The following is a 72,089-nucleotide window of genomic DNA, read 5'->3' as shown; positions in this document are numbered from 1 at the left end:
GAAAAAACAGAGGTGAACGGGAAATAGGATCGAGAAAATCTAGAGAGTGCGAGACAGACAATAGACAGTGGAGTGCGGGATGGCTGTACCTGCCTCACCATTGAGTGAGGCAGGTTCAGCCCCACAACAAAGCGGCTTGTTCTCCCCACTGACCTCCACACCCACTCAATCAGGGATCTGACTGAAGTCGGTGCAGAATCACCGTGGGAGACATGGAGCTCTGTGGACAGGTGACATCAGCAGGAAACAGCTTAGACTCTAGGGGATCTCCATGGGGATGCAATGCTTAAAGGGAAAGGGGTGGAACTGTGCTAAGGCGAGGGGCTGCGAAGGCTTGTGGAATTACAGATTTCTTTTTCTTTTTCTTCTTCGGGGGCCCTCTACCCGGGGAGCTGCTGTGGGCTCTGGTGCTCGCTGGGCCCCCGGCTCTGGCACCTGCTGAGCTCTGGACATTCTTCACCAACACCGGTGATTGGTGGGTGCATGGTCGCCATCTTGGGGGCCACAGCCTAGCCGCTGCAGAACCACAGGGTGCCGGGTGGCTCCCTGGGCGGCTCCCTTGCCTAGTCCGTGAACCCACGCCAAGAGCTCTGGCTTTGTATGAACTCTGTGGACAGGAGACATCAGTGGGAAACAGCTTAGACTCTAGGGGATCTCCGTGGGGATGCAGCGATTAAAGGGAAAGAGGAGGAACTGCGCTAAGGCGAGGGGCTGTGAAGGATCGCGGAATCATAGGTTGTTATTTTGTTTTTTCTTTTTCTTTTTCTTCTTTGGTGGCCCTCTAGCTGAGGAACTACTGTGGGCTCCAGTGCTCCCCAGGCCCCCAGCTCTGGTGCCTGCCAGACACTGAACATACACCCCCAGTGCCGGCGATCTGCGGGCAGGCAGTCGCCATTGTGGGGTCCAAGGCCTAGCTGCCACGGAGCCATAGGGTGCTGGGCGGCTCCCCAGGTGGCCCCCTCCCCTGGTCCGTGTACCTTCTCTAGGACCCAAGCCCATTTGTGAACACTGAGTGCTTCCCTAGATGCAAGAGTGTGGAGCCTGGACCTTGGGGACATTGGGCCAGGGCAGACCTTTGCCCATGGGAGCTGCAGCAGCTGGGGCACTGAGCGAGCGAGGACACCACCTTCTCCCCCTAGCCAGTTTCTTTCCTGTGGAAAGAGGCAGAAACCACCCCTCTAGAGGAAGAACCAAAAAACAGGAAAAAAAGAGAGAGAGAGACTTTCTGCCTGCAACTAGTGTGAATTCTGCCTGCTAACTGAAAGTCCACAACACAATGACTTAACTGGCCAAAGCGGTCTTAGGTCAAACCAATCCTCTGGGGCTGGACCCATCAGAAGCAGCCCCCCAACTGAGATAGAAAAAACTCTAAATAATACACAACAGTCTCCCCCTCTGGACAAAGGAAGCAACATACCTAGATTGTTTCACAGTCTAAAAACAGAGTACAAGGCATGCTGCTGGCCAGACTAAAGCTATAAGAAAAGATCTAACAATAGATCGAGATGGGAAGGGCTCAGTGGAAAAATACGGGGAGCACAAAGAATCAAATGGAAATCTCACCCTCAAGGAGAAATACCAGCTCTCTACCAATTGACACAAACCAGATTCATAATACCAACATGTTACAGGAAGAATTTCAATTATGGATTATAAATAAGCTGAATAATATACAAGAAAAAAATGGATAACTAACACAAAGAAACCACAAAAAAAATCCACGATTTGGAAGAAAAATTCACTAACGAAATTGAAATATTGAAGAAAAACCAAACTGAACTCCTAGAAATGAAGAATTTATTCAGGGAACTACAAAACACAGTGGAAAGTCTCAAGAGCAGGGTAGATCAAACAGAAGAAAGAATCTCAGAAATCGAAGATAACACTTTCCAATTAAATAAGTCGATCACAGAGATAGAGCAAAGAAATAAGAAAAAAGATCAGAGTCTTCAAGAAAGGTGGGATTATGTGAAGAAGGCTAACGTGAGAGTTATCGGCATTCCTGAGGGTGAAGAAGATAATAAGAAAGCATTGGATAAGCTATTTGAAGAAATAATTGAGGAAAATTTCCCAGGCCTTGCTAAAACTCCAGATATACAGGTTCAAGAAACTCAAAGAACCCCTGGGAGATTCATAGCAAATAGGAAAACACCACGTCACGTAGTCATCAGACTGACCAAAATATCTACTAAAGAGACCCTTCCTCGAGCTGTAAGGAGAAAGAAACAAGTAACATACAAAGGAAAGCCCATTAGAATTACACCAGATTTCTCAACTGAAACGTTACAAGCAAGAAGAAGTTGGGGCCCCATTCTCACTCTTCTGAAACAGAATAATGCCCAGCCTAGAATCTTGTACCCAGCTAAGCTAAGTTTTCTATATGAAGGAGAAATTAAGACATTCTCAGATAAACAAGGAATGAGGGAATTCACCAAGACAAGACCAGCTCTCCAAGAAGTACTCAAAAGAGGGTTACACACGGATCAGCACAAGAAAGACCCACAAATGTAAAACTACTCAAAAGCTAAGGATATAATTCCAGCCACCACAATGGCTCAAGAGAGAAAACATAGGAATGAAGTTCTACCCAACAAGATGAACAGAAATCTGTCCCACTTATCAGTTCTCTCAATAAATGTTAATGGCTTGAATTCCCCACTCAAGAGACATAGACTGGCCCAATGGATAAAAAAACACAAACCAAGTATCTGCTGTCTTCAGGAAACTCACTTAACCTGCAAAGATGCATTTAGACTGAAAATAAAAGGATGGAACTCAATAATTCAAGCAAATGGTAGCCAAAAGAAAGCTGGTGTGGCAGTTTTAATTTCCAAAAACTAAGTTTTTAAACCAACAAAAGTAATAAAAGACAAAGATGGTTACTATATGCTGGCGAAAGGCACAATTCAACAAGAAGACATAACTATACTTAATATATATGCACCCAACTTAGGCGCACTCAGATTCATAAAGCAAACCCTATTTGATCTGAACCAAATGATAGACAACAATACTGTAGTAGCTGGAGACTTTAACACCCCAGTGACAGTACAGGACAGATCCTCCAAACAGAAAATAAGCAAAGAAATAATAGACTTAAAGAGAATGCTAGAACAAATGGGCCTGACTGTCATCTACAGGACATTCTACACAAATTCCACTGAATATACGTTCTTCTCATCAGCTCATTGGACATTCTCTAAGATTGAGCATATTCCAGGACATAAAACATGTCTGAAAAAATTAAAAAAAATAGAAATTATACCATGCATCTTCTCAGATCACAGTGGAATAAAAGTAATAATGAACCCTAACAGTAACTCTCATTCCTACTCAAAGTCATGGAAGCTAAACAACCTTCTCCTGAATGATTATTTTATAAAGGAAGAAATCAAGTCAGAATTCAAAAGATTCTTTGAATTTAATGACAAAGGAGACACAACTTATCAAAATCTGTGGGACACAGCTAAAGAAGTGCTGAGAAGAAAATTCATTTCCATAAATACCTATATCAAAAAGACAGAAAACTTACAAATAGACAACTTACAAATAGACAACTTACAAATAGACAAACTTACAAATAGACAACTCAGGCAAGAGAGCAGAATCAAGGGTATCCAAATAGGGAAAGAAGAGATCAAACTCTCACTCTTCGCTGATGATATGATGTTATATCTGGAAAACCCCAAGGATTCAACCAAGAGACTCCTGAAACTGATTAATGAATTTAGTAAAGTCTCAGGTTACAAAATCAATATACACAAATCAGAGCCATTCATATATACTAACATTGAATCAGAGAACCAAGTTAAAGTCTCAATACCCTTCAAAATAGCCACAAAGAAAATAAAATATCTACGAATATATTTAACTAAAGAGGTAAAGGACCTCTATAGGGAGAACTAGGAAACACTGAGGAAGGAAATTGCAGAACATGTAAATAGGTGGAAAACCATACCATGCTCATGGATTAGAAGAATCAACATTGTTAAAATGACTAAACTGCCCAAAGTAATCTACAGATTCAATGCAATCCCTATTAAATTACCAATATCATATTTCACAGATTTAGAAAAAATAATTATATACTTTGTATGGAATCAGAGAAGACCCTGTATAGCAAAAGCAATTTTAAACAATAAAAACAAAACGGGAGGTATTAATTTCCCAGACTTCAAACTATACTACAAGGCTGTGGTTCTTAAAACTGCCTGGTATTGGCACAAGTGTAGGGACACTAGACCAGTGGTACAGAACAGAAAATACAAATATAAAACCAACCACATATAGCCATCTAATCTTTGACAAAACAGACAAAAACATACTCTGGGGACAAGAATCCCTGTTCAATAAATGGTGCTGGGAAAACTGGATAGCCACATGTAGAAGACTGAAACAGGACCCAAAGATTTCACCTCTCACAAAAATCACATCACGGTGGATAAGAGATTTTAACCTTAAATGGGAAACGATTAGAATTCTAGAAGAAAATGTAGGAAAAACTCTTACAGACATTGGCCTAGGCAAAGAATTTATGAAGAAGACCCCTAAGGAATTCACAGCAACAACAAAAATGAACGAATGGGACATGATTAAATTAAAAAGCTTCTGCACAGCCAGAGAAACAGTCACGAGAATAAACAGACAACCTACAGAATGGGAAAAAATTTTTGCATTCTACACATCAGATAAAGGTCTGATAACAATAATCTATTTAGAACTCAGGAAAATCAGCAAGAAAAAAATCAAACAACACTATCAAAAAGTGGGCAAAAGACATGAATATAAATTTTTCAAAAAAAGATATAAGAATGGCTAACAAACACATGAAAAAATGCTAAACATCCCTAATCATCAGGGAAATGCAAATCAAAACCACAATGAGATATCACTTAACTCCAGTGAGAATGGTCTTTATCAAAAAGTCCCCAAACAACACATGTTGGCGTGGATGCGGAGAGACAGGAACACTCATACACTGCTGGTGGGACTGCAAACTAGTGCAACCCCTGTGGAAAGCATTATGGAGATACCTTAAACAGATTCAAGTAGACCTACCATTCGATTCAGCAATCCCATTATTGGGCATCTGCCCAAAGGAACAAAAGTCATTCTATGACAAAGACACCTGTACCTGAATGTTTATAGCAGCACAATTCACAATTGCAAAGAGGTGGAAACAACCCATATGCCCATCAATTCACAAATGGATTAGTAAATTGTGGTATATGTATACCATGGACTATTACTCAGCTGTAAGAAATAACGGTGATATGACATCTCTTTCGTTCTCTTGGAGAGAGTTGGAACCCATTATATTAAGTGAAGTATCCAAAGAATGGAAAAACAAGCATCACATGTACTCACCAGAAAATTGGTTTCCCTGATCATCACCTAAATGCACATCGGGGAATGATACCAACTGGATATCAGACTGAGGCAGGGGGTGGGGGGAGGGAATGGGTGTATGCCTACATGATGAGTGCGTTGCGCACCGTCTGGGGAATGGTCATGCTTGAAGATGCTGACTCGGGGAGGTGGGGGGTGGGGGGAGGGGATAGAGGTATGACTACATGGTGAGTGCCATGTGCACTGTCGGGGGAATGGACACACTTGAGTCTCTTACTCAGGGGGATGGGCGGGACATGGGCAATGTATATAACCTGAGGTTTTGTACCTCCTTGATGAGCTGAAATAAAAAAAAAAGGAAAAACCTAAAGAAAATGGACAAATTTTTAGACACATATAAATTATCAAGATTGATCTAGGAAGAAACAGAAAACCCTAATAGACCAATAACAATAAAGAGGAAGAATTCTAATAATAAGTCTCCCAGAAAAGAAAAGCCAGGATCAGATGACTTTACTATTTAATTCTACCAAATATTTAAAGAAGAACTAATACCAGTTCTTTTAAAATTATTCTGAAAGGCTGAAGTGGAGTTAATTCTTTCTAACTCATTCCACAGGATCAGAATTATCCCAGTGTGAAAACTGGACAGCAATGCAACAAAACAGGAAAACTACAGGCCAATATCTCTCATAAATATAGATGCTGAAATCCTTAACAAAATATTAGCAAACAAAATCTAATAACACATAAAAAGATAAACAATATGATCAAGTGGGATTTATCTCAGGGATGAAACAATGGTTCAATATGTGCAAATCAAAAAATGTGGTAGATCACATCAACAGAATGAAGGTTAAAAACTACATGATCATCTCAATAGGTACAGAAGAGTCGTCTGACAAAATTCAATATAGCTTCATGATAAAACTTTAAATAAATTAGGCATAGAATAAATATACTTCAATACAATAACGGTCACATATGAAAACCTACAGCTGTCATCATACTGAATGGGGAAAAGCTGAAAGCCTTCCTTCTAAGAACTGAAACAAGACAAGGATGCCTCCTCTTACCGCTCGTATTCATCATACTACTGGAAGTCCTAGCCAGAGCAACTAGGCAAGAGAAAAAAATAAAGGGCATCCAAATTGGAAAAGAGGAAGTCAAATTGTCCCTCTTTGCAGATGACATGACTTTATATATAGAAAATCCTAAGGAATCCACCAGAAAAATCTCAGAACTGATAAACAAATTCAGTAAAGTTGTAAGATACAGGATAAACATATAAAAATCAATAGCATTTCTATATGCCAATTATGAATTTGCTGAGAAATAAATCAAAAAAGCAATCCCATTTACAATAGCTATAAAAAATTAAATACCTAGGAATAAATCTAACCAAGGAGGTGGAAGATATCTACAATGAAAACTACAAAACACTGATAAAAGAAATTGAAGAGGACACCAAAAAATGGAAAGACATCTCATGTTCATGCAGTGGAAGAATTAATATTGTTACAATGAGTACAATACACAAAGCAATCTACAGATTCAATGTAATCCCTATCAAAATACCAATGACATTCTTCACATAAGTAGAAAATATAATCCTAAAATTTGTATAGAACCATAAAAGACCTCAAATACACAAAGTAATAATAAGCAAAAAGAACGAAGCTAAAAGCATCATACTACCTGACTTCAAAATATACCATAAAACTATAGTAACCAAAATTGCTTTGGACTGGTATAAAAACAGACATATAGACCAATGGGGCAGAAAAAAGAAACCAGAAATAAATTTGTGCATTTATATCCAACATATTTTCAAGAAAGGTGCCAATAACATACATTGGGGAAAAGAAAACCTCTTCAATAAATGGTGCTGGGAAAACTGGGATATCCAAGTGCAGAATAAATAAACTAGATTCCTATTTCTTACTATATATAAAAATCAACTCAAATGGATTAAAGGCTTAAATGCAAGACCCAAAACTATGAAACTCCTAGAAGAAAACATAGGGGGAATACTTCAGGACATTAATCTAGGCAAAAAATTTTATGGGTAAGACTTCAAAAGCATTGGCATCAAAAATAAAACTAGACAAATGGGATTATAATAAACTAAAAGTCGTTTGCACAGGAAAGGATATAATTAACAGGGTGAAGAGACAACCATAGAATGTCAAAAATATATGCAAACCATTCATCCAACAAGGCACTAATGTCCTTAATATGCAAGAAACTCAAACAACTCAACAACAGCAAAAAACCAAATAATCTAATTAAGTGGGCAATGGATCTGAATAAATGTTTTGCTAAAGAAGACAACAAATACATGAAAAAGTGCCCAACATCACTAATCATCAGGAAAATGTAAAGCAAAACTACAATGAGATATCATTTCACTGAGTTAGAATGGGACAAAAATTAATAAATGTTGGCTAGGATTTGGAGAAAAGGGAACTCTTATACACTATTGGTGGGAATGTAAATCAGTACAGCCATTATGGAAAACAGTATGGAGGTTTCTGAAAAAACTGAAAATGGAACTACTCTATGATCCTGCAATCCCACTACTGGGTATTTATCCAAAGGAAAGGAAATTAGTATATCAAAGAGATACCTGCACCCTCATGTTTATTGAAGCTTTATTCACAATAGCCAAGATATAGAATCAACCTACATGTGAATCAACAGATAAATGGATACAGAAAATGTGGTTTATGTACACAATGGAATCTTATTCAGCCATAAAAAATAAGGAAATCCTGTCATTTGTGGCAACATGGATGAGCCTGGAGGGCATAATTTTTAAGTGAAATAAGTAAGGCACAGAAAGATAAATACTGCATGTTCTCACTTGTATGTAGTAGCTAAAAAACGTTAACCCCATAGAAGTAGAGAGTAGAATAGAAGTTAAAAGGGTTTGAAAATGTAGTGTGGATGGGAGAATAGGGAGAGATTGGTTTATGGGTACAAAATTACTGCTAGATAGAACTAATAAGTTCTAGTGTCCTGTAATATTGTAGGGTGAATATGATTAATAACACTTTAGTGTATATTTTTAAAAAGCTAGAAGAGAGGATTTTGAATGTTTATGACACACACACAAAAATATTCAAGGTGATGGGTATGCTAACTACCATGATTTGATCATTACACATTATATACATGTATCAAAATATCACCTGCTACTCCATAAATATGTACAATTATTGCATGTCAATAGAAAATAAGAGGGAAAAAGGAAATGTAGAGTATAAGTTCCCTTTTTTGACCCACTGAATAAGAATCTTCATTTTAACAGGATCCCCATGTGATTTGTTGGCATGAATGTCTTGCTTGGCAATAAACAGTCAACTTTTGGGTTAGTTTTTCTACTGGATGCAAATCCAAAAGTTAACATGTAATTTCACAGAGTCTGTGCCTTTAATTAATTGTAATTAATAAATAACAATGGTATATTCTAATGGGCAGCACTGTTAAATAGTGCTTCATGCATGCAATGATCATCTTGGCTTCTTTTCTACATTTTGGGTAATATTTCTTAATAACGGATTACCCTAGGAAGATAGCTCTTGAGTGTTAACATTACTGGAACCAAGTTTATTAGCTGCTTTGTGTATTTGTTAGAGAAAGTGTTAGAGTCACTAAAGCGTTAGGAAAAAGGAAAGAACTGGAGGAGCAAAAAAGTACACAGGAGCTGAAAAATAGCTGAAATAAACATATATACTATCAGTTCAAACATACAAACAAACAAGAAGGTAAGTTCTCAAACTAGAAACACATATTTGGAGGGAGACAAATGCTATGGTTAATATGTGGCATGTATATCTCCACTCTCCCTCCTGCACTCATGACAGACATCAGTAATTGGTTACATTGGCCTATACTGCTTAATTAATACAACCTAAGAATCCTTCTAAATAGAGACTCCAATCTTTTGCTACAAATCAAGAAGATTTAGCAAATAAGATTCCCAGTGGATGTGGGGAGGCCTATTTGAATTACGGGTAGCCAGTACCCATCTCCAGGCCTACAATATGGTTGACTCAGGTATGTAAGATCAGGTCTATAATCTGGTTGACTCAGGTACATCCGATTAGTTTTTTAGCTAGGCCTTGGTTCAGATAATCAAGATACTACTCACTGCAACTCCAAATTGCTTTCAGATGGAAGAGTTCTACTCCAGTGCAACATAAGGAGAGAACATGGAGATGAAGTTCCAATACTGCATTTTACGTAGTGTACATTTTATCATTTTCTACATGATACATGAAAGGTATCAGAAATTCTAGAGTAAGAGAATTCCAAGATGATGAATTAAGTCTCATAATTCCTATGGTTAACCTATATGGTTCAGCTCCTATTTTCCCACTGACTATTTCAATAACTAATCTCCTTAATAAAATTTCAGCTTTGGCATTCTAGGAGTTAAGAAGCTATTTGATTCAACCTTATCCAGTTATATCCCAACCCATTCTAGTCTTTTAATATCCTGCAACAAGAAGATCCCAGCACAGGGGACCTGTATTTGTGCCCACTTCTAATGGAAGCTAGTTCCTGACAAGGTCAAGTATCGCTATAAGAAGTAGAACTACTGGCAATCAGCCTGGCCTTCAAGTCTTAATGCATGGCCTCACAGGGACTTGACCCATGATGGCGCAGTTCAGCTATCATAAATGAGAGCAGCTGAAGCAAACCAGGGCGGGTGGAAGGTAATTATTAGAACATTTCAACTTCCACATTACTTATGTACTGGGCAGCCAAAACTGCCAGTAGTCAACCCATTGGGCTAAAATATCAGGGGTAGAGGAGTCCACCTTATTTTGAGAGTCCCTCCAGGCAGAAAACTTGTAGTGTTCAAGCAATCTGAGGTAATCCAGAAAAGGCAGTACTATATATATAACAGATATAGAATCACTTATGAACTACCCCATAGGTGGCTATGTGCCCAAAGGCACAGAATGGCCACTTTATATTCTAGCAAAGGAAATCATTTCAAATGCTGTAGGCTTGGCCATAGTGCCAAACCAGTATGCCACTACAAATCCCTTCAAAAACCCTTAATATAGCCTGAAGACTTCTGAAGGTTCTGCATTCAACATGTGAGCCAATATACAAATATCTCTGATACCCATATTTGGATTAAATAGAGCAATACAAATGCCAATTACTATACCCACTCTTAACCCCTAAAAATGCCTGGACCACCATGACAATGGACTTTGGGTTGTGGTGAACACCCTCATCAAGGTGACATACTTTGTATCTTGCATTAGACCCCCATTTCCACTAGAGTCCTTCATTAAGAAATATTCCATATACAAAAACCACTAAGTGTCTTGATCTCTATATAGCCTGAAGTTTTATATCCCATTTCTGGTAAAAGCTGGTCATACCACTATATTTCAAGGTCCACTTGTTTGTCATCTAACATCTGAAGACATTTGACCAGACAGAATATCTGTACTGTTAAATCTCTGGCAGACAACTTGACTGACCCATGCAATTTTCCATTATAATTCGTCTATAATACTTTTACTGTTCTCCAACAAGAATACATTGTTTCTCAGAATCCGTGGTTTCTGCCCTTCATTATTTTCTTGCACCACTGGGCCTTCACACCACCATCACCACCCCCACTACTATCATTAGCTGTCCACTACCTAAAGAGTTACCAACTAGCTCTTAAGGAGGATCTGCAAGCTACCTTCCAGCAATCTAAAGAACAGTACAAGCTTATGATGGAATGGGTGAATATCCCAGTAAGAGTCTTTCTCTGGCTTCCCACTTAATAGGAATAGGCCACCTGCTTTTCTGAATGCTGGCGATTCACTGTTTAGGGATATGTAATGTTAGAGAAGCCCTTAAGCCTTTGGCACTTCAGCTCCAATTATCCCTGTTCACATAGATCCAGCCCAGTTTCCATCACTTCCTGCTCTGCCTGAGCTACCAAGGCCTTGCCCTTTACCCCAAAGTAGCATGTTCAGCTCCATCAATACAAAATGGAGCACTCCATCAGTACAGATTGAGCATTACAAATCCAAAAATCCAAAATCTGAAATGCTTCAAAATCTGAAACTTTTGAGCCAACATGACACTCCAGGTAAAGAGTCATTCAAGCATTTCAGATTTTGGATTTTTAGATTTGGAATCTGGTAAGAACAATGCAAATATTCCAAAATCTGAAAGAAAAAGAAAGACAACCCAAATCCATAACACATCCCAAGCATTTCAAATAAAGGATACTCAACCTGTATACTTCTTTTCATTTCTGTCTTCTCCTTGGCTCCTGATTCCTGGCCTCTATACCCCAGCTGTGACACTAGACTCTGGCCTTCTTCAATTTTATATACGTATAGATCCCTGACATTCTTACAACACTTATGACTTTGCTCACACCTTCACTTGTTATTGTTTCTAATTTTATTCATTTTTACTTATACGCATAATATAGGAATTAATCCTTTGCTTAAAATTCAAACATTTCAGATAAAGTCTTCCTTGAACCCTATCTCCAATCCCAGTTCCCTCTCCCCTAATAACTACTGTTACACTTTAAAACACTATAAATTTGGCAGGTATTCTTCCAGACCTTTCCCTGTGCATTTATACTACATATATATGCACTCACAGAAATTTTATAAATGTGTGGGGCTGTATTCACTTATTTTTATACAAATGGGAACATTCTGAACATATTGTTCTTCAACTTTTTTAATCTCCTTACAATGTCTTGGAAATCTTTCCATACTACACATTTTTGCATTTTGGATAGAACAGAGAGTATGGATGTACCCAAGTTTGTCAATCCATTTTCCTATCTATGGACATTTAGATTTCCTCCAGTTTTTTTAATTATTATAGTGTAATAGTGAAAGAAGACCACATACACATCTCATTGTACATATTTTGAGTTATTCTCTAGTGAAAATACTAAGAAATGAAACTATTGCAACATAGAGATTATTACTTAAAATGTTAATAGACACTACTGAACTATTCCCCAATATATAGCTGCAGCAATTTACACTCCTGCCAATATTGTATCAGAGTTATCTGTTTTCCCAGACTCTCTCCATATTATCAATTTTTTTTTAAATTTTGCCCATCTCATGGCTAAAAATTGGTATCTCATTTTAGTCTTTGTTAATCCTAATATTAGTGAGGTTGGACATATTTTCAAATATTTATCAGCAGCCTTCTGTATTTCCTCTTTTGTGAATTATCTATTAATTCCATTTCCTTTTTGCTGTTCATTTGTAATGTTATTGATTTATTGATACATATACACACATATATATGTATATTCTGTGCATTAATCTCTTATATTTTATGTACATTACAGATATATTTCCTAGTCTGATATTGTCACTTGTCATTTATCTTTGTTTATGGAGTCTTTAACACATGTAAGTTTTTTAAAAAATATTTATATAATAAAATTTCTCAATATTTTCCTCTATGGATTTTTGTGTTTGTGCCTTAAGACAATATTCCCTGCCTCAAATTTATAAACATATTCTAATACATATTCTTTCAATATTTTCTAAGTCTTAATTCCTATATTTGTAATCCATATGTAATTTACTTTTGTGAATGTTATGAAGACTGAACTCTTTTTCCTCCAATAAAGCTAGCCAATTGTTTCAACATTATTTTTTAAATAGACAATCCTTTCTTCATTAATTTGAACTGACAACTTATACTAAATTCCCATATATCCATGGATCTATTTCTAGACTCTCTATTCTCTTCCATAATAATATTTTTTCAGAATATTACGGGGGTACAAATGTTTAGGTTATATATATTGCCTTTGCCTGACCTAAGTCAGAGCTACAAGAGTGCCCATCCCCCAGATAGTGCACCCTGCACCTATTAGGTGTGAATATGCCTATCCCCTCCTCCTCTCCCACTTGCCCGACACCTGATGAATGTTACTACTATATGTGCACTTAAGTGTTGGTCAGTTAAGTTGTTTAATACCAATTTGATGGTGAGTACATGTGGTGCTTGTTTTTCCATTCATGTGATACTTCATTTAGTAGATTGGGCTCCAACCCCTCCAGGATAATACAAGAGGTGCTAGATCACCATTGTTTTTTTTTTTTTTTTTGGCTGAGTAGAACTCCATGGTATAAATACACCACATTTTATTAATCCACTCATGTATTGATGGGCACTTGGGTTGTTTCCACATTTTTGTAGTTGTTAATTTTGCTGCTATAAACATTCTAGTACAGATGCCTTTTTTTATAGAATGTCTTTTTTTCCTTTGGGTAGATGCCCAGTAATGGGATTGCTGGATCAAATCATATTTGTACTTTTAGCTCTTTAAGGTATCTCCATTAGGATCAAATAAACTTCTTTTCTTGATTTGCCTCAAAAGCATCCTAACTGGTCTCCCTAATCATCTGATTTGTTATTCATCAGGTAGAGTGCTCTTTTAAAAATCCAAATTTGACCAAGTTGTATCCCTGATGAGAACCTGTCAGTAGCTTCCCATTAGTCTTAGGAAAAAGTCCAAATTATTTCTGTGGCCTATAAAGCTCCTGCCTTGCATCATGCCACTGTGTCCTGTGCTTTATAAGTGCCAATCACACAATGGCCTTCCTGTTTGATACTCAAATATATCACTCTTCTCACTGCCTCAGGACCTTGTGCACATGCTCTCTCCTCTGCCAGGACTCTCTTGCTTCTCATTATTTAATTAATTCTTATTTATTTCTCAGCCTTCAACTCAAACATCATATTTTCAGGGAAGTCTTCCAAGATTCTAGAGTAGGTCAGGTTCCTTGCTATGTGCTCTCATAGCACACTGCTCTTCTCATTTTCAGAATTTAAAATTGTAATTAATTAACATTAGAGAATTACAAATTAAAACAATGAGATTCACACTATTAGAATGGCAAAAGTCCCAAACATTGACAGTACTAAAAGAAGAGGTAGAACAACAGTAACCTTCATTCATTCCTGGTAGAAAGGCAAAATGACACAGCCACTGTGGAAGACAGTTTGGCAGTATCTTACAAGACTAAACATAGTCTTACTACATGTCCAGTAATCATGCTACTAGATATTTACCCAAATGAATTGAAAACACATCCACACAAAGCCTACATATGAATATTTACAACAGCTTTATTAATAATTGTCCAAAACTGGAAGCTACCAAATAGTCTTTAATAGGTGAATGGATACACAAAATGATACATCCATACATGGGAATATTATTCAACAATGAAAGCAAATGAACTATCAAGCCAGAAAAAGACAAGGTGAAATCTTAAATGCATATTGTTAAGTGAAAGGACCCAGTCTGAAAATGCTACAGACTGAGGGCTGTGTGAGGTGACTCATGCCTATAATTCCAGCACTTGGGGAGGCGAAGGCAGGAGGATCGCTTGAGGCCAGGAGTTCAAGACAAGCCTGGGCAACAGAGAGACCCTGTCTCTACAAAAAATTAAAAAGTTAGCTGGGCATGGTGGTGCACACCTGTAGTCCCAGCTGAAGCAGGAGGATCGCTTGAGCTTAGGAGTTTGAGGTTGCAGTGAGCTATGATGACTCCACTGTGCTCTAGCTCAGGTAACAACACAGTGAGAATTTGTCTAAAAAAAATGCTACATACAGTATGATTCCAACTATGTGACATCCTGGAAAAGACAAATTATACCAACTATAAAAAAATCAGTAGTTGCCAGGAGTTGTGGAGAGACAGATGAATAGGTGGAACACAGAGTATTTTTAGGGCAGTGAAGCTATGTTCTATTATGTTATAATGGTAGACATATGGCTTTATGCATTTGGCAAATCCCATAGAACTGTATAATACAAAGAGTGAACCCTAATGTTAATTATGAGCTTAAGTTAAAATAATGTATCAGTGCTGATTCATCAATTGCAACAAATGTACCTCAATAATGCAAGATGTTAATAATAGTGAAAGCAGAGGGTGTGGGGCTGCACAAGGAATATATGAAAACTCTCTGTACTTTCCTTACAATGTTTTTGCAAACGTAAAGGTGCTCTAAAAACAAAGTCTATGAGTTAAAATATCATTTGTAATTTAAAATATAATTAATTTAGTATATAAATCATAGCTTAATATTGGGCTTTGTACTGGAATAAAATCTTCATGAAGGCAAGCACTGTGCTAGGGACCGAATAGGTGCTGTATCCATAGCACCTAGCATAATGCTGAGAACAAAATAGTTTCTCAGTTCGTATTTGTTAAACTGATGAATGAAGGGATGTAGGAGTCAAGGGAGAAGGAGGAATCAAGAATTACAGCAAGTTTTTGGCTTTGGTTAGTAAGTTGGATGGTAGAACTTCATATCCAAGACAAGAGGGAAATAATGAATTTAGTTTTAGGAGTGAAGGTGCTTGTGAGACATATGGTAGGCAGTTTGATATGTAGATCTGGAGTTTAAGAAAGCAGTCTGGGCTGTGGACACAAATTTAATAGCCATTGGCTCCAGGTGTTGGTTGAAGCTGAGTGAGGGGATGAGATTATCCAGGGAATGAGTGTAACACAAGGAGAGAAGGCCAAGGACATATCTTTGCAGAACATCAATACTTAAGTGATAGGCAGGGTAAAATAAACTATAGTGGGAAAGGGAGAAGGAAAGGACAGAGAAGCTATAGAAAAACAAAAACAGCATGGTATTTTAGAGCCAAGAGTCAATAGGGTTAAACGTAGCACATGGGTCAGGTAAAAGAGGACTGAAGATTGCCCACTGGCTTTGCCAACAACAGGCACACAAATAACATGCTTAGGGAAGTGAACTGATAAGTGAAGCAAAATTTAAGGCTTCGAAACCCTGAATACACAGCCCTCTTCCTCAAAGGCTGCTGAGAAGAGAAAGAGAGAGAGGGTGATCGCTGGAAAGAAACCAGTGTCAAGGAAAGATTTTCATTTCTTTAAACATGTGAAAAACCTGAACAAGTCTGAATATTACCAGGGAACATCATAATGAAGTTACCCTTCTATAAATGAGATTGGGTTGTCCAATATACAATTGGTACCCTGTTACATGTGTTTAAGCTCAGGCTGGATACAGAAACACCTGAGGATGTCTTTTCTCAACTATAAAATGAGAATCAAGGTTTGAAGGTTTAACCTAAGTTTCCATAAGGCCCTTTGCACCAGTCCATCATGGCAAAGTGGAAGAAAGAGCACTAAGCCAAGAATCTGGCAGACTTGGCTCTAGAATCCCCAATTTGTCATTGACTAGCTGGACAAACTCATACAAGTTATTTAGTTTGTCTATGTCCCAATCTTCCTTATTTGTAAATCAACCTCATAAAATCATAACAACATCAAAGGAGAGAATGGATGCTGTAACACTATGAGGTGTTATAATGCTGCCCAACAGTTACTGAACTCTTGAGTATTTTAGCTAACAAACATTTATAACAATTTTTAGTTAATAAATTCATTTTACAATATCCCTGCGAAGTAGGCACTGGTATTATCCCAATCTTATAGATAAAGAAACTGAGTCACAGACAGGTTGAGTGGCTTGCGTAAGATCACATAGCAAGGCATTGAAGAAAAGATGTGAAACCAGAAAGTCTGGCTCTAGAGTTTACTTTATTTTTATGCTATGTTATCCTTGGCCCAGAACCCCATCCCCTAATGTAAAGATTCACCAACAACTTTGGAAAAATCTGATGAAAGCTATGGACTTACTTTACCCCCTAATGCACAGAAACGTACACATGTATGTTTTTAAATACCATTTCCAGGAATTCACTCCCTGCTCTTCACAACTGTCACAAACCCTTGTCATACAGCTCACCCAGGGATCTCAGGTGAAAAGTCTTATCTTTAAAGTTTAAATTCCACCATTCCTAAACTCTGGCTCAAACCCTATTTTCTAGAACAGCCCAGTTCTAGGAAAAAAATAGGGAGTGGCTAAGGCTCTCATGCTGCCCTCTACTGCTGCCTATTGGACAGTCCGTGGTAATGACAACAAAACTCGCCATACATGTCCTTTAGAGACCTCTTCTCGCTTTCCAAAGAACTTCCGAAAGACGGTTCTCTCATAGCTCCCAGCTCTGAAGCCCCAACCTCAGAGGCTGGGGCAGGAGGTCCAGTCTCCAGATAGAGCTACCGAGTCCTTCCCGTCATGTTCTGAGGCACAGCATTCTGGAGTGTCCCGCCATTTTAGTTTTTTCCAACTGTTTGCGTCACCAGGAACTAGGGAGACAGCCTTTGAGATTCAGCAGCGGGCGCTTGAGTACATCTTTTTCAGCTTGAGACTTCAGTTTTAGTCAAATAGTCTTGTGGGGCATATCGGTCATTCCGTCTACAGACTGTGTAAACCACAGTGGTCCTCTAAGATTATAGTGGAGCTGAAAAATTCCTAATGTGTGTGTGTTTGGGTCTTTGTTTTATTTATTTTTTTAAGACACTGAGTCTCACTATGTAGCCCAGGCTAGCCAGCTTCAAGTGATCCTACCTCCTCAGCCTCCCAAGTAGCTGGGAGTACAGGCAAGAACTACTGTGCTCGGCAGTTTTTATCAAAAAACAAGCAAACAGACAACAAAAAACACAAACAAACAAAAAACGTTATAGAATAAGAATATAAAGAAAGAAAATATTTTTGTACATTTGTACGTTTCTGTTTTAAGCTAAATGTTATTACAAAAGAGTCAAAAAGTTTAAAAACTTAAAGTTTATAAAGTAAAAAAATTACAGTAAGTGTAGATAAAGTTATTATTGAAGACAGAAAAATTTTAAAATAAATTTACTGGATCAAATGGTGGATCCATTTGTGTCTCTTTGAGGTATCTTCATATTACTTTCCACAGAGGTTGTACTAGTTTGCAGTCCCACCAGCCGTGTATGAGTGTTCCTATCTCTCAAGTTTAAATCCTGATGCCAACAATTATTAGGGGATTTGGGCAAATTTCTTAAAATGGTAAAAGTAACATGATCTACCTAATAGGATTGTTGTGAGGTTTGATGAGATAAACTAAACTTTTTTTGGGTTTTTGTATCTGTTTATTTTGTACTTAAAGGAATTTAAAAAGTAAAAAAAAAAATAATGAAATAAATTTAGTGCAGCCTACGTGTACAGTGACTATAAAGTCTACAGTAGTGTACAGTAATGTCCTAGGCCCTCACGTTCACTCACCACTCACTCGCTGACTCACCCAGTCCTGTAATCTCCTTTCATGGTAAGTGCCTTATATACGTGTACCATGTTTAAATGTCTTAGACCGTTTTTACGGTACTTTTTCTACCTTTAAGAACTTACCATTGTGTTACAATTGCCTACATTATTCAGTACAGTAACATGTTATACAGGTTTGTAGCCTAAGAGTAATAGGCTATAACATATTGCCTAGATGTGTAGTAGGATATACATACCATCTAGGTTTGTGTCGGCACACTCTGATGTTTGCACAACAATGAAATCACCTAAAGATGCATTTCTCGGAATGTATCCCTGTTGTTAAGTGATGCATGACTGTGGAAATCTCGACTTTCTGTCTTGTTCTTTAAAGATTAGACCACCTGTTTCCTTTGCAGACTGGATACACTTCTCTAGCATGCACTACTTTCAACTATTTTACCATTCACCATTCCTTAGCCTTCTGACATTCTTTTGGTTGTTTTTAGCCAAAAGGTTTGCAAAACTCTGGGGTTACGAATGTAGAAAAAACAAAGCCCCCCAGATCCTAGTTTAAGATCCCCTCTTCTAATCCCTCAGTATCTTGTTGTTCTCATTTGCCATCTCCACCTCTGTAATCCTTCATGCTGACCACCTTCTAGCTCCAAACCTGGAAGTAGTAATCATAGCACTAGATTCAGAATCAGGTCAGACCTGCTTCAGATTTAAAGCTTTGCCACTTTATTAGCTCTGTGACCTGTCACTTGACCTACTGGAGTCTCAGTCTATGAAATTGGAAGGGTATTAGTAAATATTGGAGAATCTCTATGGGCCTCTTCTGTTTTGATCTGCTAGGATTCTAGAAGTATTTTCTATTCTTTATATTCCACTTACAATCTAGTCCACCTCCACTATCACTCATTCATACACAAATAAATACACAATAAATATTTGTTGAATAAATGTTGCTGCATCCCTGGTGCCTATAATCATGCCTGGAATATAGTAGGTGTTCAATGAATATTGAATGAATAAACAAATGAATTTGCAAAATATCATCAACCTCCACAATATCTCTTGCATCCTTTTCTTCCTTCTTCAGTACCTAGTCAAGCACCTCTACCTGGATTATGGGGAAATCTCTTAACTAGTTTCCCATACCTAGTCTTTCTCCCACTAAAGTAATTTTCCTTAAAACACAATTTTTCAAGACTATTCTCTATTCCAAAAATCTCCAGGACTCTCTATTGCCTACAGGATCAAGTCTGAACTGCTTCGCCAGGCAATCAAGACCCTTCTCCAACCTGACCCTTAATTACCCTAATGCTCCAGACAAACAAAATTACTTCCTATTTTTTTTTCTATGTCCTACTTGTCCCACTCCATGTGCACCAAGACCAAACAAGAGATAATAAGGACCTGAATGAGGCTGGCTCAGGCAGTGGGGATAAAGAAAATGGGATGGATTTGAAGAGCTGCACATTGAAATGGCAGGTTGGTCTGAGTCCTGTTTCCTTTATTTCACGATCACTGCCAAACTCCTTTAAAGAATTCTTCCCCTCATTCTGGAAATAATAATACTAGCCAAGAATCATTGGATGCTTCTTGTGTGCCAAACATTGTTCTAAGTGTGTTGTATGCATTAATGCATTTAATCCTCACAATAGCCTTTGGAGCAGGTACTATTGGTGTTTTTTCTTTACATATAAAGACAATTAGGTAGATTTAGGATTAGTCAACTTGCTCAATGTCAACTAACCACTAAAAATATCAGAGCTGGGACTCAACCCAGGTAGACTGACCCTAGTTTGAACTACTTCAGTACATTAGCAGATCCCTGTCTTGGCTACTATGATACTTCCTGTCCCTAATTTTCTATTTCTTTTTGTGATAACATCAAATCCACTTATTCGTTGGCTCTTGCTATTCCCAAATTTAGAAATCCCACAAAATTCTGCTGTTTGTCCTTCTTTCTCTTTATGCTCGAATAGGTAACATTTATTGAGCAGAGTGTGTGTCAGAGATAGCCCTTCACACACTTACATGCTTTATCTCACTGACTCCTTTCAGCATCTGTCTGAAGTATGTACTATTATTATCTCTGTTTTACAGATGAGGAAATCAAGGCAAAGAGAAGTGAGGTAACTTGACTAATGTCACACAGCTGACAGATGGTAGAACTTGAATTGGAACTCAGGCAGTCTGACTCTAGAGGCCACAACCTTTTGGTTCAAACATTTGTGTTGTTTTATTTTGTGATTCAAAGCCAGACTCTAGAGTTAGGTTGCTGGGTTCAAATCCCAGCTTTACCACTTTCTACTTGTGTGACCCTGGAGAAGTGACTTCACCTCTGTTATCCTTAGTTTCTTCATCTACAAAATAGGAGAACAATAATAAGGCTGATGTGAAGATTGAATGAGTTCATTTATGTAAGACACTTAGAATAGTGTCTGAAAACAGGTAAGTAGTATGTAAATGTTGCCTATTATTATTTCCTAAGTAAAATTAACTCTGTTCAGCTCAGCAGGCAAGGCTGGTGGGAAAACCAAGCTCAGTCGGTTTTTTTTTTTTTTTTTTTTTTGCCACTTTCTAAGATTACACAGAAGTGCCAGGTTTAAGCAGTCCAGAAAAAAAATGGGACATTTAGTCTTCAGCAGTCCTTCATAGTTGTCCACTGGTGCTCCACGGTCGTGTCCCAAGTGGTCCATTCCAAGGCCTTGTAATCCTTCAGTGCCAAGCCCCAAATAGGAGCTCACACTCTGATTTATGATACTATACTGCCCTCTTCTGTACATTATGGGTACTGAGTAACTATGGAACTTAGAGGCTGAGTTTTACACATGCTTAATAAATGGCAGTGATTTTGTTTTATTAGCTTTTACATTCACCCTTATGAGGATGACTCCAAACCCTTACTGTAGCCATGAGAAAACCTGAACACAGGGAATAAGTGTGTTAACCAAGGGCACATATATAGTAAGTGATGAAAGTCTGAATTTGAATCCAATCCTTGATAATTTTCACATTCCCAACCTTTTCATTTTATTTTTTTTTACCCTTTCTGAATATGTTCAGCGATAATTCATGTCTGTTGCATACTTCAAAATATGTTTAAGTCTTCCTGTATTCTAGTATATTGTGCTGTACTTCTGTGTTGACTATTTTCAAGTTGTCTATGGAGACATGTATTATCCAATCTACTAGATTTTTAAGGTAGCTAAATGAAAGGAATGGGTTTTCCAATTCCTTTCTGGATTTCCAGGAAAGTTACTATTTAGTCAAAATCTACTAAAATTCAAGAAACTCGGTTAAAAGGACAATGGAGAGGAGCAAGCACTAAGATAAATTACTCATTGTCTCTGGTACAGGCTACTTTATAATAATAGGTATTTCAGAAAGTTAACATCTTGAGATAAGGATCTGTTTCTTATAAAACATGACATCCCTCACAATTTAGCTCAGTGCCAGACTTATGGTAAGGACTTAGTAAATATTTGTTGAATTGCCATTTAAAGTTTCCTGATAGGCGCAAGTCAGTCTTAATCAAGCAATAATATATTTTTTTCTGGATGGCCAGGAAAGGAGATATTCTAATAAGGGAGATTTGCAAATCATGAAAAATTTAACCATTTACACGCTAAACTGTATCTTAATATTTTAAATGAGAAAAATTGCAAAATTAATAATAAAATTTCTGCTTTTAATGTACTAAAATATGTGATGTAATTTCATGTTTCCTAGTAAACTGGAGGGTCATAAATAAGAATAATCAGTATTATGTATTTCTATATATTGAGCCATATAATATATATATACACACACACACATATACATATATAATTGTCTGTGTCACAGCACTTATTAGATAGGGAGCCTGAAGCAAATAACTTATTTCATTTTTTAATTTTTTGCTTTCTTCACCAAAAGTTGAGAAGTTGTGGTTAAGTAGAATACAGGACACAGTAACATGATTGAGTTTTTTTGAAACTTAATGAGTAAATCAAAACTCAATGCAGCTGACTAAAAGTGAAATCCTCAACAAAATGTTAGCAAACTGAATACAACAGTACATAAGAAAAATAATTCATTATGAGCAGGTGGGCTTTATTCCAGAGATGCAAGGTTGGTTCAACATAGTCAAATCTATAAATGCAATTCACCACATAAATAAAAGAAAGAACAAAGACCATATGATTCTTTCAATAGATGCAGAAAAAGCATCTGACAAAATCCAGAACACTTTTATGATAAAAACTCTTAACAAAATAGGCATAGATGGGTCATACCTTAAAATTATTAAGGCAATATACAATAAACCCACAGCCAATATTATACTGAATGGGGAAAAATTGAAAGCATTCCCGCTTAGACCTGGAACCAGACAAGGTTGCCCATTATCTCCACTTCTATTTAACATAGTGCTGGAAGCCCTTGCTAGAGCAATCAGGCAAGAGGGGAATTCAGGGTGTCCAAATGGGGGCAGAAGAGGTCAAACTCTCACTCTTTGCTGATGATATGATATTATATCTAAAAATCCCAAGGATTAAATCAAGAGACTCCTGGAATTGATAAATGAATTAAGTAAAGTCTCAGGATATAAAATTAATGCATACAAATCAGTGGCATACATATACGCCAATAACAGTCAAGCCAAAAATCAAAGCAAAGATGCAACACCTTTCACAATAGCATCAAAGAAAATTAAATATTTAGGAATATATTTAACCAAGGAGGTGAGAGACATATATAGGGAGAACTACAAAATGTGGAGAAAAGAAATTGTAGAAGATGTAAACAGATGGAAAGCCCTGCCATGCTCATGGATTGGCAGAATCAATATTGTTAAAATGCTCATACTTCCTAAAGAGATCTACAGAATTAATGCAATCCCTATCAAAATACTATCATGATTGTTTACCAAATTAGAAAAAATAATACTATGCATCATCTGGAACCAGAGAATAACTCGTCTAGCCAAAGCAATCTTAAGAAAAAAGAACGAATTGGGAGGCATCAGTCTACCAGACTTCAAGCTTTACTACAAGACTATAGTAACCAAAACATCATGGTACTGGCACAAGAACAGAGATATAGATCTTTGGAACAGGATTGAGAACCGAGATTTAAAACTATCCTCATATTGTCATCTAATCTTCAACAAGGGAGACAAAAATATATGTTGGGGAAAACAATCTCTATTCAATAAATGGTGCTGGAAAAACTGGATAACCACATGCAGAAGATTGAAACTGGATCCCCACCTCTCACCTCTCACAAAAATCAACTGTCAAGGGATAACAGACATAAACCTAAGGTATTAAATCTTAAGAATTCTAGAATTGAATGTTGGGAAAACTCTTATAGACATCAGCCTAGGTAAAGAATTTATTAAGAAGATCCCCAAAGCAATCACAGCAGCAACAAAAGTAAATAAATGGGACCTGCTCAAATTAAAAAGCTGCACAGCCAAAGAAACTATCATGAGAGTGAATGGACAACCCACATAATGGAAGAAAATATTTGCATTATATACATCCTATAAAGGGCTAATAACAAGAATCTATATAGAACTTAAGAAAATTAACAATTAAAAAATCAAACAAACCCATCGATAAATGGGCAAAGAACATGAACAGAAACTTTTCAAAAAAAGACAGAATAATGGCAAACATAAAAAGTGCTCTATATCTCTAATCATTAGGGAAATGCAAATCAAAACAACAATGAGATATTATCTAACTCCAGTGAGAATGGCCTTTACCAAAAAGTCCCACAATAACAAATAATTGATGTCGATGTGGAGAGATTGGAACACTCTTACACTGCTGGTGGGACTGCAAATTAGTACAACCCCCATGGAAAGTAATTTGGAGATCTCTCAAAGAGCTAAAAGTAGAAGTACCATTTGATCTAGTAGTCCCACTACTAGGCATCTACCCAAAGGAAAAAAAGACATTCTATAATAAAGACATCTGCTCTCAAATGTTTATGGCAGCACAATTCACAATTGCAATAGTGGGGAAACAACCCAAGTGCCCATCAATACATGAAGAGGGTTAATAAAATATGGTATATGTATACCATGGAATACTACTCAACTACAAAAAACAGTGGTGAGCTAGCTGGCACCTCTTGTATTATCCTGGCTAGAGCTTGAACCTTCCATCCTTTGAAGTGAGGTAGAAGAATGGAAAAACAAGCACCCCATGTACTTGCCATCAAATTGGTACTAACTGATCAATACTAAGGTGCTCATATGAAAGTAATATTCATTGGGTGCCGGTCAGGTGGGAGAGGGGTTGTTGGGGTGACTAAATTCACAACTAATGGATGTGGAGTGCACTGTATGGGGGAAGGGCATGCTTGTAGCCCTTTTTTAGGTGAGGCAAAGGCATTATATGTAACCAAAATGTTTTTACTCCCATAATATGCTGAAATAAAAAAATAAAAATAAAAGTGATAATCTCATCTTTTAGAAAATCCGTATCAGTACCAGATGCAAAGTAGTGTAATGAAAAAAATGACTAAACTGAAATTCAAAAGTGTCCCATTTTGATCCCAGCTCAACTGCTTGGTTGTATAATCCCTGACTAGTTCTTCACTCCTCTCTGACCTTTAGTTTCCTCATCTATAAAATGAAGATTACAATGACTACCCCCTAAGGTTGTCATGAAACTCAATGGAAGTGTTTTGAGAAGTGTAAAATGCTATATAAATTAGAAATAGTATCATGGTAAGATATCATCAGTGTTTTTTCCCTTTTCAGGAGTGTTCCTAATGCTATCAGTTATATTTTAATATCGGTAACATAGAGCATCACATCAGTCTCATTGTCACATTTAATCTACACTTTAATCATGTCTGCATTAAGTCAACTGATAGGATATGAAGGAACAGTATCCCTCACCACCTCCAGATATTGTGGTAATCCATATTGGAGAATGCTTGCTTCTAGCTTTCAAATTCTTATTTGTCCAAAAAAAAAAAAAAAAAAAAGAGACATGTCTGCAAACACAATACTATGTTGAAAAGTTCTACATGCCCTCTGTTTTTATGAAAGTCGACAGTCATATGCCTATTTACTTCACTTCAATTTAATAACCTTTTATCACTTCAGAAATATTCTCTACCTGGCCTAACTCCACCCTAAATAACTTCAACCTAGAACTACAGGGATTCAAAACAGAACACAAAACTAACAGGTGTCCATAAAGAATGATAACACTAAAATGTGATCACCGTACCTCCTGGTACCCACAGTATCTGTCATCTACTAACATTAATCTTTTAATCAAGCAAGGATGGCTAATTTTTTAAAGCTGTCTATATAATATAATATAAAAAATTATAGAAATACCAGTTGATTCCCTTTTAACAGTTCAATGATGTAGAATAGAATGAGCACTTTGAGTATTTTATAGCTCTGGTTTGTTTTATATGTACTCCTCCCTCCAGATGGAGGTAGTCCAGCAAGACTACTTGCCTGATGGTCGTGGTCAAGGAAGGAAATGTTAAGAGCTAAATCTTGAAGGATAAATTAAACATATTGAGTTGAGAGGAAAGATGCTTCAGGCTGAGAGAGCAGTATTTTCTTTTTTTTTTAATTTAAGCATATTACGGGGGTACAAATGTTTAGGTTACGTATATTGCCCTTGCCCCACCCAAGTCAGAGCTTCAAGTGTGTCCATCCCCCAGATGGTGCTCACTGCACCCATTAGGTGTGTATATACCCATCCTCTCCTCTCCCCTCCTATCTGCCCAAAACCTGATGAATGTTATTACCATATACGCACTTAAGTGTTGATCAACTAATACCAATTTGATGGTGAATACATGTGGTGCTTGTTTTTCCATTCTTGGGATACTTCACTTAGTAGAATGGGCTTCAGCTCTATCCAGGATAATACAAGAGACATTAGATCACCATTGTTTTTTGTGGCTGAGTAGGACTCCATGGTATACATATATCACATTCTATTAATCCATTCATGTATTGATGGGCACTTGAGTTGTTTCCATATGTTTGCAGAATTGGGCTGCTATAAAAATTCTGGTGCAGATATCTTTTTTACAGAATGTCTTCTTTTCTTTTGGGTAGATGCCCAGTATTGGGATTGTTGGATCAAATGGTAGTTCTACTTGTATCTCTTTGAGGTATCTCCATATTGCTTTTCACAGAGGTTGTACTAGTTTGCAGTCCCACCAGCAGTGTGTGTGTGTTCCTATCTCTCTTCATCCACACCAACATTTATTATTTTGGGACTTTTTGATAAAGGTCATTCTCACTGGAGATCAGTGATATCTCATTGTGGTTTTGATTTGCATTTCCCTGATGATTAGAGATGTTGAGCATTTTTTCATATGTTCCTTGGCCATTAGTCTGTCTTTTTATCTGATTAAGAGCTGATAACTAGAATCTATATAGAATTCAGGAAAATCAGCAAGAAAAACTCAAACAACCCCATTACAAAGTGGGCAAAGGACATGAACAGAAACCTATCAAATACTTTTTCTGTGTTTATTGTGAAGACCATGTCATTTTTATCCTTTATTCTGTTGTTATATGTAATTTATTACATTAATTGATTTTCACATGTTAAACCAATCTAACATTTCTGGAATGAATTTCACATGGTAATCCTTATTTTATATTCCCAGATTTGATTTACTACTCTTTTGTTGAGTATTTTTGTTTCTATATTCATAAGTGATATTGGTCTGTAATTTTTATTTCTCATAATGTTTTTGTCTGGTTTGGGATTATGGGTAATACTGACCTCATAGAATTATTTAGGAAGTGTTCTCAAGTTCAGATTTTCCATGTTCTTTGTATGAAAAGTGATTTTTCTTTATTTCAGGCTATTACGTGGGTACACACACTTTGGTCACATAAATTGCCTTTGCACCACCCTACAAGCATGCCCATCCTGCAGACAGCATTCACTGCATCTGTTAGGTGTAGATTTACACGTTCCTTCCTCCCCTTCCCACCTGCCCGACACCTTGTGAATGTTACTTCCCATATGTGCACTTAAGTGTTGATCAGTTGATCAGTTAATACCAATTTGATGGTGAGTACATGTGGTGCTTGTTTTTCCATTCTTGGGATACTTCACTTAGAAGAATGGGCTCCAGCTCCATCAGGATAATACAAATATTTTTATATTATATCCTGGACTTTTTGTTTATTATGATATGTGACTCTGTATTGTATTTAATTGTCATTTTTTAAATCTCAGTCATTTACCTTGTTTATGTACAGCACAGAAGTCCAAGTAGAAGTGGATGGTCAGCTTTCTTCTGGGCCTCACTGAAAATGCAGAGGTTAAACTTCCACCACCTTGCCCTGCCTCATTGTCAGGGAGTGGGTGTTGAAATTTAGCGTTCTAATTGGCCTTGCTTACACTTCCCAGCAAAATTAGAGTATTGACTCATATCATGTATTGTTTCTGTTTGAGAGCTGGAAATTAAGATCCCCACTGTGTACCACTGACAGGAGGGAGGGGGAGGGTGCAGAAGAGGAAGGGCAAGGAGAGAAGTTATGTGCCAACTACTGTCACCTTGCACTGCCTCTTTTTGACCCATTGCCACTGGGTTGGAATGGAATATTAGCACTCACCTGTGCACTGACACTGGGAGGGGTGGTCAGGAAGTGAAATGCTGATGAATACTGCCTACCTAGCACTGTCTTACTCTGCATTCTTGCTGGCAGATGGGGACAGAAGTTTAGCTTCCTCCTGGGCCCTGCTGATATGGGGGTGAGGGGAAGCAGAATGTCAATGAGTACCACCACTCACCAATCAGATTACCTCATTCTGCCCTGTTGCTGCCTGGTAGAGGTGGAAAATCAGAATTCCCCTAGGTCTTGCCAATACTGAGGTAGGGGTGAGGAGTGAGTACTGCCTAGTACTGCCCCATGACACTTTTCTCTGTTTCATTGCTGCTGAGTAGGGATTGAGATTCAGCATCACCACCACCTGGGCCCTGATGACACAGCCCCAGAAAAAGCAGAGCACCAACTCACAATATCTTGTACTGGTGTAGGTAGAAGTTCAGCTTTTTGCCAAGCCCTGCTCGTACTACATTGGCAGGGAAAGTAGAATGGTGACTAGCAGTGCCTTGCACCACCTTGTTCTGCCTCCTTGTCACCAGTGTTTTCCAGGAGTTGAGCTCCCTCTTTGGGCCTGCTGACAATGGGTGGAGAGGCACTGGGTGGAGAAAATTTTTCTTTTGTTGTTTGGCTGGAGAAGGCAGATATTATTTTTAAAAATTTTCTGTTATGCTATGCCACCCTTATCCCAATCGTTTGGCTATAAGGGACAGGATTTTCTTGAAACTTTTTTTTCTGTATGTGCCTATTGTATGTTTTAGGATGCAGTCTTCTTAGAGTGGTCCATCTTGGATATATGAGAGCCTAAAAGGCAACCAAAGGGGTTTCCACCACATTATTCTTCAAGCCTGAAGATCCTAGGAAGCTTTCTACCTTCTTTCTACAATGTAGAGTCTTTTTATGTTTGTTTGTTTTGTTATATCCAGGGTTTTCTTAGTTGTTAAGGAAGGATAGTGAGGAATGGAGTGACTACTCCGTCTTGGGCAGAAATGAAAGTTAGAAACCTGTGTTTTAATAAGCCCTCTGGGTGATTCTGATATATGCTTAAGTTTGAGAACACTGGTTTTGCACATTCTCCCAACCTATCCCTCTCCACATGATGCCAATTTCAGTTTGATTTAGAACCATGGAATCTCAGTGTTGGGTAAAACTGAAAAACACCTCTTTCACTCCTTAAATATATGAACCTTGGAAACCTAACCAGTGGTTCTAAGACCTCAACTTAGATACATCCAGTAATAGGGATTTCACCTGCTACCAAGAGAGCCCATTCCATCTTGGACCAAGTATTTTTGAAAGTTCTGCCTTGTTCTCAGCTGAAAGTTATCTCTACAGTTTATATCCATATATTGCAGCTTTGGCCCTCTGTCAGGTATCAGACCTTCAGAGCTCTGAAGACAGAGACTAAATTTACCTAAGTCTCCTCCAAACCAAACAGCCCCAGATCAAGGGAACTGGTTTCTGATCCCCTCAGCCAAGTGGCCTCCCTGTGGGTATATTCTTGTCTCTCTGAATCCCCCTTAAAGTGTGGGACCTAGATAGAGTCTGAACAAATAGAGTATCACCTTTTTGGTTCTGGGTCAATATTCCCTGAAGTGTATTTTACTGAACACTGGTTACATAAAATATTCTGCAAAGAAAATTTCTATGTTCAAAAAAGTTTGGGAAATACTGAATATTATAATTTCCTCTTGGAGAGTCACAATGTATGTCAGTATCTTAGAGAATTGAGAAGTCCATCAGTAAAGAAAGCAACTTAATTTCTAGCTTAGCATTTCCCAAATGTATGTAAACAGAGGGCTTCTCCCTCACCACATTAACATCTATTAGTTCACACACAGGACTTTGAGAATCTCTTTTATCTACATAATATGTGGTTTCAAAATTAATTTATTCATTCTTTCAAATAAATATGAATTATCATTTGTTAGACTGAGTACTATGACCGTTCAAACATTATTTTTTTTTTACTATCAAAGTTGACTTTTTTTTTTATTTCAGCTCTTCATGGGGGTACAAAAGCTCACATTATATACATTGTCCGTGTCCCGCCCATCCCCCTGAGTCAGAGCCTCAGGCGTGTCCATTCTCCAGACAGTGGGCCTGGCATTCACCATGTAGTCATACCTCCATCCCCTCCCGCCCCCACCTCCCTGAGTCAGCACCTTCAAGCATGACAATTCCCCAGACGGTGCACAACACACTCATCATGTAGGCATACATCCATCCCCTCCCCCCATCCCCCGTCTCAGTCTGATATCCAATTGGTATCCTTCCCCGATGTGCATTTAGGTGATGATCAGGGAAACCAATTTTCTGGTGAGTACATGTGATGCTTGTTTCAAAAATTATTTAGTTACGTTTCTATTTATACAGTTTAAAATACATTTCTTTTGTTAACCACATCTTTCAATTAACTCATACTGAGTTAACAGGTAAATAAAGGCTATAAGCTTTCTTTACAGATGCCAGTGCTAAGCCTTATTTTTTTTCCTTTGGTACCATTGTTTTGTTATAATTGTTTGCTTCTTTTTGATTTTAGAAACAAGCACATAGCCCGACATGCATATTCCAATTAAACTTTTTTTCTTGTTTTTGGCCCATCATCCCAGGTTATCCATACCTTTTTGGGGTACTTAATCTTATGCAAAGCCCTTGTTCCACAATGAACTCTGCAGAATGGGTGCTTAATTGACTGAGCTCAGTTAGGATAGGGAAGAGTTTCATGCTCCTCACAGCTGAGATGAGTTGAGCAAACTCCTTTGTTGGGTGTAGCAAATCTTTGACTGAGGATATGGATAATGACCATCAGGTATACATTTATAGATGCTTAGGGATAGCCTCTTTGGAGCCTGGAATCTGGAATTAGTAAACCCATGCCAAACCAAGGATTCTGTAAGATTGAGTCCATAGCCTAGAATAACGGTAATAGTCATAATATTTCAAGCCCTTACATTTGCATGGCACTTTACGATTTTCAAAGCATTTTCACATCAATTTCTCTTTTTTATATCCAAATATTAAGGGGGTACAAATGTTTTTGTAACATGGATACCTTGTATAAAGCTTAAGTCGGGGCTTTTAGTGTGCCCGTCACCAGAATACTGTCCATTGTACCCAATAGATCAGTTTTTACTCCTCACCCCCTCCCACCTCCTCCCTTTCTTGATTTCCAATGGCCTTTACATTTCTTTGTGCCTGTGTGTCCCCATCACTTAGCTCCCAATTATTAGAGAGTACATGTGGTGTTTGTTTTACTATTCCTGAGATACTTCACTTAGGATAATGGTCTCTAGTTTCATCCGAGTTGCTGCAAGAGACAATATTTAATTCTATTTTATAGCTGAATAGTATTCCATGGTATGTATGTGAATATCTCTCTATATAAAACATATACATAACACACACACACATATATATATAGATAGATATAAACATTTTCTTTACCTATTCATGAATTGATGGGCACATAGGTTGATTCCACATTTTTGCAATTAGCATTTTCACATTGATTTCTAATTTGATCCTAAGAACAACCAATGCAACAGGCAGGGTAGATTATGATTGGACTGAACACTGGGTATCACTTCTTCCTCTTGAATACTCAGATTAGAGGAGTCCACTGTGGGTTATTTGGATCAAAACCCTAGCTTGGTGTAAGAACCACTCAACCATACCACATATGGTTATAGTGCAGCAGTTGCTAATATCAGATCTGTTTCAATAAGCATTTTTTGCTACACGGGATCTTCTCTGGTTCCATACAAAGTGTAAAATTATTATTTCTATATCTGTGAAAAATGCTGTTGGTAATTTAATAGGGATTGCATTGAATCTGTAAGGTATTTTATTTTCTTTGTTGCTATTTTGAAGGGTATTGAGTCCTTAATTTGGTTCTCGGTTTGACTGTTATTGGCATATATGAATGCCTCTGATTTGTGTGTATTGATTTTGTATCCTGAGACTTTACTGAATTCATTGATCAATTTCAAAAGTCTCTTGGTTGAATCCTTGGGGTTTTCCATATATAACATCATATCATCAGCAAAGAGTGAGAGTTTGATCTCTTCTTTCCCTATATGGACTCCCTTGATTCTGCTCTCTTGCCTGATAGCTCTCACAAGGACTTCCAATACTATATTGAAAAGTAATGGGGAGAGATGGAAGCCTTGTCTGGTTCCAGTTCTAAGTGGGAATGCTTTCAATTTTTCCCCATTCAGTATGATGGTGGCTGTGGGTTTGCCATATATGGCTTATATCATTTTTAGGTAGGTCCCATCTATGCCTATTTTGTTAAGCATTTTTATCATAAAAGGGTGTTGAATTTTGTCAAATGCTTTTTCTGCATCTATTGAAAGGATCATATGGTCTTTATTTTTGCTTCTGTTTATATGGTGAATTACATTTACAGATTTGTGTATGTTGAACCATCCCTGCATCTCTGGGATGAAGCCCACTTGGTTGTGATGGATTATTTTTTTGATAAGCACTTGGATTCTATTTTCTAGTATTTGCGTATGTTGAACCATCCCTGCATCTCTGGGATGAAGCCCACTTGGTAGTGATGGATTATTTTCTTCACAGGCACCTGGATTCAGTTTGCTAGTATTTTTTTTGAGAATTTGTGCATCTATATTCATAAGAGATATTGGTCTGTAGTTTTCTTTTTTTGTTGCATCCTTTCCTGGTTTTGGTATCAATGTTATATTGGCATAATAAAATGTGTTGGGGAGAATTCCATCCTTCTTGATGTTGGAGAATAAGCAATAAAGACAAAATGAGAGGTATTAATTTGCCAGACTTCAAACTATACTACAAGGCTGTGGTTCTTAAAACTGCTTGGTGTTGGCACAAGTGCAGAGACACAGACCAGTGGAACAGAACCGAAAATCCAAATATAAAACCATCCTCATATAGCCATCTAATCTTTGACAAAGCAGACAAAAACATACTCTGGGGACAAGAATCCCTATTCAATAAATGGTGCTGGGAAAATTGGATAGCCACATGTAGAAGACTGAAACAGGACCCAAAGATTTCACCTCTCACAAAAATCAAATCACGGTGGATAACACATTTAAACCTCAAATGGGAAATGATTAGAATTCTAGAAGAAAATGTAGGAAAGACTCTTACAGACATTGGCCTAGGCAAAGAATTTATGAAGAAGACCCCTAAGGCAATCACAGCAACAACAAAAATAAATGAATGGGACCTGATTAAATTAAAAAGCTTCTGCACAGCCAAAGAAACAGTCACGAGAATAAACAGACAACCTACAGAATGGGAAAAAATTTTTGCATACTACACATCAGTTAAAGGACTGATAACAAGAATCTATTTAGAACTCAGGAAAACCAGTAAGAAAAAATCGAACAACCCTATCAAAAAGTGGGCAAAGAACATGAATAGAAATTTTTCAAAAGAAGATATAAGAATGGCTAACAATCATATGAAAAAATGCTCAACATGTCTAATCATCAGGGAAATGCAAATCAAAACCACAATGAGATATCACTTAACTCCAGTGATCTGGAGTAACTTTATCAAAAAGTCCCAAAATAATACATGTTGGCATGGATGCAGAGAGATAGGAACACTCATACACTGCTCGTGTGACTGCAAACTAGTGCAACCCCTGTGGAAAGCATTATGGAGATACCTTAAACAGATTCAAGTAGACCTACCATTCGATCCAGCAATCCCATTATTGTGCATCTACCCAAAAGAACAAAAGTCATTCTATGAAAAAGACACCTGTACCTGGATGTTTATAGCAGCACAATTCACAATTGCAAAGATATGGAAACAACCCAAATGCCCATCAATTCATGAATGGATTAGGAAAATGTGGTATATGTATACCATGGAGTATTACTCAGGTATAAGAAGTAACGGTGATATGGCATCTCTTTTGTTCTCCTGGAGAGAGTTGGAACCCATTCTATTAAGTGAAGTATCCCAAGAATGGAAAAATAAGCACCACATGTACTCACCAGCAAATTGGTTTCCCTGATCATCACCTAAGTGCACATTTGGGAATAATACCAATTGGATTTTGGACTGAGGTGGGGGTGGGGGGAGGGGATGGGGGTATAACTACATGATGAGTGTGATGCGCACTGTCTGAGGAATGGACACGCTTGAAGCTCTGACTCGGGGGGATGGGTGAGACATGGGAAATATATATAACCTGAACTTTTGTACCCCCATAATATGCTGAAATAAAAAAATAAGCGTTTTTTTTATCACATGGTGACTATTTAGTACAACTTTTAAGACTGTATCCATTTGTGTCACCTCTCAGTCCATATTCTTTAACAGAGAAGTTTGTAATTTGAGCCCTCCACTTTTTTTTCTGATCCTTTATTGCACATTCATCTTTAATATGAATTCTAGGTCAACTCCCTATATAATTCTGAATTGGTCCCTGAACCCTTTTGGACTTCTGTTTCTTTATCTGTAACGTCATTGGAGGTGGGAGCAGGGTGAATTGAACTAGCCGTATGACCACGGATTTTCATGGTGGGAGTCTCAGGAAATGAGAAGGCTGACAAGGCAATATTCCAAGCACCCCTTTTATTCCCTTAAGCAAAGGCATCATTGCTTTTTTATGTATTTTACAAGTGGAGGTTCCACTTCTTGAAAACAATGACAAAAGAACTCAAACTTTGGATTAAACTTTGACCTTTTATGGTTTTATGATCTAGAATCCAGGATGTTCAGTAGTAAAGTGGAAAGAAAATGGGATTTAGTATCTATCAAACTTGGATCTGTAAACTGGGACTTACTAGCTATGTGCTCTTAAGCAAGTTATTAATTCATTGACCTCAGATTTCTCATCTATAAAATGAAAATGTTGGGTTGTTGTGAGAGTTTAATAAAGTAGTGGCTATTATTCACTTAATTCTTATTAATGTCAAACAGTGTACCAGTTTCTTCACATTTATTACATAAGTTTTTTTCATAGTACTTGTTACTGTCTGACATTATATTATATATTTTTATATCATCTTGTTTGTTGTTTTTCCCCACTCCATAAATAGGAAGCTTGACCATCTTGTTCAACGAATTGTCACATGTAATACCTACACTGACTTTATAAGGTGTTGTCACAATTTTAAAGACGAAGAAATCTAGATTCAGGGGAAAAAATAACATTCCCCAAACCACACAATTGATAAGTGGTAGAGAGAGGTGGAATTCAAACTCAGGTCTGCATTATTTCTAAGCAATACTTTTAAGCTCTGTGCTCTGTGGCCCTACCACCTTGTGCTAATGCTGACCAAAAGTTTGCCTATGTAAAATCTGTCCCACATCCCTACCCCCAAATGTCAGCGGAACTCTAAGTATGTCTGTCTAGTAACAAAGTTGTCTCTTCCTTTTCTATTTTTACCTCCTGTCCCCATGTTGTCTACTTGTGACTCCTTTTTCTCTTCTAGGATATCATGGTAATCAGAAGGCACTTGCTCATATGGTTGGTTAAGCTTTGGGGTGATGATGGAGAATGATTTCAGTAGCAAAAATAGCCCAAATGGCTGGCTTTCAAATTTTGGCTGGGGCACCTGGAATTTAAATTTATTCCACTGGGTGGGGACCTTTCACTACATTTCATGTAACTTGGAGTATCACTGATGGTATTTCTTTTAGTGTAGACCTAAATAAATTGTGGATTACAGGGTAAAGGCTGGAAGGAGGGAAGAATAAGATTAATGAGACCTAGGCATGCTCTCTTTAGTACCAGGGAGGCCTGAACTATCAGCAAGTTCAACAAAAAGAAGGTTGTTTTTTGTTGTTCTCTTGAACCTGTCTAACGATAGAATCTCACTTATATCTTGGAAGTGAGAGAGAAATACAGTCTAGTTGAATTTGGACTTGAGTAGCTTAGCAGTCTTTTAGGCATTTTACTGGAAGCTAAAGGTTTGACCATATCCAAAAGATAGCTATACATACTTACAGAAGTCTTCAGAAGACACAGACCCTTAAGGCCAATGGTGTGTCTCTGGTTTCAACAATAGGAAGAGAGATAGGGCAGTGAGGCTTTAAACTGGATACAACAGGAAATCTATTGCTTTTATGGTTTTCTGAAGGGAAGGCAATGTTGGGAATGGGCCTGGCTTTAGACTGTTTAGTGAATATAATTCTACCTTGGCTTGAAAGAGTTAAGGGCAGGTTTCTAAATGCCCAGTATTGAGATGAGGAGCCTGTGTCCTGTATAGCATGGTTAAAGAGTTACTGGAAAGGTGTAGGCTCCTAAAGTTCCCACAACTTCTCACACCTGTCATGAAAAATTCATACCATTAGTCTGAATAATACATTGCCACAAGGTCCTTCTTAAAAGCAGTGAGTATAAGGAGCACTATATAGAATAATTTTGAGGGATATCTCGGAAGGAATGAGCAAAGTCTGTTAGCTGGGCAGTAAGAGACAAGGGTTGGATAGTGGATAACATAACGGTTTCAGGAGAAGAAGGCATATAAATGCTTTACTTTCCCTGCATCTGTCTTGAATGTGGATAGATTTTGGGCCCTGGAAGCTCAGGGAGGCATATTTTAGCTTGATACAAGAAATAATTTTCAAACTCAATGTGGCAGATTAAAGAAGGCCACAAATTCTTTTATACTCCTTTCATTGAGAGATGTCATCTATGTCCCCTTTCCTTGACTCTGGGTAGGTTCTGTGACTGCTTCAATTAATACAATATGGTAAAAGTGGTCCAATGCCAGTGTCAGGGTCTAGACCCTAATAGATTTGCAGTTTTCAATTCATGTCCCATGAATGTTGTCTAGGGACCGTGGTCTGTCATATAAGAACTATAAATAGCCTGAGATCACCATGCTGAAAAGAACATACACGGGCAATACATTCTACAGTCCCAGCTGACCCAAGCCTTTCAGCATTCCCAGTCAAGCAACCAAGTATATGAATAAAGCCATCTGGGCCCCTAAAGACAAGCCCATTTCTCAGCTGAATACCACAAGTGACCTCAGTCAACTAAGGTAGAGCAGAAGAATCACCTAGCCAGACCCTACCTGAATTTCTTTATTTTTTATTTTTTTTATTTTTATTTTTTTTATTTCAGCTCATCATGGGGGTACATAAGTTCAGGTTATATACATTGACCATGTCCTGCCCATCCCCCTGAGTCAGAGCCTCAAGCGTGTCCATTCTCCAGACAGTGCGCCTGGCACTCACCATGTAGTCATACCTACATCCCCTCCCCCCACCCCCCACCTCCCTGAGTCAGCACCTTCAAGCATGATCATTCCCCAGACGGTGCGCAATGCACTCATCATGTAGGTATACACCCATCCCCTCCCCCCACCCCCCGTCTCAGTCTGATATCCAATTGGCATCCTTCCCCGATGTGCATTTAGGTGATGATCAGGGAAACCAATTTTCTGGTGAGTACATGTGATGCTTGTTTTTCCATTCTTGGGATACTTCACTTAATAGAATGGGTTCCAGTTCTCTACAGGAGAAACAAAGAGATGTCGTATCATCGTTATTTCTTATAGCTGAGTAATACTCCATGGTATACATATACCACAATTTTCTAATCCATTCGTGGATTGATGGGCATTTGAGTTGTTTCCATATCTTTGCAATTGTGATTTGTGCTGCTATAAACATTCGGGTACAGGTGTCTTTGTTATAGAATGACTTTTGTTCTTCTGGGTAGATGCCCAATAAAGGGATTGCTGGATTGAATGGTAGGTCTACTTGAATCTGTTTAAGGTATCTCCATAATGCTTTCCACAGGGGTTGCACTAGTTTGCAGTCCCACCAGCAGTGTATGAGTGTTCCTGTCTCTCTGCATCCACGCCAACATGTGCTGTTTGGGGACTTTTTGATGAAGGCCATTCTCACTGGAGTTAAGTGATATCTCATTATGGTTTTGATTTGCATTTCCTTGATGATTAGGGATGTTGAGCATTTTTTTCATATGTTTGTTAGCCATTCTTATATCTTCTTTTGAAAAATTTCTATTCATGTCGTTTGCCCACTTTTTGATAGGGTTTTTTGATTTTTTTCTTGCTGATTTTCCTGAGTTCTAAATAGATTATTTTTATCAGACCTTTATCTGATGTGTAGTATGCAAAAATATTTTCCCATTCTGTAGGCTGTCTGTTTATTTTCATGACTGTTTCTTTGGCTGTGCAGAAGCTTTTTAATTTAATCAGGTCCCATTCATTTATTTTTGTTGTTGCTGTGGTTGCCTTAGTGGTTTTCTTCATAAATTCTTTGCCTAGACCAATGTCTGTAAGAGTCTTTCCTATATTTTCTTCTAGAATTCTAATCGTTTCCCACCTAAGATTTAAGTCTGTTAGCCACCATGATTTGATTTTTGGAGAAGTGAAATCTTTGGGTCCTGTTTCAGTCTTCTACATGTGGCTATCCAATTTTCTCAGCACTATTTATTGAATAAGCATTCTTTTCCCAGAGTATGTTTTTGTCTGCTTGGTGAAAGATTAGATGGGTATATGAGGATGGTTTTATATTTGGATTTTCTGTTCTGTTCCATTCGTCTCTGTCCTTGCACTTGTGCCAATACCAAGCAGTTTTAATAATCACAGTTTTGTAGTATAGTTTGAAGTCTGGCAAATTAATACCTCCCATTTTGTTTTTGTTGCTAAGAACACTTAACAAAATAGGCGTAGATGGGGCCTATCTAAAAATGATACAAGCCATATATGACAAACCCACAGCCACCATCATACTGAATGGGGAAAAATTGAAAGCATTCCCACTTAGAACTGGAACCAGACAAGGCTGCCCACTGTCCTCATTACTTTTCAACATAGTATTGGAAGTTCTTGCGAGAGCTATCAGGCAAGAGAGCAGAATCAAGGGAGTCCAAATAGGGAAAGAAGAGATCAAACTCTCACTCTTTGCTGATGATATGATGTTATATCTAGAAAACCCCATGGATTTAACCCAGAGACTCCTGGAATTGATCAATGAGTTCAGTAAAGTCTCAGGATACAAAATCAATACACACAAATCAGAAGCATTCATATATGCCAATAACAGTCAAACGGAGAACCAAAATTAAGGACTCAATACCCTTCAAAATAGCAACAAAGAAAATAAAATATTTAGGAATATATTTAACTAAGGAGGTAAAGGACCTCTATAGGGAGAACTATGAAACACTGAGGAAGGAAATCGCAGAACATGTAAATAGGTGGGAAACCATACCATGCTCGTGGATCAGAAGAATCAACATTGTTAAAATGACTATACTGCCCAAAGTTACCTACAGATTCAATGCAATCCCTATTAAATTACCAACATCATTTTTCACAGATATAGAAAGAATAATTTTATGCTTTGTGTGGAACCAGAGAAGACCCCTACCTGAATTTCTAACCAATAAAAATCATGAAGTATAATAAAATGACTGTGTTTTAAGCTACAAAGTTTTAGGGGAGTAATTTGTTATGCAGCAATATATTAATATGACCAGAACAGTCACAGATATGCAAAGATGAACTAGGCTGCCTCTGGTCCTTGTAGGTAATGAGGTTCCTGATACTAGAAAGGTGCAGGCAGGGTCTGAATAGCTACTGAAAGGGATGTTTTAGAAGGCTTCTCAGTAACAGGGAAAAAAATACTGTTTGACTAGGTCATTAGTTTCCAAACATGGCTTCCCCTCAGAATCTCCTGGAATGCTTCTTTAGCACACAAATTCTTGAACCCAGTATTTGTCAGGGTTCTCCATAGAAAAAGAACCAATAGAATGTTTGTTTGTTTATTTTAAGGAATCGGCTCATGTAATTATGGAGGCTTGTCCAGTCTAAAATATTTTTTTTTTTTTGAGACAGAGTCTCGCTCTGTTGCCCGGGCTAAAGTGCCATGGTGTCAGCCTAGCTCACAGCAACCTCAAACTCCTGGGCTCAAGCGATCCTTCTGCCTCAGCCTCCTGAGTATCTGGGACTACAGGCATGCACCACCATGCCTGGCTAATTTTTTCTATATATTTTTAGTTGTCCAGATAATTTCTTTCTATTTTTAGTGAAAATGGGGTCTTGCTCTTTCTCAGGCTGGTTTTGAACTCCTGAGCTCAGATGATCCTCCCACCTTGGCCTCCTAGAGTGCTAGGATTACAGGCTTGAGCCACCGTGCCTGGCCCAGTCTAAAATCTGATGGGGGAGACTGGCAGGCTAAAGACTCAGGAAAGAGTTGTGGTTTGAGTCCACAGTTAGTCAGCTAGAGAGCCCAGAAGAGCTGATGTTGCAGATGACATCCGAAAGCATTTTACTGGAGAACGCTTTCTTGCTAAGGGAGGTCAGCCTTTTGTTCTATTCAGGCCTTCAACTGATTGGATAAGGCACACCGACATTATAGACAGCAATCTTCTTATTCAAGATCTACTAATTTAAATGTAAATCTCATCCAAAACATCCTCATGGAAACATCAAGAATAATATTTGACCAACTATCTGGGCACTGTGGCCCAGCCAAAGTTGACAGGTAACATTAACCATCACAGCCTGCCTTCATTCCCACACCACCACCACACATTCCAATTTAGTAGGCCTGGAATGACCTCAGAAATCTGTATTTTTAGCAAGCTCCTTGGATGACTCTGATCCTCAGCCATGTTTGGCACCCACTGTACATGTTTAACTATAAGGTTTCTTCTAGTCCTGAATCTGTGAATATCTAAGAAATTGATGATGAAGTAATCTATTATAGTTCAATTTATTCACACAAGCACCCTTACCAGGCCCTTACTTGGCACTGGACTGGTCCAGTAGAATGTCGATTCATGCTCAACATTGAAGAAAATTCTCTAGCTGTCACTACTATCTCAGTCCCTGTGACTTCTCTAGCTTTTTCCATAGACCTAGGTCCCAAACTGAGGTACCTGAGAGCTTTACTGTGAAAATGAAAGAAGTAATTTTATGCATTCTTTTGCTTATAGACTAGACTGCATTTTGGTCCTCAAAGAAGGATAAAGATGTGGCTTCCATCCAAAGAGAAATGTGGTTTTTCTTCTGTTAACCCAAGATATGATGATGGCCCATGTAATTAGTCTTCTATCCTGAATTCCAGGTGACTTTTCTTTGCTGAGGCTTTCTATTTGAGTGGAGAGAATAATTATAATAATAGTAATTATAATAGCTAATGCTACTATAATAGTAATTATAATAGCCAACAATGGTAATTAATAATAGTTAATGGTAAATGAATCAAATGCATTTACTGTGTGGTAGGAAGTCTTCTGAATGCTTTTGAGTTCACTTAAAAATTACAACAACCCTATGGTATATAGTATGTAATCTTACCACTCCCATTTTTCACTTTAGGAAACTGAGGCACAAGAAAGTGTTTTTCCATAGTTACAGAGCTAATAAATGGCAAAATTAGGATTTGAATCCAGGCACCCAGGCTCACAAGCCTGTGCTTTTAATTATTATGTTAAACCTTTTCTGGTTTTAGAGGCCCACTTCTCTTGAAGGCAGATCTCCATAAGGAGTTAACTAGGCTCCACTGGTTTCCATCAGCATTCTTCTACCAGCTTCCATTCCCAAGAGGAACCCGTGGGCCTTGGAGACTCTAAACAGCTCATGAATAGATTGCTTAGGTACCCCCCTACTTGCCAGACCCATTATAAAGAGTCAGAGAACCACAGACCCTTTGGCGCTATAGTCATCTAATCCAGTGGTTCCAAGCCAGGATGATTATTAGAATGATCAGTGACACAAGTTAAAATGCTGATTCCCATACACCACCTTAAGCTTAGTGAATTAGAATCTTTGCAGGTGGGGATTGGGAACCCATATTGTTAACTGGCTATTCTGATGATCAGTCAAATTTAGGAAATGATCTACTGCAACACTCTCCACTTTAATGGCCTCTAAAATATTTCTACTGCATATTCTTTCAGCCCTTGTTTGTACCTTCTGCACTTTGCCACTCCCAAACCCCACTAACACACATATGTTCTTTCTCACAAACATACCACAGACCTGGTTAATCTTAGGTCAGCAATACCAGCAGTTTTTTTTTTCCCTTTTATGTTGACCTGAAATCTCCCTCTTTGTAGCTTCCACCCACTGGTCCAGGTTCTGCCATCATAAGTCAGAGTTAAGATCTAATATATCTTCAATTAAATAGTTCCCTATATATTTGAGGAGTGCTGTCAAATTTCTTCTGTTATTTGAGGTAAATATCCTCAGCTCATTCATGGCTTCTCATATTACAGTATTGAGTCCTTGCATCCTTCTTATTCTCCTCTGGGCATGTTCCACTTTATAGTTTGGTCCCACTTAGAGTATGACATCCTGATCAGGACAAAGTAGTTCAGATGTGGTCTGACAATTGATGACAACTCTCTCCTCCCACACTCTGAACATTCTATACCTACTAATACATCCTAAGGTGGTATTAGTACTTGGAGAAGCCCATCACCCTCAGCGTTCATGAGGACTTGCAAACATCTACTCCCTCCTTTAAGTCTTTTTCACACTAGGATGAGTGTAATCTTCTTATGTTGTGATAGGATGAATAATGCCCCTCAAAAACATGTCCACATCTTAATTACCTGAACCTGTGAACATGTTACCTTATATGAAAAAAAGCATTATATAAATGTGATTAGTGTAAGCGTATTAAAGTGGGAAGATTATCCTGGATTACCTGGATGGTCTCAATGTAATCATAAGGTTCCTTACAAGAGGGAGGCAGGAGGCTCAGAGTGAGAAGGAAATTTGAAGATTCTATCTTGCTGGATTTCAAGATGGAGGAAGGGGACCATGAGCCAAGAAATGAAGATGACCTCTTGAAGCCGGGAAAGGAAAGGAAATGGCTTCTCCCCTCAAACATCCAGAAAGTAACTGAGCCCTGCCAACACCTTGATTTTAATCGAGTGCAATCTCTGTTGGACTTCTGGCCTCTAGAACTATATAAGATAATACAATTTTTATTGTTTGTTTTATTGTTTACTACGTTATGGCAATTTGTTACAGCAGCAATAGGAAACTAATACAAATCAGCTATTTTGTAGGAACTTCAGAATGATAGAGTTGGAAGAGTAGACAATCTAGCCCAACCAATGGGTACACAGAGGCTCAGAGTGGGAAAGATACTTATCCAAAGTCACACAACAAGTTATTGGTAGGCCTGGGACTAGAATCTGGGTCTTCTGCCCTTGGGGCTAGGGCAATTTTCCCTACCTGTTAGCTATTTCTCATGGAATAATAAGACAGAACTCAAAGGCACATAGAGAGAATTATGGAGTTGAGAAGCCAATACTTCCAGAGCATCAAACTAGTGGAAAAGCACTAGTCTGAAGTGCCAGAGTGACTCAATGCCAGAGCCAAGCCTGTGACCTAGGTTTCCAGATTCTTGCATCTCTCCATTGCACCAGATTGCCTGTTGCCTGTCTTTGGACCAAACACATGTCTCATTTCCTTTAATCATTTGTAGCCATTTTCCCCATGTATGAAGCTCCATTTACTTATGTAGTTCTGTGTTACTGATGGGAGTTAAGGAGGAGTCAGGGTAAAAATCACTCACCTGGTTTCTATGGCAACACAGCTTTTCCCACAGCGGCAGAGCATTTGACACTTGGAAACATTTCACTTTGCAGCTGACCTTTGTAAAAGTCTATTTTGTGTTGGTTTTGTTTAATAGGAAAATACAAATTTAATTTTAAACTCCAAAGTTTTCTTTAGCTCATTTTGCCTATAGAAAATGAATGAAAATAATTTTGCTATCTGCTCCTTTTCTAAGCTACTGGCTCCTTGGGAGCTCAGGGGAAAACTGAGGTGGGAATGTTGATGAGCATGTTCAAATAATAAAGAGATGGGAAAAGGTTACAGGAGTGGGTGGCTTTATTTGGAGGATTCTATCACAGGCCCTGGAGTCAAACAGATCTAGGTTCAAATCCTAACCCCATGACTCATTAGGTATGTCAATTTTAGCAAGTCACTTCACTGCTTGATGAGTTTCCTCATCTGTAAAGTGGGAGTAGCAATGGCATTTACCTTTTATATTTGTTGAGAAGATTAAAAAAGATTGCACATAAAAGGTTAGTAGAGTATTTGGCACAGAGGGAGAACTCAAGAAATGTACCTGTTATGATTTTGCTGTTGTTGTTTCACATTTCAGAAATGAAAAAGTCTGGGATATCCAGAACAAGCTGATAAGACAAAGGAAGCCACCTAGATCTTTCCATAGCTCCAGCAAGTACTCAGTGCTCTGAGCTTGGAAGGCGTATGGGCTCACTAGATATTTGTTCCCAGGGTCAGCCCAGAGCTGGATGTTACAGTAGATAACTACAACTCTGGCCTGGGAATTAAGAATCCTAGATTCTAGTCTCATATTTGTCACTGAGTGCTCAGTGACATATTTGCTCAGTGACAAATATGACAATTTACTACCTTCCCTAGGCTTCAATATCCTCATTCATAAAATAGGAGAACAGATTTGGTTATTAATTCACTCACTCCTTTATTCATTCTAACACATCCAACAACTGATATTCACACCCTGATTTAAAACGTTTAGGCAATGAGAAGCCCTTTGACAGACAGGTCAGTGAAATTGTCAAATTCATGTTTCCTAGATAGATCACGCTACAAAATGTGGAGAATGATCTGGATGGGGAGAAAAGGGAGCAAAGAAACCTTTTAGGAGGTTGGGGCGATGTTCCATGCAAATAATGGTGAGGACTTGAATTAGAGCAGAAGCAGGAGCACAAAAAATGCTCGCTAACAACTGTGTAAAACTCTTTGAATCATGCATGGCAGCACTGGACCGTGTGGCTGATTCTCCCAAGAAGTATTTTCAGAATGAGTTGACCTCATTGTATATATCTTCATATACTACCATGTCAGTTTTGCACATTTCAAAAATGATGTTATTGTGACACACACTGGGAGGGCTGGTCTCAGGAGTGTGAAAAGCACGGAGCACTTCAGCTTGCAACCAGCTGTCATCCTGGCTTTTCCCCAGAGGAAGCCAAAAAGTACCACACTTCAAACAAGCTTTTTGAGGAAGGCCAAAGTGTGCATCATGCTTAGGCATGGGGTGGGGTGGGATAGGGGTGTTGAGGAGGACTTCAAAGGCTACTGTAATTAGTGTCTATGCTAATGAACACCTAGACTCATTTGTCACCAGCATTTAGTGTTGATTGTGCTCTATGATGTAACAATACATTTTAAATTTTGGTTTTAAGATTTAAACATTTTTCCTGATTATTAAAGAAATTCATTTTCATTGTGGAAAATATATAAAGTACCGAATGCTGAACATTTATAACAAAAATTTACTGAATGTTAACATCATGTAACAGACACTGTGCTAAGCACGTTGCATGCATTATCCAGTGTAACCTCATAGTAGTCCTGTGAGACAGATACTCTTAAGTTCTCCATTTTTAGGCAGGAAATCTAAAATTCAAAGTGACTTGCTTGAGCTCACACAGATAATATGTGGTAGAGCTAGGATTTGAGGCCCATTCTGTCCAACTTTAAAGTTTTTGTCAGTTTTTAACTTTTTTCTTAGAAAAAGATAAACATGCACACTAAGACAAACCCACCACTTATTGCACCATTCAGAGGCAAACACTACTAATATTCTGTTTTCTTCCAGTCTGTTTTATATGTTTTAAAAAAATTATATATTTGAGAGACAACAAGCTTTAATGGAAATCTGAAACTCTTCCCTGATCATTTGATGAATGGAATTACTCTAGTGAGTGATCCATTACAAAAGTAAATTTAAAAATTTCAGAAAATTTGGAAATAAAAAGTAAAAAGTCCCAAATTCCACCATTCAAACAGAACCACTGTTAGTATTTGGGCACTCTGACTACCTTTCAAAATATGCACTAGTTAACATATTTACAGTCAGTATCCTGCTTATCTTATAATCATACCCTTGTGCTATAAGCTTTGTTTTAAATGGTGGCATAGTATTCTATTAAATGTATGCTAATATTTGACATTTGTATTGTTTCCTATTTTTCAGTGTCTTCAATAATGCTGTAATGGATATCTTTTTGCACATTTTGTTAGTAAATCTAAACAGAACGTCACCCATATTTATCATTTTCTGTGAATTTATCACACAGTTATAGATAACAAGACATACAAAGATATTTCAAGCCACAGTGCCCACAGTTCATCTTCTGAGATGGAGCTGACTGTATTAAGGGGGTTGTCACTGAAAAATGCCTTCAATATGCTGTAATTAATGTTTTTATTGCTACTTATTAGAACTTACTGCTAAAACCTAGAAATCTGAAGAAACTGTCCTTAGTCAATCTGCCAAAAACTTTTTAATATGTTGAAAATAAATTAAATAGAAAAATATTCACAAGAATCCAAAATAATCACATTACTCATAAAATGATGCAAATCTGATTAACACCTTTTAGAAACATAAAATAACATAAAATTGGGCCTCATGGCGGAGCTTAACTAGTGGCTAAACTATTCACTAAAATTTCTGTTCTCCTCTTCTTCTGGAGCACAGAGTCTAGATTATATTGCCAAGCTTCTCTTGCAGTTAACTGTGGCCAGAAGACTGAGATCTAATTAACAGAATGTGAGTAAAAGTGATTTGTGCCATTTGTGCATTACCCCAAATATCTTCCACACATGAGCTCCCATACTCTCTGTCTTTCCACTGGCTGGATACAGATAATCACAATGACTTGAGAAACTATGTGTTGAATATGGAAGAACCAAATATGGAGGGAGTTTAGTTCTCTAAATCATCACTTGGAGGAGAGCCATCCTTTATAACAACACTCATTTTGCATATTTGGGGAATAAGAAATAAACTTCTATATGTTTGAGCCATTACACATTTTGGGGTTTATTTGTTGCAGTGGATAATGTTGCCTTAACTAATGCCCATCAATAAAATGCACTAACAATCCTCATAACGCAAAAAAAAAGTTAGCAAAAAATAAATAAGCCACCTTAAAAGATGAAAAAATATTCAAATTAAGATAGAACTTTAGATGAAGGGATCATTTAATAATGTAAATTTTCCTAGTACTAGAACCAAAGGTGGTGAGGAACTTGGAGGAGAGTTATGAAAGAGAAAAGAGTTGGGTTAAGAAAATTTCATAAATTCTTCACCTACGCCAATGTCTGTAAGAATTTTTCCCACATTTTCTTCTAGAATTCTAATAGTTTCACACCTCAGGTTTAAGTCTGTTATCCACCGTGATTTGATTTTTGTGAGAGGTAAAAGGTATGGGTCTTGTTTCAGTCTTCTACATGTGGCTATCCAGTTTTCCCAGCATCGTTTATTGAATAAGGAATCTTTCCCCGAGTGTATGTTTTTGTCTGCATTGTCAAAGATTAGATGGCTATATGAGGATGGTTTTATATCTGGATTCTTAGTTCTGTTCCACTGGTCTGTGTCTCTGTTCTTGTGCCAATAATGTACCCCCATAATATGCTGAAATAAAAAAAGATTAAAAAATTATCAACATTTTAAATAAATTCTGGAATTCTTATAAAGCTAAAAAATAAAAAGAAGATTTCAGATGGGAAAATTTAACTTTATTTAATAACTGGAGCAAATCACTTGAAATATACTTACATTCTATATTAAGAACAATTAAAGGGGAATAAGAAGGAAAACAGGAAGAAGTTGAGGATGTTAGGGAGATGTGAGAGAGAAATACAAAGAAATTAGAATGGAGACACAGACAAGTATAAATGAAATATCTATTCTAATGACTCTGCCACTTTAGTCCTGTTTTGCCCATAGCAGGCCTTTTCTGAGAAGAGTTTTCTTGGCCACAGCTTCCTTTTAGAAAAGGCAGCCAGAAGTCTTTCACCATAGTTTGCTCCCACGAGATCCTGGCATCACAGCTATAGCTAATTAGATCCAGAATTGAAGCCACCTAAGACAAAGGCAGTCATCCATATGCTATTCGTGGATATAAGCTGACAGGAGAACTCCGTCTAATCCAGGTATTCTAAACCTGGTTTGTAGCTGCCGAACCACAAGATCCTATCCTTGGGATGTCTAAACCCAAGACATATGGAAAGTCAGATAGGCAATTGCATCAAGATTAGTAGAAATAGAAACAGAGAGTCATTTTGTGACAAAATACAAGATCACTAACAATGTAATACATCACTAAGTTGTCATGTATCCTGAAAAACCCAGTGGTCTTTATTCTACTTTACTTCTCCAGGTATCCTTAAATTAATTTTCTATTACCTAAAGTAAGGCAAGATTTTCTCTATGACTTACTAACCAAAACAACTACTGAAACATCCATCAGACATTTTAAAATGCAATATGATCTTTAGAGGGAAAGCTAGGATTTTTAACTTGGACTGTAATTATGTAGTAGAAACAAAATGACTTCCAGGGAATTCTTCCCTTAAAATATAATGGATGTCAATGAAAAAAATGATTTGATATGATTTATGTATGCCACATGCCATATGCTAACACCTCCCAAAAGTTATCTCTAGGCAGCCCCTCTTCTCTGAACTTTAGACTTGTATATACAACCACCTTCTTCACAACTTGACTCATATGTACAATAAGCATCTGTAACTTACTCCAAATCCAAACTGCAAGCCAAACTCCAAATCATCTCCACCCAAGATTTTTTCTACACCAACCTTTCCCATCCCAATCAATGGAAACTACATTCTTCTAGTTGCTCAGGAAAAAAAAAAAAAACCTTGAAGTCATGATTCTTCTCACACCACCACATCCTGCAAGTCCTATTTGCTTCACTTCTGAAATATGTTCAGAATCTGACCACTTCTCACCACCTCCAGTGTAATCACCTTGGTCTAAGCCACGATCATCTTCCACTCGAATTTATGCAAGCCTCCTTATTAATCTCCATACTTCCATACTTGTCTTTTTATTGTTTTATTCTTCAAACAGCAGCCAGAGGACAAGATGATTTAGAACTATTTTCCTTGCTTCTCCCAGCTAAGTACAATCATAAAAATAAGGCAAGTACAATCATAAAAATAATTCAAGAGGCAACCAAAAGAGATTTTTGAAAGGTGGAAAGAGGAAGACAAACTGGTTAGAAATCCTGGGACTGGAGGAACAACATGGAAACATGATATCTTACAATCTTCCCTTCATGCAAGAAAAGAAGGCAACTCAGGCCAGGTGTTTCTGACCCCACTATGGTTACAGAAGATAGCCCAGGTGCGCTCATTCCTCCCCTGGATCAGATAGGAACCTCAGCAATAAAACCTAGAGATCCTGGCAGCAAGGGGGACTTATCAGGAATCTCATTGTCAATAAGTCGTCAGGGGAACAGTTTTCCTTCTCCACTGGGTTTGAACTTTCCCTCCTCCACCAAGAGACTTTGCACAACTGGGCAGCACTGTCAAACTAACTCTCAACACATGTGGCCTGGCCTGGGTAGTGCTCATCCTCCCTTCAGGCCAGAGACTCCCTTCCCTCATACTAGATGTTCCAGGTAACTTGGCCTGGGGAAATATCTTCTGCCTCTCAGGCAGCACCAACAGAGATCAGTGGGAGCTTCAGCAGCACCAGATAAATTAAGCAAACCAGAATAAAACCACAAAGGTCCTAAAAATTAAATTGTCACTGGAACCAGAGCTCACAAAATAGGCCAGGGCCTGTGGGCTAAACTTAACCATGGTGACTTCCTGCTAAAATATAAGATTTATATAGAACCCAGAGTTTCCTAACAAAATAGACAAAATGTACAGGATACAATCGAAAATCACCTGTCATACCAAGGACTAGCAAAACCACAATTTGAGAAAAAACTCAACTGACACCAATATCAAGATGAATCAGATATTGGAATTATCCAACAAGGATTTTAAAGCAAGCTGTCATAAAAATGATCCAATTAATTACAACAATTCTTGAAATGTATGAAAAAGATGGAAAATCTTGGCAAAGAAATAGAAGTTATGAAATTGAACCAAATGGAAATTGTAGAACTAAAAAATGTAATAACAAATTAAAATCTCAATGGATGGGACTGTAGTAAGTGGGAGATAAGAAGAGAATAGAGTGAACTTTGGGACAGATCCATAGACTGTACCCAATTTGATCAACACAGAGGAAAAAAAAGACTGAAAAAAAGCTGAAAAGAGTACCAGTAACCTGTGGGACAATAACAAAATATCCAACATTTGTATGAGTTTAAGAAGGAGGAAAAAGAGAGTGAAACTGAAAGAGTATTCAAAGAAGTAATGACTATAAATTGGTGAAAGACCATCAGATTTAAGAGACTCAGCTAACCCCAAAGAAATGTATGTCAAGGCACACCATAATTAAACTTCTGAAAAATAAAGGCAAAGAAAAAGTCTTAAAGGTACTGAGAGAAACAACATTTGGCGTTTCTCTAAACACCAATTAGAATGATGAGATTTCTCATTAGAAACCATGGAAACCAGAAGGATGTGGCACAATCAATTCTGAAGAAAAGCAATTGTCAACAGTAAATTCTATCTCTGGCAAAACTATCCTATACGAATAAAGGGTAGATAAAGACATTTTCAGACAAAGGAAAAATAAAAGAATTTGTTGTTAGTAGACCTACCCTTATAGAATGGCTAAAGGAAGTTCTTCCAACAGGAAGGAAGTGATAAATGATAAAAGAAAGAATCCTAGATCATTAGGAAGGAATAAAGGCCAACAAAAGAATATAAATATGGGTAGAAACAATAGATTACTCCTTTTTATGAATTTTATAAATCATATTTAATGATTAAAACAAAAATTCTAACACCATCTGATTCTCAAGGCCCCACAAAATCTTGAACTCCTGCCCCATTGTCTCTCTGACCTCATTTCCAATCACTGCTCCTGTCACTTACTTTGTTCCAGCCACATTGGCCTCCTATCTGTTCCTTGAATACATCAGGCATGCTCTTGCCTTAAGGCTTTGGCATTCACAGTTCCTTCTGCTTGGAATCTTCTTCCTTCAAAGATCCACATGGTCATTGTTCATAAATCACTTACTCTTGAGGCTTTAAAATTGACCACACCCCCACCCTAGCATTCTCTCTCCCCATTGCTTGCTTTATTAATTTCCTTGCAAGAATGTCAGCTCCACCAACACAGAGATTATTGTTTGTTTTCTTCACTTTTCTATTCCCAGTTCCCAAAAACAGTGTGTGATAACATAGTAGAGACTCATATTTTTGAATGAATGAATGACTTCATTAGCAAATTCAAAACTTTTCTCTCTTGGGGACTCCGGGAATAACTTAATGATGCATTTAGAACAGCATGCATATCACTTCTTTTTGTAGGCTGAGAGAAAAATCATCAAAGTCTACAAGATACAAGAAGATGGAGAGCATTTATAAATGTAAATTTTTCACAGTTCAAGAATTTTATTTTCCATCCTGCTGATTTCATCATCTCCTTTTTATTGAGCACCTACTATGTATTGAACTTTATGTAAGAGACTCACTTACCACTAGCAACAAAATTACTAAGTAAACATTGTCACATTTTATTCTAAGATTCTACTATTGAAAAATGCACGATTAAACCCTAGCACCCTTTTATGAGAAGAAAAAATAAGTGTAAAAGGCAGGCAGAAAGGACAGACTCCCACAGCAAATGTGCACATGGATAGTAGGATGCTCTTTAATTTCAGAAACTTTAAAACATTCTAACATTTGGGGAAATATGTTATTAGCTCCTTTTTTTAAATTTCAGCTCATCATGGGGGTACATAAGTTCAGATTATATACATTGACCATGTCCTGCCCATCCCCCTGAGTCAGAGCCTCAAGCGTGTCCATTCTCCAGACAGTGCACCTGGCACTCACCTTGCAGTCATACTTCCATTCCCTCCCCCCACATCCCACCTCCCCGAGTCAGCACCTTCAAGCATGACCATGCCCCAGACGGTGTGCAATGCACTCATCATGTAGGCATACACCCATCCCCTCCCCCCAACCCCCATCTCAGTCTGATATCCAATTGGTATCCTTCTCTGATGTGCATTTAGGTGATGATCAGGGAAACCAATTTTCTGGTGAGTATATGTGATGCTTGTTTTTCCATTCTTGGAATACTTCACTTAATATAATGGGTTCCAACTCTCTCCAGGAGAACCAAAGAGATGTTGTATCATCGTTATTTCTTATAGCTGAGTAATACTCAATGGTATACATATACCACAATTTACTAATCCATTCGTGGATTGATGGGCATTTGGGTTGTTTCCACATCTTTGCAATTGTGAATTGTGTTGCTATAAATATTCGGGTACAGGTGTCTTTGTTATAGAATGACTTTTGTTCTTCTGGGTAGATGCCCAATAATGGGATTGCTGGATTGAATGGTAGGTCTACTTGAATCTGTTTAAGGTATCTCCATTATGCTTTCCACAGGGGTTGCACTAGTTTACAGTCCCACCAGCAGTGTATGAGTGTTCCTGTCTCTCTGCATCCATGCCAACATGTGTTGTTTTGGGCCTTTTTGATAAAGGCCATTCTCACTGGAGTTAAGTGATATCTCATTGTGGTTTTGATTTGCATTTCCCTGATGATTAGGGATGTTGAGCATTTTTTCATATTTTTGTTAGCCATTCTTATATCTTCTTTTGAAAAATTTCTATTCATGTTCTTTGCCCACTTTTTGATAGGGTTGTTCGATTTTTTCTTACTGGTTTTCCTGAGTTCTAAATAGATTCTTGTTATCAGTCCTTTATCTCATGTGTAGTATGCAAAAATTTTTTCCCATTCTGTAGGTTGTCTGTTTATTCTCGTGACTGTTTCTTTGGCTGTGCAGAAGCTTTTTAATTTAATCAGGTCCCATTCATTTATTTTTGTTGTTGCTGTGGTTGCCTTAGGGGTTTTCTTCATAAATTCTTTGCCTAGACTAATGTCTGTAAGAGTCTTTCCTATATTTTCTTCTAGAATTCTAATAGTTTCCCACCTAAGATTTAAGTCTGTTATCCACTGTGATTTGATTTTTGTGAGAGGTGAAAGCTGTGGGTCCTGTTTTAGTCTTCTACATGTGGCTATCCAGTTTTCCCAGCACCATTTATTAAATAAGGAATCTTTTCTCCAGAGTATGTTTTTGTCTGCTTTGTCAAAGATTAGATAGCTATATGAGGATAGTTTTATATTTGGATTTTATGTTCTGTTCCATTGGTCTGTGTCCCTGCACTTGTGCCAATACCAAGCATTTTTAATAATCACAGCTTTGTAGTATAGTTTGAAGTCTGGCAAATTAATACTTCCCATTTTGTTTTTGTTGCTTAAAATTGGTTTTGCTAAACGGGGTCTTCTCTGGTTCCACACAAAGCATAAAATTATTCTTTCTATATCTGTGAAAAATGATGTTGGTAATTTAATAGGGATTGCATTGAATCTGTAGGTAACTTTGGGCAGTATAGTCATTTTAACAATGTTGATTCTTCTGATCCACGAGCATGGTATGGTTTTCCACCTATTCACATGTTCTGTGATTTCCTTCCTCAGTGTTTCGTAGTTCTTCCTTTAGAGGTCCTTTACCTCATCAGTTAAATATATTCCTAGGTATTTTATTTTCTTTGTTGCTATTTTGAAGGGTATTGAGTCCTTAATTTGGTTCTCCGTTTGATTGTTATTGGCATATATGAATGCCTCTGATTTGTGTGTATTGATTTTGTATCCTGAGACTTTACTGAATTCATTGATCAATTCTAGGAGTCTCTTGGTTGAATCCAAGGGGTTTTCTATATATAACATCATATCATCAGCAAAGAGTGAGAGTTTGATCTCTTCTTTCCCTATATGGACTCCCTTGATTCTGCTCTCTTGCCTGATAGCTCTCGCAAGGACTTCTAATACTATGTTGAAAAGTAATGAGGACAGTGGGCAGCCTTGTCTGGTTCCAGTTCTAAGTGGGAATGCTTTCAATTTTTCCCCATTCAGTATGATGTTGGCTGTGGGTTTGTCATATATGGCTTGTATCATTTTTAGATAGGCCCTGTCTATGCCTATTTTATTAAGTGTTCTTAGCATAAAAGGGTGTTGAATTTTGTAAAATGCTTTTTCTGCATCTATTGAGAGGATCATATGATCTTTATTTTTGCTTCTATTTCTGTGGTGAATTACATTTATAGATTTGCATATGTTAAACCATTGCTGCATCTTTGGGATGAAGCCCACTTGGTCGTGATGGATTATTTTTTTGATAAGCACTTGGATTTGATTTGCTAGGATTTTATTGAGAATTTTTGCATCTATATTCATAAGGGATATTGGTCTATAGTTTTCTTTTTTTGTTGCATCCTTTCCTGTTTTTGGTATTAAAATTATGTTGGCTTGGTAAAATGTGTTGGGGAGAATTCCATCCTTCTCGATATTGGAGAATAGTTTATGTAGGATGGGCACCAGTTCTTCTTTGTAGGTATGGTAAAATTCAGATGTAAACCCAACTCGTCCAGGGCTTTTCTTTTTGGGAAGGTTTTTTATTGCTGTTTGATTTCAGATCTAGATATTGGTCTACTCAGGAATTCTATTTCTTCCTGGTTGAGCCTGGGAAGGCTGTGTGTTTCTAAAAATTTGTCCATTTTTCTCCTCATTTTCCAATTTGTGTGCATAAAGACTTTTGCAAAATTCATAGATGATATCATGTATTTCTGTGGCATCAGTCATTATTTCTCCTTTCATGTTCCTGATGGAGGTTATTAGATTTTTTTCTTTTCTGCTCTTGGTTAGCCTAGCCAGAGGTGTGTGAATCTTGTTTATGTTTTCAAAGAACCAACTGTTTGTTTTATTAATCTCCCTTATGGTTTATTTGTTGTCCTTTTCATTCAGTTCTGATTTGATCTTAATAATTTCTCGCCTTCTGCTGGGTTTGGGGTTGGTCTGTTCTTCCTTCTCTAGCTCTTTGAGTCTATTCATTTGATTGTCTATTTGTAAGTTTTCTGTCTTTTTGATATAGTCATTTATGGAAATAAATTTTCCTCTCAGGACTACTTTAGCTGTGTCCCACAGATTTTGATAAGTTGTGTCTCCATTGTCATTTAATTCAAAGAATCTTTTGATTTCCATCTTGATTTCTTCATTTATAAAATAATCATTCAGGAGAAGGTTGTTTAGCTGCCATGACTTTGAGTAGGAATGAGAATTTCTGTTAGGGTTCATTATTGCTTTTATTCTGCTGTGATCTGAGAAGATGCATGGTATAATTTCTATTTTTTTTAAATTTTTTAAGACATGCTTTATGTCCTAGGATATGGTCAATCTTGGAGAATGTCCCATGGGCTGATGAGAAGAAAGTATATTCAGTGGATTTTGAGTAGAATGTCCTGTAGATGTCAGTCAGGCCCATTTGTTCTAGCATTCTATTTAAGTCATTATTTCTTTGTTTATTTTTTGTTTGGAGGACCTGTCCTGTACTCTCAGTGGCACGTTAAAGTCTCCGACTATCAACGTGCTGTTGTCTATCATTTGGTTCAGATCAAGTAGGGTTTGCTTTATGAATCTGGGTGCACCTAAGTTTGGTGCATATATATTAAGTATAGTTATGTCTTCTTGTTGAATTGTACCCTTCGCCAGTATATAGTAACCATCTTTGTCTTTCATTACTTTTATTGATTTAAAAACTTAGTTATCGGAGATTAAAACTGCCATGTCAGCTTTCTTTTGGCTTCCATTTGCTTGAAATATCGATTTCCACCCTTTTATTTTCAGTCTAAATGCATCCTTGCAGGTTAGATGAATTTCCTGAAGACAGCAGATACTTGGATTATATTTTTTTTTTTTTTTTTTTTTTTTTTTTTTTTTTTTTTGAGACAGAGTCTCACTTTGTTACCCGGGCTAGAGTGAGTGCCGTGGCATCAGCCTAGCTCACAGCAACCTCAAACTCCTGGGCTTAAGCGATTGGATTATATTTTTTTAACCATTGGGCCAGTCTATGTCTGTTGAGTGGGGAATTCAATCCATTCACACTTAATGAGAGAATTGATAAGTGAGACTGATTTCTGTTCCTCATGTTGGCTTGAATTTCATTATTCTATTTTCTCACTTGAGCCATTGTGATAACTGAGTTTTTATCTCCTCTTGAGTAATTTTATATTTGTGGGTCTTTCTTTTGCTGGTCCGTGTGTAGCCCTGTTTTGAGTACTTCTTGGAGAGCTGATCTTGTCTTGGTGAATTCTCTGAGTTTTTGTTCATCTGAGAATGTCTTAATTTCACCTTCATATATAAAGCTGAGCTTAGCTGGGTATAAGATTCTAGGCTGGACATTATTTTGTTTCAGAAGAGTGAGAATGGGGCCCCAGTCTCTTCTTGCTTGTAAGGTTTCAGTTGAGAAATCTGGCATAATTCGGATGGATTTTCCTTTGTATGTAACTTGCTTCTTTCTCCTAACAGCTCATAGAATGGCCTCTTTAGTGGAAATTTTGGTCAGTCTGATAACTGCATGATGTGGTGTCTTCCTATTTGGTATGAATCTCCCAGGGTTTCTTTGAGCTTTTGAACTTGTATATCTAGAGTTTTGGCAAGGCCTGGGAAATTTTCCTCAATTATGTCTTCAAATAGCTTATCCAATCCTTGCTTATTTTCTTCTTCACCCTCAGGAATGCCGATAACTCTCATGTTAGGCTTCTTCACATAATCCCACATTTCTTGTATACTCTGGTCTTTACTCTTATTTCTTTGTTCCATCTCTGTGACTGACTTATTTAATTGGAAAGTATTATCTTCGATTTCTGAGATTCTTTCTTCTGTTTGATCTACCCTGCTCTTGAGACTTTCTGCTGTGTTTTGTAGCTCCCTGAATAAATCCTTCATTTCCAGGAGTTCAGGTTGATTTTTCTTCAATATTTTGATTTCTTTAGTGAATTTTTCTTCGAAGTTGGATCTTTTTTGTGGTATTTTTGTGTTGGTTATCCATTTTTTCTTGCATGATATTCAGCTTATTTGTAATCCATGATTGAAATTCTTCCTGTGCCATATTGCTATTTCAAGTTTGGTTTGAGTCAATTGGTGGAGAACTAGTAATCTTCTTTGGAGGCAAAGTTTCAGCTTGATTCTTTATACTCCCAGAGTTCTTTCACTGAGGCCTTCCCATCTGAATCAATCCTTAGGTCCCTTCTTTCAGCTAGCTTTAGGCTGGACAGAGGCACGCCGTGTGCGCTGATCTTGGGCTGTGCAGCAACCCAGGTAGGCTGCCTTCTCTGTCACTAGAGGGAGCCCTTCACGTGTTGTTCAGGATTTTGCTGCCTCAGCTGGGGGGCTGCTCCTGTTGGGTCCAGCCCCAGAGAATTAATTTGGCCCAAAACCAGTTTGAGAGTCCTGTCACTGGGCTGATTTAATTGCAGACGGAAAGTGACTTTTTCCTTGCTTCTTCCTCTCCCAAGGTGGTTTCTACATCTCTCTGTGTGAAAGACAATGGCTAGGGGGAGGAGGGCTGCTTCAGCTCCCGGGGGCGATGGTCCGCCCCACCCCAATGTCTGCAAGGTCCACACTCCACTCTTTCGCGACTGGGGAAGCACTCAGTGTTCATGCAAAGGCAGAGCTCCTAGTGGGGGGCCATGGACTAGGGGACAGAGCCGCCCAGTTCCCAATTGCTCCGCAGCGGCTAGGCTGTGGACCCTGACAATGGTGGCTGCCCGCCCGCTGGTCGCTGGTGCTGGGGGCGAATGTTCAGGGGCCAGCAGGGGCCGGAAGAGCTGGGATTGAGGGAGCCCAGCTGCCCGCGTAAAGGAGACAGTTCGGCATCCCCCAGGAGTCTTTTGCTGCAGCCTAGCGTGAACCCTCTCCCGCCAGTTGCAGTCCACCCACAGACCTCCGGGGTCCAAAATGCCTCCCGCTATTGTCTCCTCTCCACAGAGCCCCACGTCTCCCGTGCTGATTCTGCACCGGCTTCAGGCAGATTCCTAATTGAGTGGGTGTGGAGGTCAGTGGGGAAACAAGCCGCTTTCCTGTGGGGCTGAACCCCCCTCACTCGCTGGTGAGGCAGGTACAGCTGTCCCACGCTCCCCTCTCTATTGTCTGTCCCGCACTCTCCAGATTTTCACGATCTGGTTTCCTGTTCACCTGAGTCTTTTCTTGCTCTCTGTGTCCCACGCTGATGCTCCGTGGATTCACACTGCTGTTCTTGTGGGGGAGTGATCCTCTCGTGTTGTGGCAGACTGAGATCCATGCCTTCCTCTCTGGGAGCACGAATCCAGGAGGTCACCACCACTCCGCCATCTTTCAGCTCCCTCCTTTTAACATATCAATAAACTGAAGCTCAAATGGCTTAAGTAACTTGCTTTGAGTCACATAGTCAAATAGCAGAATTCAAGTATAGGTCTACCTGATTCCGAAGCCTATGCTGCATCCACTACTCTTCCCTGCTTCCTAAGAGGTTACCTCAGTAGTTCTCAGCCAGGATTGTTACCATATCATAAAGGACATCTAAAGATGTTGTGAGGAGGTTAATGCCCTAATAAATTGGGAATACCTCTGGAATTTAGAAGATGAGGTACAGCAAGGCTAAATATTCATATAATGCATGGGACCAGTTCTATCCAACAAAGAACTGTCTAATAAAATGGTCCCATGGCTAAAATATTAACACATTTACTGATAGCCCACTATGAGCCAGTGCTAGTCTAAGTGTTGGGTATACAAAGATGAAAAAGATCTGGTTCTTAATCTCAGGAAACTTATAGAATAGTGGGAGACAAAAACAAATGATCATCTCTCATACAGCACAATAAGTAATTCATTAAAATTGTGGACAAAGTAGTATAGCAGTCAAAGAAAGAGTAAGGAGGATAAGACAGGAAAGTCTTCATGGAGGGGGTGGCTTTGAGTTGGGTGTTGAATAAGTGTGAGTATTTTAACTAAAGAAAGGGGTGTTATAGCAAGACTCTTTCTCTAAATTAAAAGAAAAACAAAAAAGATATTGGAATTGAAAGAAACTTTAACGTGTCTAGTTTAACGAAAGCTTGGGTTGAGGTGCATACGATGGAAAAGTAAGATGGAGTTCAGATCACAAATGTCACTGTATTTATACCAGATATAAGGTGTTTAGATTTTATCCTATAGTATATGGGGAGCCATAGATGGATCTTAAAGAGAGGAGTGGCATGATAAGATTTGTGTTTTTAGACTACTCTGATTCTAATGTGGAAGATGGAGTGAAGAGGAGAGACTGAAGACAGGGATACTAAGTAGGAAGTGGTTTAAGAGATCCAGGATAAAAGTGATAATATCTAATTTCACATAGTGGCAGAGTGCCAAAAAGGAATGGATTTGTGATGGAATCACAGTCCACAAGAGTATGTTATTGATTGGTTCAGAAAAATGGGATGATAGAAGTGTGAAGGAAGAGTGGAAGTTAAGAATCCAGATCTAGAAGTCTCTTGAATCTCATCCAGCACTCTTACCATTTCTCTAAGCTGTTTACTTTTCCCTGCTGCTGCCATTAGCTTTTGCTGGACCTCTTCCATGGCACATGGGCCTGCTCTTTGAATGGAGTTTACTGTGTATCCTGCATGTCTTTATTATTATACTAAGGGGCTCTAAGCTGAGAGTGCAATTTTTTTCTTTCCTTTATGTCCAGAGATGCTAATTTATAGAAGCATTCCTGGAGGTTGGCCATTCTCTACCTAGGAGTTCCTGTGGCCCTTGGGTGGCCTGGGCATGGGCACAGGAATTTAGGAAGGTACCTAGAGCCCTCTGCTGCCTAATGGCACAGTTCTCCAGTATCTACTTCTGTGTCTCCGTGGGAAATCTCTGCAAATAATGTGATTCCAGCCACCCTGGGGGCTTTGCCCAAACAGAGAGTGCTCTTGGCTGAGCCTCCACTCCTTCCATTTCTAAACTTTGTGTATTTCAAGGGAAATCTGATCTGGACTCTTCTGATTCATTTACACTTAAATCATCCAAGGGCTCTGTTGTAAGAGTGAACTCAGCTCCAAAAATGTCTTATAAGCTTTGGTTATAAAACTCTCTAAGATTTTGTGAGCTAGAATTTTTTTACTCCCCTTTTCTTTGAAACAAGATGTTGTGACTTTGCCAAGAGTAAATGGATTTCCAACCTCAAAGGGGTCGTGTTTGGTTCAAGAGTCAGAAATCATGAAGCTCAAAGGCCCAGATGCATTCTTCAAGAATTGGCAATAATGAATCCCAGGGGGATGGGATAAATGATAAATCTAGGAGGAGCTGAGCGAGGGGGTGACAGGAAGCATTCATTCTACCCTGTTGGCTTAGTGCCCAAAAGCCTCAGGACTTTTGTCCCTTAACTGGGAAAATGGAGTCATGAGACGGCACACTCCTACAAGGCACCAGCAAAATTAGACAGAGAGACAACTTCCATTTTGAACGAGCTCCTGACAGTTTACAGAATGCTTTTCACAGTCTTTCCTCTCACTTAATCCTCCAACAGCCCTGTGGGCTAGAAATAATCATCCCCATTTTCCAGAGGAACAGAGTGAATCTCAGAGGAGGTGAAGTGACATATCTAAGGCCACAGAACTGACCTACAGCAAAGTTATGGAATTCTCTTTAATTAACTTCAGACTACATTAGGCTGGAGAGAAATAAGATATGGCAATTTACCTTGGGTTGCTGACAGTCCAGGTAACTATGACAATGTTCTTATCCAGGAAGTTCTCCTTCATGCTTCCCTACTAAGACTTGTTCCTTGTTTAATTGGAGCACCATGGGAAGTTTGTTTATGCATCTTTTAGAGCATGTCTAACGTATTCCCTTTGTTTTATAATTATTTATGCATTTATCTTATAACTTTCCTACTCATTATTCTCCACACTTCACTAGACATGAGCATCTCAGAGGCTGAAATGTATCCTACTCATCTTTCTGTCCAGTGTCTAGTTCCGGCACAGGATAGGGTTATCTCCCAATAAATGTTGGATATATGTGCAGAGAGTGGGTATGTGAGAATGTACAGGCATGAATATGTGTGTATGTTGGTATGCGTTTGTGTGGGTATGGAGATAAATGCATTGTAGAGACACAGAGATTTTGGTGGAGGGTGAGTGTGTATTCATGTGTATTGAAAAACTGTGGAGATGTGTATGCACACATATAAATCTGTGAGTGTGCTTAGAGGTGAGACCTGTTTAAATTTTAGCCTGGGATGGGATAGGAAAGGAGACTTCTTTGTGCTTGCTGAAATTATTCTTTGACAAAGCCAAAGACATTTTTATGGCTATTGATCAGTGCTGAACATTCCAAAGCCGAACTTTAAAGACATTTCCAAAATCTCTACAGGTGTTCTCCCACAGAGGAATGGGTCACAAAGCCAGAAATCAGCAAAACTGAAGCCAGCAAAGTTCAACTTGCAGCTCTCACTTCCCTTTTCTGTGGCCTCTTGTTCCCTCTCTCTCTACACCAGTTCCTAAGGCCCTCAAGTCAGAGCAGGTCCCCTCGGAACAAGGAATATGTCTCATAAGTAGGACTGGGCAGATAGAGACCCAAGGCCTTCCCTCAAAACTGAAGACTCACAGGTTCTTCTTGGATGCTGCTAATTTTCTGCCACTACCACTTATGTACTACAGGAGCATTTAGAGATTTTCAAAAACCTTTGACCTCTGGGAAATAAAGCAATTGGACTGGGAAGATAGAATGCATCAAACAGGAATTCTCTTTTTTTGCATCACTAAATCTATAAATGTATTTACAATTGGATTTGTATTGACCACTTTTCCTCCTGTTACAATGGAGGAAGGATTTTCTTTCTCCTAAGGCCATTTATTTTACCTGTATTTTGGATACCAACCTCTCTCACTTTATAGAAGACTTGACTTCCTCAGTTTCCACTCATGCCCCCCTCCAACATCTTGTTCCCTATTGGATCATTATCATAATCCTACACACATGCTCTAATATTAATATCTTTCACTTACAAAAACATTATTCCTTGATCCTACATTCCCCTTCAGCTCCACTCCCTAGCTATTCCTCTGTTCTACTTAGCAAAACTTCTCAAAAGAGTCATTTGGAAGTACTGTCTCTATTTCTTCACCTGTAAGTCACTCCAAACTGAATTCTACTGAAAATACTCTGGTTCAGATCACCAGTGATCTTCATGTTGCCAAATCCAATGAATATTTTTCTGACTTCAAATTACTAAACCTTTCAGCAACTTTTAAATGTTTGTCACTCCATTCCTTTTTAAAAACTTTTGTAGTAATAAAATGCTTACCAAGAGATTTACCATCTTAAAATTTTTGAGTGTATAATACATTATTGTTGACTATAGGTACAATCTTATATAGCAGGTCTCAATGACCTATTCATTTTGCCTATCTGAAACTTCATGCCCACTGATTAATAACTCCTCATTTCTCTTTCTCTCCAACCCTTCATAACCAACATTTCACTTTTTGATTCTATGACTATTAAAGATACCTAAGATAACTGGAATCATGGAGTATTTGTCTCTCTGTGACTGGCTTATTTCACTTAGTATAATGTTTTCAAGGTTCGTCCATGTTGTCAAATATTTCAGAATTTATTTCTTTTGTAAAAGCTGAATAGTATTCCATCGAATGTATTTAACACCTTTTTATTTTTTTATTAATTCATCTCTTGATGGACGTTTAGGTTGTTTCCACATCTGGGCTATTTTGAATAGTACTCAAATGAAATAGGAGTGCTAATATCTCTTCAAAATTCTGATTTCTTTTGGAAAAATACCCAGAAATGGTATTGTTGGATCATGTGGTAGTTCTATTTGTAATGTTTTCAAGAACTTCCACATTGTTTTCAAGTACTATATACAACACATTATTATTAACTACAGTCATCATGCTGTATAACAGATCTTTGGAACTTATTAATCCTGTCTAACTGAAACTTCATACCCTTTAATCAACATATCCCCATTACCCTCTCCCTCTTCAGCCCCTGGAAACCACCATTCCATTCTCTGCTTCTATGCATTTGACTTTTTTAGATTCCAGATATAGGTGAAATCATGCCGTATTTGCCTTTCTGTCTGTTCCTGGCTTATTTTGCTTATCATAATGCCTTCCAAATTCATCCATGGTGTCACAAATGACAGGATTTCTTTCTTTTTTTTAGGCTAACTAGTATTCTTGTGTGTGTGTGTGTGTGCTTATGTGTGCATTCATTAAATATGAAATGTCTGATTTCAAATCAAAAGTGTAGTTTATGATATCTCAAACAAGAAACGGTACAGTTAATCAAATTATGTATCTAAACTATCAACACAGTTTTGCCATCTTAATGGTAGCTTGTTTATGTCAGCAGCAAAGAAGCCTGGAGTGTGAGTGGCAATGAAATCGAGAAAGGCATTTTCCACAGCTTGTTGAGAATTGAATATTTTTCCTTGCAAGAAGTGGTCTGAAGATTTGAGGAAGTGGTAATAAGTTGGTGAAAGGACTGGTGAATACAGTGGATGACAGAGAGTTTCCAGGTCCAGCTTCTATAGTTTAAGCAGCGTTGTTTGTGTGACATACCACATTTTCTCTATCCATTCATCCATTGATGACACTTAGGTTGATTGATTCTATATCTTGGATATTGTGAATAATACTATAATGAATATGGGAGTGCAGATATCTCTTTAACATACTGATTTTATTTACTTTGGGTATATACCCAATAGTGGGATAGCTGGATCATATTGTAGTTCTATTTTTAACATTTTGTGGAATCTCCACACTGTCTTTCATAATGGCTGTACTATCTAGCTTTATGATTTTTCATATGGATATCCAACTTTCCATACATCATTTGTTGAAGTGGCTATCCTTTCCCCATGGTATATTCTTAGCACCTTTGTTGAAGATCAGTTGACCATATATGCATGTATACTTTATTATTTCTGGGCACTGTATTCTGTTCCATTGGTCTATATGTTATCTTTATGCCAGTACCATATTGTTTTTATTACTGTAGTTTCATAACATATTTTGACATGAAGACATTAACACTTTCAAACTCATTTTATGAGGCCACCATTGCCCTGACACCAAAGCCAGACAAAATATCACAAAAAAAGAAGCTATAGGTGAATATCCCTGATGAATTTAAATGTAAGAATCCTCAATAGAACACTAGCAAATTGAATCCAAAAGTACATTAAAAGGAACATACACGATGGGCACGTGGGATTTTTCCCAGAGATGCAAGAATAGTACAACATACAAAAATCAATTAATGTGATACACCACATTAACAGCATAAAGGTTAAAAATCACATGATTATCTCAATAGATGGAGAAAAAACATTTGGCAAAATTCAAAATTCTTTTATGAAAAAAAACTCTCAACAAACTAGGAATATAAAGAAATTACTTCAACATAATAAGGGCAATCAATATATAAAAGCCCACAGCTAACATCATACTTAATGGTGAAAAACTGAAAGCTTTTCCCCCAAGATCAGTAACAATACAAGAATGTCTTCTCTCACCACTTCCATTTAACATCATATTGAAAGTTCTAGCCACAGCAATTAGGCAAGAAAAGAAATAAAAAGTCATTCAAATCAGAAAGGAAGAGGTAAAATTCATTGCTGATGACATGATCTTATAGTCTAATACTCTAAAGACTCCATAAAAAAACCTGTTAGGACTCATAAAAACTTCAGCAAAGTTTCAGTGCACAAAAGCAATATACAAAAGTCATTTGTGTTTATATACACAAATAATGAACTGACAAGAAAATAAGTAAAACAATCCCATTTACCATAGCACTAAGAAAAATAAAATATTTGGGGATAAAATTAACTAAGGAGGTTAAAAGGCTTATTTACTAAGAACTATAAAATATTGATAAAAAATTAAAGAGGGCACAAATAAGTGGAAATACACTCATGTTTATAGATTGGAAGACTTAATATTGTTTAAATGTCCGTACTACCCAAAGAAATCTACAGATTTGATGCCATCCCTGTCAAAACTTCAGTGGTATTTTCCAAAAATAGAAAAAGCAATTCTAAAATTTATACAGAACCAAAAAACATCACGAATAGCCAAATCAATCTTGAGAAATAGCAATGCTATTTTTTAAAAAAAAACATCCATTTTTTTCAGCTTCCATGATGCCACACTCTCTTGGCTGTTTTTGTACATTTACTTATTCTGTAATAAAATCTTTTGCTGGCTTGCTCTCCTTAAAATGTGGGCTTCCTTGGGGTACTCACATGGGTCCATTTCTCTTCTCTCTTTACCCTCTTTCCCTAGTCAATGCTTTATAGCCCCATGGTTTTACACTCCATCTATATTCACAACTCACGAATATCTCCAGCTTTGACCTTTTCACTGAGCTCCAGATTTGTATATCTAACTGCCTACTTGTCGTTTCAATATAGATGTCTCATAGACAGCTCAAACATAAACTTGGCCAAAATAAAACTCTTGGTTATCACTTTAAACCTCTTCCTCACAATCTTCCTCTTCACAGTAAATAGTACAGTATCAATTTATTTGCCCAAGCTACAAAAGAAAATGCCATCCTTGAATGCTCTCTTTTCCTCCCACTCACAGCCAGCCCATTAGCAAGCCCTGTCAATTCTGCTTGCAAATATCGAGTTCAACTCAGTCCAGTTATCTCTATATTCATTTTCATCATCATCTCCCATTTTGACTACTGCAATGGATTTCTTCCTGCTTTTACTCTTGCCCAGTGCTCTCCACCAAAAATCCATTCTTAATGTAGCAGTGGTAATGAAGGTCTTACTCTCTTGCATAGAACACTTCAAAATATCTCATTACATTCACAATAACACTCAAAGTCTTTACCAAGGCCTACAGGTACCTCTAGGATCTTGGCCCTGGCTTACTTTTCAAACCCTTTCTCATCCTACTCTTTCTGTGCTCCAGCCAAACTGATGTCTTGGCATGTTTATTTATACCATAAAGCTTTTGCCCTTGACATTTCCTATGTTTGGAATCCTCTTCCTGCATATCTTAGCATGGTTGGTTTCTTTACATCCTATATGTCCCAGCTTATATCTACCTCCTCAGAGTAACCCTTCCCTAGGCAACCTATATAAACTGTTAGCCCAATCCTCCATCATTACTCTCGCTCACATCACTGTTTATTTCCTTTACAAAACTTATCATAATCTGTGCATCTCTACTTTTGTTTATTTATTTATTTGGTTTTTTAAAATTTTTTTAAATTTCAGCATATTACAGGGGTACAAAAGTTTAGGTTACGTATATTGCCCCTGCCCCCCACCCCCCTGAGTCAGAGCTTCAAACGTGTTCATCCCCTAGATAGTGCGCATCACACTCATTATGTATATATACACCCATCCCCTCCCCCACCCACATCTACCTGACACCCGATCAATGTTATTCCTAAATGTGCTCTTAGGTGATGATCAGTGAAGCCAATTGATGGTGAATACATGTGGTGCTTATTTTTCCATTCTTGGGATACTTCACTTAGTAGAATGGGTTCTAACTCTTTCCAGGAAAATACAAGAGGTGCTATATCACCATTGTTTCTTATAGCTGAGTAGTACTCCATGGTATACATATACCACATTTTATTAATCCACTCATGTATTGGTGGACACTTGGGTTGTTTCCACATCTTCGCAATTGTAAATTGGGCTGCTATAAACATTCAGGTGTTTGAGTTCAGGAATATTCTCTGTTTTTTCATCTATCATTTTATCCCTTCTCCTCATGGTTGTATGTAGCATTCTGGTGGCATAGACAATCTCCTAGCTAAGGTAAAGCTGTGCTTCAGTATATGTATACCTGATTCACTGATCTGGGACTTTTAATATTCTAAGTATCCATTACCTTCTATGTATAATATAGATGATGGAGGAATCTATGAAAATAAGAGCATATGTGGGTGTTGTTAGGCTTGTCCTTGTAGGTGCCCTTCCTAGGAACCTTGCCCCAGCCTCAGACCTACCCTGTCCACACCATCTCAGATGAAACACACCAAATCAACCAGGTTTAACTACATATATGCTGACAATGAGTCCCATATGTATAGACTGGCTTGGGATTAGGGCCTTCTTACCTCTCAGGTTCTGCTATGGTCTGAATGTTTGTGTCCCTCCAAATTTTATACATTGAGATCTCATCTTTTAAGGTGATGATACTAGGTAGTGGGGCTTTTGGAAGGCGATAAAATCATGAGAGATGAACCCTCATGATTGAGATGAGTGCCCTTATAACAGAAACCCCAAAGTGCTAGCTGGCTCTTCTGCCATGTGAGGACACAGCAAAAAGACAGCCTTCCGTGAATCAGGAAGTTGGCCCCCATTAAACACTGAATCTACCAATGTCCTGATCTTTGACTTCCCAGACTCCAGAACTGTGAGAAATAAATTTCTGTTGTTAATAAGCCACCCAGTCTATGGTATTTTGTCATAATAGCCCATAAACTAAGACATAAAATTGGTACTGAGCATAGGGTGCTTCTATTAACAAATACCTAAAAATGTAGAAGTGGCTTTGGAACTGGGTATTGTTTAGAGGCTGGGAGAGTCACAGGCATGAGACTCCAACCCACAAGAGCTACATCATGGGCCACATCAAGCAAAGCTATGGAGACAAGTCTGCCCAAAACTGTAGGGGCTAGACCTGTACCCCACTGTGTCTAAAAGGTAGAACCCCCACCCCAGTAATCCTGGAGAGGAGAGCATTGAGTCAGAGATTATTATTGAGCCTTAAGATTTAATGGTGTTTACCATGTTGGATTTCAGACTTCCTTGGCACCTGTCACTCCTTTATTCTTTCCTATTTCTCCCTTATAGAATGTAAATGTCTGTGTTGTGCCTGTCTCACCATTGTATTTTGGAAGCACATAATTGTTTTGATTTTACAGGTTCACAACTTGAGGGGAATTTTCCTCAAGATAAATCATACCTTGAGTCTCACCTATCTCTCATTTAGATAATATTTAGATGAAACTTTGGACTTTAGACTTTTGAGTTGATGCTGGAATGAGTTAAGGCTTCTGGGGTAATTGGGATGTAATGAATGCAATTTTCATGTGAGAAGGACAGGAATTTGGGTGGATCTAGGGTGGAATACTATGGTTTAAGTGTTTTGAGCTCTTATGGTTGAGATAGTGTCCTTATAAAAAAGAGCTCATTCACTATATAATAACACAGCAAAAAGACAATCATTCATGGACCAGTAAATGGGCTCTTGACAGACATCAAATCTTCTGATGCCTTGATCTTGCCCACTGGAACTGAAACTGGCCACTGGAACTGTAAGGAATAGATTTCTGTTATTTATAAGTCACCCAGTGTATGGTACTTTGTTTTAGAAGCCCAAGCTATGACAGGTTCCAACTACTTCCTGAGAGAGCCTTACTTTTTGTGCTCTTCAGGGTTCTTACTCTAAAGACTGAATTTTTTTTTTTTTTTGATGAGTACTACACCTGACTTACTAGGACATCCAAAAATATGCCTTGGTATTATGGGAAGGAAAAACTCTTTTTCTAGATGATGAAGAGAAATCTTCATTGCTTCCTAAGTATCCCCGTGTGGGAGGGGCAGACTCACGGAATCATAATCACTCAGAGATGGAGAGGCCCCGGAAGATCCTCTAATAACATGTTTTCACTGAATAAGAGAAATGAAGTCAAAATAGGAAAAATGACTTATTTAAGGTTATTCTGGGAATCAGTGGCAGTGTCAGGACTAGGACTAAGTCTCCTTTCTCTAAGATCAGCACTCTTTGAAATTTTTGTGAGTAAGAATCTTGTGAGAGCTGAATAAATATTATTTTGTCCATAAAAGTGTAAGTTCAGCTCAGGATAAATCTAGGGAGAATATATTTTTGGAATTGAGGGCTATATCTACACAACACTCTAGCCCATCCTGTCTCTGAAGTTCATAGATAGTAACAGATTTCTTCCTTTTCTGCACTTGGATTAATGGCCAGGCTTGTATTGGTTAATGATGAAAGGCACATTGCCTGAAGGCCTAGGAGAGGCACCCGATGAAGAGCAGGTATATGGAACCCAGGTATGTGGGTAGAAGCTGAAGAAAATAAGTCAAAGAAGACAGTAGTAATAGTAGCTAACATTTACTGAGATAATATTTATCATATACGAGGTGATGTTTTTTTTTTTTTTTTTTTTTTTTTTTTTTTTTTTTTGAGACAGAGTGTCACTTTGTTGCCCGGGCTAGAGTGAGTGCCGTGGCATCAGCCTAGCTCACAGCAACCTCAGACTCCTGGGCTTAAGCGATCCTACTGCCTCAGCCTCCCGAGTAGCTGGGACTACAGGCATGAGCCACCATGCCCGGCTAATTTTTTTTTTTTTTTTGTATATATATTTTTAGTTGGCCAGATAATTTCTTTCTATTTTTAGTAGAGACGGGGTCTCACTCTTGCTCAGGCTGGTCTCGAACTCCTGACCTTGAGCGATCCACCCGCCTCGGCCTCCCAGAGCTAGGATTACAGGCGTGAGCCACCGCGCCCGGCCACGAGGTGATGTTTTAAGCACATTGTGTAGGTCATCTTATTTCATCCTCATATCAATCCCGTATAGCAGATGCTATTATTATTATCATCCCCATTTTACAGATGTGAAAAAATTAGAGGTATAAGAAGGATAAGTAACTTGCCCAAGGGCACATGAGAAAGATGGAGAATCCTAGAAGTTTGTTTCCAGATCCCATGTTCTTGTCTTCTATGCTATGGAATAAGGATACACAAGGAGTTAGTGGAAGCACAGAAAGAGGATTGTGGTAACTGAGGACTAGGAAAGACTGATTGCTTAGAAGAACAAGGTGTAACTTGAGGGGGTGCAATGTCATTGGGCCTGAAGGCAGCCAACACTAGAGTATTGCTGCCTATATGGGAAGAGTTGAGTAAAGCACAGAATTTACCTATTCAACTGTTGCTATATTCAACAAACATTCACTGAGAATCTAATTCTATACCAGCATTATGTTGTGTTATGTGAAACACAGATACAAACCAGACACGAATTTTGGTCCCTTGGAGCTTGTAATATATAATACCACATAAAACTTGGACATAATAATGATATTATAGAGAAGTAAATAATGTCTTACAATACTGTGAAAGTTCAGTTTGGAGATGTGGAGTAGTCAGAAAAGTCTTCAAAGTGGAACTGTCGTTTGATTTGCTTTTTAATGGGTGAGTAGGGTTTGGACAAATGTAAGTACAGTAAAGAACATTCCAGGCAGAGGAAACAGCATTAACAAAAGCAATGAAGAAATAAGAGTATGAACTTGAAAAGCAAGACAGTTTAGCTTGGTTGAAGCATGGAATAAGAATGCAAAATATAATAGCTAATATGTATATAAAACTCATTTGATCTTCATGATACTGCTAAGAAGATGGCAGACGAGAAAAAACGCCAGCCAGAGTGTCTCTGCAGGAAAGACAGATTGTAGAAGAAAGCAAAAATATATATATATATATATATATATATATATATATATATATATATATATATATATACGTATATATATATATACACGTATATATATATATAAACAGGCATACAAACATAGATCAGACAAGAGTCAGAAGGAAGTGTGCCTGAAACTACACGAGACTCCACAGGAAGAAGTTGTGGAGAAGAACTGGAAGGAGAAAGGCCCCCAAGAGGCTGGGAGACAAGCAACAAGGGTAGGTGGAGAAGTTAAATTTCCCCTCCCTTGCGTTTTAGACTGCAGGTGGGCTCCTGAGCAGGGAGACCTGCCCACACCAGCCCAGAGATGGCCACCACCAGTGAGCCATAAGCCTCTTGTGGACAGGGCGCCAGGCTCTCAGCTTCCTCGGGGCACCTCCCGGTCCACAAACCGGAGCCGATTGGCAGGCAACATATGGCTTCATTCTCCCCTCCCCTTTCACTACAGGCCACTGCCAAGAGAGACAATTTAGCCACCACCATGAGGCACTGGACTGCCTCTCCAGAAGAACAAGAGCTGGTTACAGGACCCCAAAACAACACTGCAGCCTGCTCCTCCTAGCAAGTGCCACCTACTGACAGGGAGGTCATTCTGCACATGCATTTACTGCATCTACAGACTCATCATATAGGGTGTGGTGGAATCTCACCCACCAACACCACCTACTGGCTCAGAGACTAAACAGGGTGTGTCATTATCCAAATGAAAATCTAAAGGTAAGAAGCAACAGCTGATCTAGATGGCAAGGAATCAGCAAAAGAACTCTGGAAGTAAGAACAATAAAATGGAAAGCATACCTCCAAGGAGGAACACCAGCTCTCTAGCAATGGACATTAACCAAATTCAGAAAACAAAAATGACAGAAGAAGAATTTCAAACATGGATCGTAAGAAAACTCAATGATATGCAAGAAAAAATGGATAACCAACACAAACAAACCACAAAAAAAATCCAGGACTTGGAAGAAAAATTCACTAAAGAAATAACAATATTAAAGAACAATTAAACCAAACTCCTGGAAATGAAGAATTTATTCAGGGAACAACAAAACACAGTGGATAGCCTCAAGAGAAGGGTAAATCAAACAGAAGAATGAATCTCAGAGATTTAAGATAACACTTTCCAATTAAACAAGTCAGTCACAGAGATAGAGCAAAGACATAAGAGAAAAGACCAGAGTCTGCAAGAAATGTGGGATTATATGAAGAAGACTAACGTGAGAGTTATGGGCATTCCTGATGGTGAAGAAGATAATACACAATGGTTGGATAAGCTATTTGAAGAGAGAATTGAGGAAAATTTCTCAGGCTTTGCTAAAAATCTAGATATACAGGTACAAGAAGCCCAAAGGACCCCTGGGAGATTCATTGCAAATAGGAAGACACCACATCATGAAGTCATTAGACTGACTAAAGTAGCCACTAAAGAGGCCCTTCTTTGAGTTGCAAGGCAAGGGAAACAAGTAATATACAAAGGAAAGCCCATCCAAATAATGTCGGACTTCTCAACTGAAATCTTACAAGCAAAAGAGACTGGGGCCCAATTTTCACTCTTCTCAAACAAAATAATTCCCAGCCTAGATTCTTGTACCCAGCAAAGCTAAGTTTTGTATATGAAGGAGGTATTAAGACATTCTCAGATAAACAAAGACTGAGAGAATTCCCCAAGACAAG

This window comes from Lemur catta, chromosome X, assembly GCF_020740605.2.
Source record: "Lemur catta isolate mLemCat1 chromosome X, mLemCat1.pri, whole genome shotgun sequence".
Classification (NCBI taxonomy): Eukaryota; Metazoa; Chordata; class Mammalia; order Primates; family Lemuridae; genus Lemur; species Lemur catta.
This window is presented reverse-complemented; position numbering follows the sequence as displayed.